At 49.8% G+C, this 70,233-nt stretch overlaps 2 protein-coding genes and 1 long non-coding RNA gene across 7 annotated transcripts; 2 read left to right on the forward strand and 1 right to left on the reverse strand.

Moving 5' to 3' along the window:
- The first annotated feature begins 212 nt into the window (after positions 1-212).
- On the forward strand, positions 213-12,256 carry LOC127492340 (uncharacterized). The gene is made up of 3 exons (XR_007921576.2): positions 213-612; positions 3,992-4,126; positions 10,825-12,256. It is a non-coding gene; the product is annotated as an uncharacterized lncRNA (long non-coding RNA).
- Positions 4,439-20,624, reverse strand: CCR3 (C-C motif chemokine receptor 3). Of its 3 annotated transcripts, XR_007921404.2 has the most exons (3): positions 20,410-20,624; positions 5,939-9,279; positions 4,439-5,427 (listed from the first exon to the last, which is right to left on the reverse strand). XR_007921404.2 is itself a non-coding variant. In XM_051851076.2 (2 exons), the coding sequence occupies exon 2, from the start codon at positions 9,267-9,269 to the stop codon at positions 8,190-8,192; it is 1,080 nt and encodes a 359-aa protein (XP_051707036.2). In that variant the 5' UTR covers positions 9,270-9,279; positions 20,410-20,624; the 3' UTR covers positions 4,439-8,189. The 3 variants fall into 3 exon arrangements, 2 of the variants coding, with proteins under 2 accessions (XP_051707036.2, NP_001128600.1); XM_051851076.2 differs by having other exon boundaries at positions 4,439-9,279; NM_001135128.1 differs by lacking the exons at positions 4,439-5,427; positions 20,410-20,624 and having other exon boundaries at positions 8,190-9,269.
- A 25,149-nt stretch (positions 20,625-45,773) lies between these two features.
- Positions 45,774-52,272, forward strand: CCR1 (chemokine (C-C motif) receptor 1). Of its 3 annotated transcripts, XM_070049810.1 has the most exons (3): positions 45,774-46,104; positions 47,244-47,810; positions 50,011-52,272. In XM_070049810.1, the coding sequence occupies exon 3, from the start codon at positions 50,022-50,024 to the stop codon at positions 51,075-51,077; it is 1,056 nt and encodes a 351-aa protein (XP_069905911.1). In that variant the 5' UTR covers positions 45,774-46,104; positions 47,244-47,810; positions 50,011-50,021; the 3' UTR covers positions 51,078-52,272. The 3 variants fall into 3 exon arrangements, with proteins under 3 accessions (XP_069905911.1, XP_008258699.1, NP_001164595.1); XM_008260477.4 differs by lacking the exon at positions 47,244-47,810 and having other exon boundaries at positions 45,781-46,104; NM_001171124.1 differs by lacking the exons at positions 45,774-46,104; positions 47,244-47,810 and having other exon boundaries at positions 50,022-51,077.
- Positions 52,273-70,233: the final 17,961 nt, after the last annotated feature.

Here is a 70,233-nt window from a genome sequence, read left to right on the forward strand (position 1 = left end):
TGCCAACAGCTGGAAACAAACTGCTATGTCAGGGGTCCTCTCTGTACCAAAAGCAAGAAAAATCTATTTTCCTGATCAGAGATCAACAAACTGCAGGCCCTCGGGTACCTATTTTTGTAAGTGTTTTTACTGGGGCACAGTCACATCCATTCTTTGACATACTATTGACTGGCTGCTTTCTTGCTACATCTGCAGCATTGAATAATTGTCACAAAGACCACCTAGCTTGAAAGTCTAAAATATTTACTATCCAGCCCTTTAGGAATAAGTCTGCCAATCGCTCTTCTAGATCCAAGTCCACATGCCAAATACTGGGATGGTAATGCTTGGCCTTAGGTAGGGAACCAGACACAGAAGAGCACGCACAGTTGAAATCGTCAGTTGATTCTGTTGGGGTTCCACTGCTCTTCCCCAAGACCAGGGCCCATCAGTTGTTGATGCTGCTTTGTTCATTTCTTACCAGCCATACTGGAGAATTAGGAGGAGGTGTGACCAGAGTCAAAACACCTGCTTCTTTCTTACCTGTGATGAGATGCCAATACCTGTCAATCATCTCATTTGTGAACCTCTGCTTTGGCCTTCAGTGGCTTCCACTTGGGCCTTGCTCTTACAGTAAGTGTTTTCCACTGTCGATAAGCCAGCGTGGCAGCCTCACCCTTGGCTGAGTACACTCATTCCAACCCTGCATTGGGGCTGATGCAAAAATCATGAGGTGGGTTCAGAGCCACATTCAGTCTATGATATAAGGTCACATCCAAACTCTACCTCCTGGCCCTCGTGAGTCCCTTCGCTGAGGCTGACCACGATGATGCCTTGGTCTTTTGGAATTACTGCTACTTACAACTGGCATCCAGTAATAATTTTAAAAGTTTGGGTATTTCTCCCACCCAGTGCCTGTTAGTCCAGCACAATTTGCAGCGGGATAGTTTGGGCAAGGCAAAGGGGCACATTCTCATGTCTTGCAGTGTTGTAGAGCGCTTCTACAAAGGTGTGTGGTTGGGCCCTGGTTTTATGAAATGACTCACATCTGAGAATTTGGAGAGGGGCCACATTCACTCAATGCCGCTCAAGACAAATATAGTTTCTGTGGCAGTCCCGGGTCTGAAGGGGCACAAGGTAGGAGAAAATATGTGCTCAGTAAACATGACCACCTGGGGCTCGAGGGAGGACCAGCATCTTGACAAGGTAGGATGAAGACCATGTCTGTCCGTCCACACTCACTAGCCCCAGGCAGGGAATTTACTGTTCTGAGTGTAGATTGCAGGATATGGATCAGGCCATCTTTGGGAGTAGTGGGGGACTCTCTGGGTTCAAATGTCCCCATACTGGGGCAGGTGTTGTGGTGCAGTGGACTAAGCTGCCCTTGCAATGCAGGCTCCCTTGTCAGAGAACCAGTTTGGGTGTCTGGTGCTCTGCTTCTGATCCAGCTCCCTGCTAATGTGCCTGGGAAGGCAGCAGAGGATGGGCCAAGTGCTTATGCCCCTGCCACCCACGTGGGAGATCCAGATGGAGTGCCTAGCTCCTGGCTCCAGCCTTGTCCAGCCCTTGCTACTGCAGCCATTTGGGAAGTGAACTAGTGGATGGAAGATCTCTCTGTCCACCCCACTCTTACTCTGCCTTTCAGATAAATATTTTTTTACAGGTCCCCTTTATACATTAACAAGTCTAGGCTATTTCTACCCCCAAGCAGCAGTAGGCTGAGTGAGGGTGTGCCTCACAGGTGCAGGTCCCCTTTTCTTTCTTTTAGTCCTTTATGTTGATGCCTGTTTGTAACATCCCCATCACATTGGGTGTAGCCCTCTGGAATAAAATTGGAATGATGCTTTAAGGGAGGGGTAGCACAATTTGCAGGCCTTGAGCTATAAACAGCTTCACCAAAACCCACAGCACAAGGAACTAGGAATTAGTGACAAAGTGAACCCATGTTTCCTATGTTCTGTTCTGTGTCACAGCATTACCCAATTCAACGGCGTGCCCTAGAATTTTGCAGCATAGTTGTGTAAGATCATATTGAGGCATTCCTGAGTTTTTCGCTCTGATAGAAACCCGCCCCTCCCCTCCCCGCAGCACATGGGCACACTGCCCCCTTGAGCGAGCACAGGGCTAGCTGCTACTCTGGTGTTGTCTAGCGCCCCCTGGTGTCCATTCCTCCCACTGCAGTTGTAATGGCAGGTGGTATTGGCAAGAAAGGAAGGACTTGGGACAGATTTGACCAACACCTCACCCGGGAGCGGGAAGATTCTTGTCCCCGCTGGAAACTTGGAGGCTTCCTTCAGCCCAGTAAAGTCTAGATCTCAAGAAGAAGTCTTCCTTCTGATGGGTGCCGGGCAGCGGCCAGCGAATTAGCTCTTGCTCCGTCAGGAAAGGTTAGCCTTGACATAGGCAAAATCAAGGAAGTAGGATTTTTAAAGACATTTTAGGTATTTTTATATCCAAGTCCGTACACACTCATATCCATACCTATTCTTATAGCTGTATGTATCCTTAATATCGTTGCTTTCTTTTTTAAAAGATTTATTAAAACTAGAAGCCAGGAACCCCATCCTGGTCTCCTACATGGGTGGCCAGGATCCAAGTAGCTGGGACGTCATCTGCCGCCTTCCCAGGTGCATTAGCAGGAAGTTGGATAGAAAGTGCAGTAGCCAGGACTCCAAGCAGGCGCTCTGATATGGCACGCATGTGGCCAAAGTGGCAGCTTCATCTATTGCAGCACAACACCAGCCCTAATACAACTTCCTTTCTTTCTACTATTTCTCCACCAGGGTCTATATCTGTAATACCTGTGTAAGTGCTACATGCCAGTCCTGCAAATTCATGGATTGGAAGCTGAGCCGCCAGTAAGGGTGCTGCAGTCAGGGATGCCCTCATTCCAGGGCTGCAGTGGACTTTTGAGCCACTGTTGGCTTCCAACAAACTGATCCATCTGCCTGAAATCCACACTCACTTCCACCCTCTGCTAAATGAAAAAAAATGTTCACAAGTCCAATTCAAATAGGTAGCAAATGCTTGGCCAGTCTCCACCGGGTATGCCCAGCTGGCTTCCAACACCCAGTGTCTGCATCTCCCTGTCCAAGGAGCTCCCCCACGGCTGGGGAGGACTAATCTGCCTGAGCCAGGTGAGCTGGAGGTGCTGGGGAAGGCCCCCCAGGAGCCCTGGGCAATGCTGACGGGAGTGGAGTGTAAACACCCCCGCCCCCTTATCCCTTGAATGGAATCCCTGGGAAACAAGTGTGTGTCACAGCAGCTCTCACTCCACTCAGCCCTGATGAAGCTGGTTTGATAACCCACCCCGTGTTGGCATCTTCACCTCTCTGTGTTGCTTTCCCACCTCCCTACCGGAGCTTCCTGGACTTTCAAAATAAACTCTCTGCTCTCAAATCCTTGCTCAAAGTCTGCACCTGGGGGCCCCCACCTAAGCAGATGCCACTACCTCCGAGTCCCTTTCTTCCATGAGTCTACCCTACCACCTGCTGCAGGGTCTTGTGGGCACCAGTCTTTTTTTTTTATTATTATTTTTTATTTTTTGACAGGCAGAGTGGACAGTGAGAGAGAGAGACAGAGAGAAAGGTCTTCCTTTGCCGTTGGTTCACCCTCCAATGGCCGCTGCGGCCGGCGCGCTGCGGCCGGCGCACCGCGCTGATCTGATGGCAGGAGCCAGGAGCCAGGTGCTTTTCCTGGTCTCCCATGGGGTGCAGGGCCCAAGCACCTGGGCCATCCTCCACTGCACTCCCTGGCCACAGCAGAGAGCTGGCCTGGAAGAGGGGCAACCGGGACAGAATCCAGCGCCCCAACCGGGACTAGAACCCGGTGTGCCGGCGCCGCTAGGCGGAGGATTAGCCCAGTGAGCCGCGGCGCCGGCCACCAGTCTTATATCTTATGGTCGATTGGGTCATTTGAGTCTCTTCTGATGTACAGAGAATGAGTTTTCTAAAACAGGTCTTACTCATTTTTGCATTAATCTCACCACTCTTTTCCTGTCTCTGTTGCATAGAGTTCAAGTCCTGTGTTTGTTATCTACCAGAAGCTTCCTGTTTGGGTAGGAGAGCAACGAAGAGGCTCATCTGAAGGGACCAGTGCTAGCCACAGGTGGCTACTTAAATTAAAATCCAAAGTGAATTAGATTGAGGTAAGCTTTCAAAATTCAGTTCCTAAGTTACACAAGGCACGTTGCAAGTGCTCAGTAGCTGCACGTGTCTCGTAGTGACCACAGTGGACACTGCAGACACAATGTTCTGTCATTGCAAATCGTTCTATTAAATGGGGAAAATTAGAATGAGCACGATTCCTGCTTTGGTTGGGCATGGGAAGTTTTGTGTGAGTCTCAAAGCTTCTAAATGCTTCCATGGATAAGGGGAGTCTGTCCATGGACCTGAACCCCACACTTGTGGTTACCTAAGAGCAGGTGTTACTCCATAAAGCAAGAGAGAACTATGATGTATAGCTTTTAAATGATTGCTTTATTTACATTTTAGCTGAACCACAAAAACAGAGAAAAAGTATTTCAAAGTTTGCTAGCCAAATTGAAGTTGCTATTGCATGACTTAGAGTGCTTTGAGTTCACATCTTGTGTTGCCCGTGTAGAGTTTTCAGGTAGACATGATGGTCTGAAAGTCAAGGCTACGGGTCAGAGGCTGAGGATGATGGGGTAGATGGCCAAGGGCATGCACACCCTTCTCTGAGTGTTTGATTGGAAGTGAAGAACACTTTCTAGTCTTAACGTGGAAATTCCTCTCATTTGGGTTGGATCGAAGCATTGACAATTCCATTCTAAGACCTGATTTTGAGCTCTGGCAGAGAGGAGACAGGGTGATGGTGAGCTCCCGAGGGCAGGGTCCATGGTGTGTCCACTGTTGCTTCCTTAGCTGAGAACTTAGCTAAGAACATTGCAGGGGCTCAGCAAATGAACCAATGAGCAAAAACCACCAGATGAATGTACAAGGGATGATGGGAAATGCCCCAGATCCCCCAGCCGAGGGGAGGTCGTGCCATGAGATTGTCCCCCACTCCTCTTCTGCTTGCCTTTTACAATCCCTTTTGGAGATCCTGAGCCTCCAGATCCTAATGTTTTAGCAATATCAGAATCCACTGGGAGCTACCAGGTGTCTTAGAGATGCTTGAATCCAACCTCTTCATTATATGGGTGAAGAAAGGGCCAAATGCTTTGTGGCAGCTTGCAGAGTTCATTCATGGCAAGACACCTCCATGTCCTGATGGCTGGTGGGATGCATGCCTATGCCGAATGTCAGAAGGAACCTTGCCTTTCAGACTTAGAGATCTCTTTCTGACGTTTTCTTTAATTTTCCAATGGATAACAAAATCCCAAGGGCACAACAGGTCATTCGCCTTCTCCAGTTCTTCCACCCACATCTCTTCCTACAACCCTTCCTGCTGATTTCTCCTGTGTCCTTTAGGAGATGGTCTGGATATCTAAGTACAAAGAAAAGTGTGCATGAGTGTGTGTGTGTCGGTTTCTAACATATGATGTGCTCCATATTGCCATTGGATGTGTATGATCAACCATAAATCAGCCCAACACTTTGATACTTCCTTCTTGCTGTCTCCTGATCTAATTCCCCTCGGGTTCTTTGATCTTTCCACTGATCTTTTCTGGCCTCTGTGCTGGCTCCCACCCCCTATCTTATTTCTCTGCCTGGTTCCGCGGCCTCCACTCCATGCTGAGTGTGTCCCCGGATCTGTCTTCCTAACACGCCGTGACGTTTGTGTCACTCCCTTGCTTCAAAGTCTTCAACAGCTCCCCTTGCCTTCCCAACAGAGCCAAAGAGCCTTCGCCTGAACTGGGTGCCCCATCCCTACCTGTCGGCCCCGCCCACACTCCAAAAGTGTGTGTGCCTCGAACCTTTGGACTGAGCATTCCCAAGGCTTCAGGTGACTTTTCCCAAATCCTCTCTTTTGTAAATGCTGCCCCTCCTTCACATACCTGCTCAAAAGCCACTTCCTCCATGAAGTCTTCCTCCCTTGGGTTCCTTCCTCGGTTTGCCTTCCTGACACAGGCATGACATTGGACGTTTACCTCTTTGCACCGAAACTATCTATGCATCTCGTCTAGCCAATGGCTCCATGGGGGTGAGCATTGTGTGTGTCTTAGGAGTTTTGCATCCTTCACTTAAACTAAAGCAGTGTCTGTGCGTCCTGTCTGCTGTTGGCTGAATGGCTGGCTGGGCTCACACCACACTTTCACGCATGATATACTGAGTGGCAGGAGTTCAGTAGAAGCTTAGAGGAGGCTAGCCACAAGGAGCAGGAGAAGGGGGGAGCACCTGGGCCAGTGTTACAGTCTCAGGGATGCGTTTAGATCAGAAGCTGTGTCTTTTTCTGCTAAGGGTGAAGCTCACACCCTTTCTGTCTCCCATAGCTTCTGGTGCAGGCATTAGACACATGCTATCAAGAAAAGCTCCACTGAGGGGCTGGCGCTGTGGCATAACAGGTTAAGATGCCACCTGCAGTGCCGCATCTCATATGGATGCCGGTTCGAGTCCCAACTGCTCCTTTTCTGATCCAGCACCCTACTAGTGTACCTGGGAAAGCAGTGGAAGATGGCCCAAGTCCTTGGGCCCCTGCACCCATGTGGGAGACCCAGATGAAGCTCCTGACTCCTGGCCTCAGATCAGCCCAGCTCTGGCCGTTGTGGACATTTGGGGAGTGAACCAGAGGACCAAAGGTCTATCTCTGTAACTCTGCCTTTCAAATAAACAAAATAGATCTTTAAAAAGAAAAAAGGAAAGCACCACTGAACTAAATGATGGACAGGAAGTTCCCGTTGGTTTTGTGTGGACTGGCGTCATTTATAAGCTGCCTAGGATGGTGAGTGTCCTTAGCAGAGTCTAGACCAAGGGGGCCTTTGGCATTTTTCTCTCTGACCTTGTGAAATCCTTCATTTTAAGGGGGACTCTGTGCTCGCCAGAAACCTTTCAGCCGGAGCGATTTTTCCAACTGCGGTCCTAGGATGACAAGTGGCCTTGGCGTCACCTGGGACCCGACTAGTTTTGCAAATTCCTGGGTCTCATTTCAGATCCGCTGAGTCAGAGACTCTGGGATGGGGCCCGGCCATCTGTGTCTCCTGTGCCCTCCGGATGCTTCTGATGGCACGTTTTGAGGGCCACTGGGCCAGAGCTGTGGAGTTCTCGTGGGCTCAACACTTCCCCTTCCCAGACCCGGGGAACTTGTGTACCAGAGACGCTGGGCTCCTCTGCCACGGGGCACTAGAGTGGTGGTGGGCACCTGTCAGAGGGCTTTGAGTCACTCATGGGAAACTCAGTCATTTGATGTCGCTCCCCCATTTGCGGAGGAACGACACTGGACCCTGCACTGTTCTCTTTGCCCGGCCCTTCCCGGGTTTGCTGCCGTTCCCTCACTCGCGGAGGAACGACGCCGTCCCAGGTTAGCTGCCAGCCCCCCCCACCCCCGGAGGGGCGGCACCCCCACCGCTTTCCCTGCTTCCGCGGAGGAGTGGCACACCGCCGGCCAGCTCTCTCAGGGGCTGCTCAGATGTTCCTCAGATATTCCCCGGTGCATGCGGTCTCTTTCCTCCTTTATAGTCCTCCTCCACCAATCCATGCTCTGCTACCCACACGCCGAGCACGCTGCTCTCCTCCAATCAGGAGCAGGATCAGCTCCTGCAGCTTATCAGTCAAACTGGTGAGGCAGCTGTGTAGAAGTTGTTTGCTGTCGCTCAGCGCCATATTGTGGGAGATCAGATGCATAAAATTAGTCCTAGCAGTTCCAGTAATTTAGTCTAGTCTCAGTTGCTCCCCACAATTTGACCCAAACAGCAAATCCATTGACAATTAAGACTATTTAAAATGGGTGTGGCATGCGGCTGTGTTGCTTGAGAATATTTACTCACATCCTCCCCCAAAAAGGATGCTGGCTGCAGTCGAGACGTAAAATATAAAAAGTTTTAGCTGTTTATAGCTGCATACAATAACTAACATGCAGGTGCATTAAAATGTGTGTAACTCTTCAAGAATCAAGCAAAGCTTGCTATTGGTAATGACTTTGGGGTGAGCGTGTGTACTGCCGCCATGGTGTCTGTGTGAACATTGTTACAACTTCAAGAGCCTCAGTCACACCCAAGCTTCCAAGGATTGGTGTAGGGCTCAGCGTGGCAGAGGTCACGTGTTTGCTTACCCCGCCGGCTCATCTTCTTTAGGCAATTTACTGCATCTGATCTAAAACACCACGGAGAGCTCTGGGTCCCCCGAAGATGGGGAGATGGAACTGGCTCTTTCCAGTTTCTCGCTAGGAAGGAACGGGATGTATTTGCCCAGGTAGATGGCCACGTGCCGGTGGAAAAAGTGGTGCAGGTACTTCTGGAATTTCTCGCCTACGAAGGCATAGATGATGGGGTTGACGCAGCAGTGGGTGTGGGTGATCACCTCTGTCACCTGCCTGGCCAGGTCCAACTGCTTGCTGCTCTCACAGCTGCTCTCCAGGAAGATCGATTGAAAAGCAGAAAGAAAAAGAACCAGGTTGTAAGGTGCCCAGAAAATGAAAAAGACCACCATGATGACAAAAATGAGCCGGATGGCCTTGTACTTTGTTTTGTTGGGGCACCTGAGCAGCGTTTTGATGATTCCGGTGTAGCAGATGGTCATGATGAGCAGAGGCAGAGCGAGGCCCAGGATATTCATCCTCAGGGCGTGGAAACGCTTCCAGCTGTCTTCCTCATCCTCTGGGTACACAGGGCTGCACACAGCCTCCTCGGGCTCCCTTTGGAACTCATGGAAGATAAACTCGGGGAGGGCCGCCAGCCCTGCAAGGGCCCAGGTGACGATGCTGGTGATGACGCCAAAGGTGACTGTCCGGGCTCGAAGGGCAAACACGGCGTGGACGATGGCCAGGTACCTGTCCATCGTCAGCAGGATGATGAAGAAGATCTCGCTGTACATGCCCAGGGCATACAGTCCTGAGAGGAGCTTGCACATGTGACTGTCAAACACCCACTCGTTCCACCTAACGTAGTGAATCCAGAATGGGAGGGTGAAGAGAAAGAGCAAGTCCGAAATCGCCAAGTTGAACAGGTAGATGTTGGTCATGATTCTGAGCCTCTTGTATTTCGTGAGGATCACCACCACCATGATGTTGCCCAAGAGGCCAACGATGAACACCAGGGAATAGAGTGGAGGCAGGAACTTGGCCCCCAGATCTTTGATCCTGACTTTTTCACATGGCAGTGCCCAGTTATAGTCGTAGGTTGTGGTCCCCACGCCTTGGACCACAGTCTTGAGCCCATCCATTGGTGTATCCATCTCACTTGTCCTGTGATGGCAGGAAAAAAAAAAAAAAGCAAAACAAACCTGAGCTCAGCATAATCACCCTTTGTGCTCACACCAGCTACTTGGTCACTTACCCAACGAGGATGTGGTAAGCAGTCTGTGCATTTGGGAGGTCCTTTGGCATAGACTACAAAAGGTGTAGAGCACAAAGTGCATGTGAGGAAGGAGCAGAAGTGTCCAGAGCCAGGTGGAGGAGACACAGAATTGTGGGGAGGAAGCCAAGATGGGGACGCTGACTTCTGCAAGCATTTGAAGGAACAGATACAAAACAAGAAAAACCAGGCAAGAGAATGAAAATAATAACATAGTAATAGGTATTATTACTCTGTCTGTTGTGGCATCTTGCATCTTATGGTTTGAAGTTTATATATGATTTTCAAAATCATTATCTTACATATTTAAAAACAAGCTAAGTACAATAACAATGGTATTACTGGGACTACAAATAACTATGCCTCTCCAAGACCCCATAATGGTGAATAAAAGTGAACCTTGAAGAAATTTAGCAAGTGACCCAAAATTCTAAGTAAATATGGAAATCTGTGCTAATCCTGAAGTCTCCCTATGTCCAACTATCTTATCACTGGATTCAAATGTAGTGATTTTTTTTTCCAATGAAACTTCTGAAGATTTAGCTATTATAATGATTATTAACTATCAATCCTTGTCTATATAAGCAGCAGTAGCCTAAGTTACTTTTTCTTTCTCCTGGTAATGGATTAAGCCAACCATGCACTATCAGCAAATCCTTAAGAGTTCCTCTTTCACAGAGGAGTTCAACAGAGAGGTGGGTCAATGGGATTTCTTATGAGACTTGGTGTTTTTTTAGACCGTGAGTCTTAGGGATGGTGTCTAAGATTATACACTTCAGTGGAGAACAAGAAAAATCAGACCAGGTAGGAGTCGTGAAGGACAGTTAATCCATGCACTGCTTCCGCGGAGGGGGTTCCCCTGACTTTCTCCTTTGAAGAAGGTAGGACAGGTGTGAAGGCATGAATATGCAAGTCAATCAGTGTTTCTTAAGATTGGCTTTAGCAATGCAATAGTTGGGAGGTCACGGCAAGGAATTGTCATTGCTTCTTAGTAGAATACTTCATAAAATACAGAGACCCCAAAGGAGAGTTTCTGTGTAGTCAGAGTGAGAGCGGAGATGGGGAAGGGGCCGCAGTCCTAGCCCTTCTCACCAGCTCTGTGACTCAGACAAGTCCTCAGCTCTGAGCCCCACTTACTACTCTCCAAACTGCAGATCCTGATATCACCCTGGGTTGTTGTGAAGATCAAATAAGACAGTGTATTGTAGCTCATGCTATCGTTTGAATAGAAAATTGTTCCCAGATTCATGTAGACATTTGACCTCCAAAGTCAAAGCTTAAAGGTATGGAGAGGGTGGAAATTTAATCCAACTATGTAGAGGTGAGGCCAAGTGGGAGGTGCTTAGGTCACTGGGGGCGTGCCCTCAGCAGGCAGTTTTCTTCCTGGTTCACCGTGTAATCTTTTCTCTGCACCTGTTCCCTGTTGCCATCACCAGATGCTGAACCAGTGGGGCTGCCTGATCTTGGACTTGAACATCCAAACCCGTGAGCCAAAGTGGAACTCCTTCCTTCATATGTGGCTTGTCTCTGGTATTCTGCTGTAGTAATATAAACTAATGCAATCCACATTTCCGACTTGAAACCTCTCTAAAGCTCATAGGGGGCAGGAGTGAAGTAAAGGCAATGAGAGGCTATTTTAAGCAAAATTGGTCAAACGTGGGCCCCTCGGATGACACCTGGTCTGCTGTTCTGGGTCTGTCCAGGTATACTTCCCACTGATCACTGCCAGGTTCTTGGCTTTTGAGGAGGAAATGGGAATTCAGGAACAACTGATTTGTGTGATTTGATCAGTATTTTTATTCCGAAAAGTATAGCCAACAGCCCCCTAGGAAAAACTTGGGGCTACCCTGGGTAAAGCAGTTGAGTTTTGTTTTTAAAGTTTAGAAATGTTAGTGGTTAGGTCCCTTCTCCAGTCTTGGGTGGCATTGGCATGCAAAGAAATTCAAAGACTTTGTAGGAAAATGGAATCAGAAGATGTTTATTTCGGTGCAAAACGTTTTGAAATCCACGCGCAGTTTTTTATGATGCTCATTTCCCCCGGACTTTTGGAAGATCCTTTATCCAACAACGCAGGCTTGGGGTGGGGGATGGGAGCCTTCTTTTCAGGGTCTGGGGCTCAGCCAACCTCCAACTGAGGACTGAGGAGGCCTTTGTGACCACAGCACACACCACGCTGTGGACATGGGGGCTGTAGGGACGTCTGGCCCCTGAGGCCTCCAAATGACCCGGAGTGTAACTCTCATGCCCACGTGTTCGCCTCTCTTTGCTACTCTGAGGTTCTCAGAGCGTCTGGCTACTTCTGAAGTTGAGGGATAACCTCTGCTCCTCTCTTGCTGTAGCCCAGCTGTTCAGCCTGCACGCTGAACACTATGCTTAGACGTCCCAAGGGAACGTCAGAAGGGCACCTCCAGGGGTTTACAATAAGTCAAAGCTTCCCCTCTTTAAGGAAGTGGAACACAGTTCTTTGCCCACTCAGAACCTCCCTCAGTGCATCCAGAGCCCTTCCTAGTTAGCATGAACTCAGTGAGGCTCATTAAACTCCCAACGATGCCTCAAGTAGAGACAGTGTCACTATTTGTGTCTCCAATTTTGTGCTCTGGGTCACCAACCCACACAGTGCCTCTGGCTGGTAGAAATACTCGTTTTTTAGCATAGATCAAGTAATTGTATGAAATTCCTAAAAATCTGATGTGTCCTGGTATGATGTTGTTGGTCATAATTCCAGTTATTATTTAAAAGTCTGCATTGAGGCCAGTGCTGTGGTGTAGCAGGCAAAGCTGCCACCTGCAGTGCCAGCATCCCATATGGGCGCTGGTTCAAGTCCCAGCTGCTCTGCTTCTGATACAGCTCTCTGCTATGGCCTGGAAAAGCAGCAGAATATGGCCCAAGTCCTTGGGCCCCTGCACCCATGTGGGAGACCCAGAGGAAGCTCCTGGCTCCTGGCTTTGGATCAGAGCACCTCCAGCCATTGCGGCCAACTGGGGAGTGATGGATGACCTCTCTCTCTCTCTCTCTCTCTCTCTCTCTCTCTCTCTCTGCCTTTCCTTCCCTCTGTGTAACTCTTTCAAATAAATAAATAAATCTTTAAAAGGAAATTAAGGCCGGCGCCGCAGCTCACTAGGCTAATCCTCCGCCTTGCGGCGCCGGCACACCGGGTTCTAGTCCTGGTCGGGGCTCCGGATTCTGTCCCGGTTGCCCCTCTTCCAGGACAGCTCTCTGCTGTGGCCAGGGAGTGCAGTGGAGGATGGCCTGAGTACTTGGGCCCTGCACCCCATGGGAGACCAGGATAAGTACCTGGCTCCTGCCATCGGATCAGCGCAGTGCGCCGGCAGCGGCGGCCATTGGAGGGTGAACCAACGGCAAAGGAAGACCTTTCTCTCTGTCTGTCTCTCTCACTGTCCACTCTGCCTGTCAAAAAATTTAAAAAAAAAAAGGAAATTAAAGTCTGTATCACAGAAATAACCAAATTTCCTCCTCAATTGCATTATCATGCATTCTCAGGTCCTTAAATCTTTTGTCATCCACAGACAGTTATTGTTTTACTCTGATGCTTTCTGAAAGCTTTTGCAAATAGCTATGATGCAAAAATTACAAGGAATTCATGGAAAAGGCCATGACAATTACAAATTTCTAGCTTTGAACTTGGGTTGTCCTTAACTTTACAGCCATGCAAGCAGAAGTTGAATGACTTGATATAAACTGCAGAGAAATCCCAACAGCTTGTATATGGACATCCTTTGTGTCTGTTTCTGTGTGGACCAGGCAGAGTTCACCGTGACACCCAATGGTATCACCAGAGACACTCAGGCTGCTAACCAGGACAACCAACTGCAACAGCCACGTTGAAAACAATGCTGTTTCCATGTCATTAAATCAGGAATTGTAGCCCCAAATCTTGGAGACCTAAAAGATCAGGTCCTAGTAGTTCATCAGATTGGGAAAGTTCAATCAATTGATCTAGCTTGTTCATAAAGTCTGGGATCTGTGAGACATCCGTCTTGGGAATATTTTTCAAACTCTTGGAATTATCCTATTAGTCATATTGGTGATATCCCTCATGTATTGTATTATCTTAAGGGTCCTAGATTCTTGTCAGCAGCCACATAGCTGACAGAGGACTGAACATCAAAATGACACGAACAAGACCAAGACCTATAGAAACATCCCAATGAGATTGTAGTTTGCATCCTGTGAGTCTCCAGGAAGAAGACAAACAGTAGTACCTTAGAGGAGTACTAAACGCCTGGTCACACTCTCAGTTCAAGTGCACGATTGGAGAACTGTTGAAGAAACATCAGACAGAAGCCCCACCTTTGACAGAGCCTCGGTCAGCCCAAAGCCAGCTGCCCAGAGCCCAGAGCCGAAACTGAAATCATCTTGCTTTCCCTGACGCGCTTGCTGGCTCTGAGCATAAGTGAAACACAAAACATAATCTTTCTGTCCTCACCAGCACAGTTCAGCAAATTAAACCAACCAGCCATAGCCAAAGCAGCTTCCATAGTTCCGCCAACCCTGCTCAGTGATAGCCAATCACGGAAAAGGCCCCTGTATTTCCTTCCTCATGTTTCTTATTCTGTGCCAGACCTGCTGTAAGCAGTTTCCTCTTCTTTCTTCCTCTTTAAGAGTTATTTTATTTTTTGACAGGAGGAGTTACAGAGAGAAGGTGACTCAGAGGTCTTCCATCCTCTCGTCCGCTCCCCTAGTAGCCACAATGGCCAGGGGTGGACCAGGCTGAAGCCAGGAGCCAGGAGCTTCTTCCCGATCTCCCACATGGTGCAGGGGCCCAAGGACTTGGGCCATCCTCTGCTGCTTTCCCAGGCGCATTAGCAGGGAGCTGGACTGGAAGTGGAGCAGCCAGGACTCAAACTGGCACCCACATGGGATGGCTTAACCCACTATGCCACAACGCTGGCCCTGGGTAGCAGCTTCTTACCACTTCCAGCTGGAAGTCTCCCAGTTCAAGAACTGTTCCTTTGTAAGCACAGTAAACTCTATACTCACCTGATTTTGTGACAAATATCAAATGTCCTTTACTCTCTCCCGTCCCCACAGAGGAGTCTGCTCATCCTGCTGGGTATTTATGTGTGCAGGTTTATACATAAATGTGTTTTCTTTGTGCATAACTCAGAGTACGAAATACCTATTTTTCTGTGACATTTTACACTTTTACAGAATATATTGGAAATTTTCTCTGTTGATTCCTGTTGAAGCGCCTCCTTTTGACATTCTGCTATGTGGCATATAAGAAATTGTCTGTTAACACTTAGGCTACCCACAGCAGCATCAGTGCTCCTAAAAAGAAACACTATGGGGGCAGGCATTTTGCTGAATGGGTAAGATGCCTGCGACCCACCGCCTGACTCCAGCTTCCTGCTCACGCAGACCCTGGGAAGCAGCAGTGATGGCTCAAACAGCGGAGCTCCTGCCCTCGGCGTGGAGACCTGCACTGAGCTCCTGGCTCCCAGCTGCAGCCCAGCACAGTCCTGGCTGCTGCAGGCATTTGGGAAGTGAACGAACAGATGGCAGATCTGCCTCCTTCTGTCTCTCTGCCTCTCAAATAAATCAGTAAAGGAGGTTTTAAATTCCTGGTATACTAGGTTGCCATAAAGTGAGCAGGGGATGAGGTTAATCTTAAAATTTCTGCAGGAACTCTAATTTAATCTGCTACAATTTATTCTTAGTTTAACCTAGATTAGCAGAAGTGTTGTACGCAGATTATGAGAAGTGATCATTCCATAGCACCTTAAAGTGATCCAGCTGTGTCCAGAGCACATTCATGCAAACTTTGGTTAATTAGAAAGCAGTCGCGAGGAAATCTTGGGGCTGGCGGTGCAGCACAGCAGATTAGGCTTCTGCCTGTGACGCTGGCATTCCACATGGGCTCCACTTTTGATCCAGCTCCCCACAACTGTGCCTGGGAACATCCTGGATGACAACCCAAGTCCTTGGGCCCCTGCACTCACATGAGAGACCTGGAGAGAGTTCCAGGCTCCTGGCTTTGGTCTGGCTCAGGACTGGCTATTGTGGCCATCTGCGGAGTGAACCAGCAGGTGGAAGATATTCTCTCTCTCTCTCTGTTTTTCTTTTTCTCTTTCTTTTCTCTCTCCCTTTGTCCCTCTCTTTCTGTAACTCTGCTTTTCAAATAAATAAGTAAATAAATAAATCATTAAAGAAACAGGAAATCTTACCTGACAAAGATGAGTTGAAGATGCCAGAATATCCACTTTGGAGAAAAGACACTTAGGGGTGGAGAGAGAGCACGACACTGGCTGTACACAAGAATCAGAATTGTGTGTGACCCGCACAGAATCAACAGGAGGCTGTTGTAAGAGGTGCATTCAACCACCACATTATCAAGCGAGACAGGTACCTTGGGAGGCCTTGAGCCGGCTGTGGCTGGAGGACTTGCAGTGTGACTACCCAGCAGGGACCCAGTACGAGGGGTTTCCCCGGGGGAGAGCAACGCTGACCAGGGCACCGCTTCTCAGCCCTGGCTGCACACGGGAGTCACCGGGGAGCTCACGACAGCCCCAGTGCCCAGGCCACACCCCCAGCACAATCAAAGCAGAATCTCTGGCGATGGGACCTGGCCCTCAGCGGTTCTTAAAGCTCTCCATGTGTAACCGAAGTCAACAACTACTGGGTAAAGCGACATAAAGTCCCTCCTAAATTTCGTGCATCCATTTTCTGTCTCTGAGTCACACAGTTATCCGAGACCTTTAAGTACAGTTAGATGAGAACTTAGGGTAGAATGAAGACCAATCTTATTACAACTTTAGAAGCCAACATCATGACACAGCAACCACAAGAGCCAATTTAGTCTTAAGGTATATCAGTAGGTCATCTAGAACCAAGGCAATCTGCCCATCTGACTCCCATTCACCTCCCCACCAGTCGTCCTTTCATTTGTCCATCTAAATTCCCTCTTCATCCAGCTACTCAACTTGCTTCCCATCCATGCAGCCAGCCCAGCCTCCCTCTCTCTCTCCCCCTCTCCCCCCTCCCACTTCATTTCCTTCCACAGGGAACACAAGGATGGTCAGAGAAAGTAATTATCTAGGGTGGCACAGTGCAACGGAGCTCTTGTGTAAGGATGAAATGTTGCTATCTGTATCGTCTAACAGGGCAGCCACTAGCCACACAGCTACTGTGCACTTGCTGCACGGTTAGCACGACTGAGACACTGAACTTGTCATTTGTTTAAGCAGCCACATGTGGCCACTTGGCTAATGTCTTAAGTCTGTTTTATGTTGCTAGTAACACAATACTACAGACCGGATAAGTTATTAAGGAAGGGTCTGTTTTAGCTCACAGTTCCAGGGGCCCAAATCTGGCAGAACCCAGAGGTGCCGCAGAGCAGTGCGTGTGCATGTGTGTGTGCCTCTGGTCTCCTTAGACAGTCACAAATATTCAGTCGTTGAGACTCCACCTTGGTGACCTTATGTAATCCCACGCTCCTCCCAAAGGCATCACCTCTCAGCACCATAGTCAGAGTAAGTCTCTACCCTCTCAATGCCTCACAATGGAAATTGAACCCCAGCTTGAGTTTTGTGGGGATCAAACTGTATTCAAACCATAGCAGCCACCAAATCGAACAGTGCAAAACCTGCACCTGGGAAGCAGGTGTTGTGGCATATTGGATAAAGTCCTGCGGAGCTGGCATCCCACATCGGCTCTGTTCAAGTCCTGGCTGCTCACTTTCCAATCCAATTCCCTGCTAATGTACCTGGGAAAGCAGCAGCAGATGACCCAAGTCCTTGGGTCCTTGCACCCAGGTGGGAGACCTGGAGGAAGCTCCTGGCTTCAGTTCAGCCCAACTCTGGCCATTGCAGCCATTTGGAGAGTGAAACCAGTGCATGTAAGTCCTCTCTCTGTCTCCCTCCCTCCCTCCCTCCCTCCCTCTGTTTGTAACTCTGCCTCTCAAATAAACAAGTAAATCTTATAAAAATATCACGCCAGGTAACAGATGCTTAAAAAATGCTCTGAAGCGGATGGAAGGGTGAGGCAGAATGGTTTTCCTCTGCCTTGCACTGTTTAGATTTTGCATCAGAGATAAGTTTTTTCTGTTTCAGGCACCAAATTGTAAGAGGGTTGGGATCAACCAGAAGTTTGTATTTTAGGGTGGCACACGGATGTTCGCAGTTGCCAGTCACTAATACGAGAGTGTTCGGGAGTTTGTAGGGAGTGAGTGTTGAGTATTGGGGAGCATGAAGTCTACGCCTGTCTCTGGTTCCTGATTCCAGCTTCCTGCTAATGAGCACCGTAAGAGGCAGCAGCGATGGCCCACGTAGGTGGGGTCTTGTCACCCGCGTGGGAGGCCGGGACTGAGATTGCCAGCTCCAGGCTCAGCTGCCCCGCCTGCTTTGAGCATTTGGGGAGTGGATCAGCAGATCGGAGCGCGCGCGTGCTCTCTCTCTCTCTGCCTCACATTAATAATAATAATAATAATTATATATACATTTATGAAAGACATAGAAAATGGAATTAAAAGATGGTCATTTGGGAGCAAAAAATTTTTGAAACCCATGCATGGTTTTTCCATATCTTCATTTCCATGAACCTCTTGAAGACCCTTCTTACAAATGGATTTCAATTTTTTTGCACCAAAATAAGCTTAGCTTTTAATTACATTTTTCTATGAACTTTCTGAAGTACTGTCCTTACTAGTTACTGGAATGAAGATGACATCCATTTTTGGAGTGTGGCCAGTTATTATTTTTTTATTTGACAGATAGAGTTAGAGAGACAAAGAGAAAGGTCTTCCTTCTGCTGGTTCACCCCTAAACGGCTGCCACGGCCAGAGCTGTGCTGATCCGAAGCCAGGAGCCAGGTGCTTCCTCCCGGTCTCCCATGCGGGTGTAGGTGCCCAATCACTTGGGCCATCCTCCATTGCCCTTCTGGGCCACAGCGGAGAGCTGGACTGGAAGAGGAGCAACTGGGACTAGAACTGGTGCCCATATGGGATGCTGGCACCGCAGGCCAAAGATTAAGCAAGTGAGCCATAGCACCGGCCCCTGTGGCCAGTTCATTTTAAGTATCTTTGCTTTATCCATTGGCCAAGTGTGTGTGTGTATGTGTGTGTTTGTTTTAACCAAACCTTTTGCCTGAAGACTTATATATTACAATTTTTCCCTTCATTTATTCATTTTTGAAAGAGAGAGACAGAAATCTCTTTTCTACCAATTCACTCCCCAAATATCTGCAAAATCCAGGTCTGGCCTCTTACATGGGTGTCAGGAGCCCAACTACTTGGGCCATCATCCACAGCTTTGCCAGGTACATCAGCAGGAAACTTGACTGGAAGCAGAATCAGGTATGGGATTCTAGAATTGCAATAGTGGCTTAACCCATTACTCCACAATGCCAACCCCTTATATGTAATGTTTTAATAATAAAGATTTTTTTAGGTTTGAATAGAAGCAGATATACTATTGAGTCAAAAGGATGAGTACAGAGAGGGAAAGCATGCCTGAGCAGTCCAAATAAGACAATGGGGGTGGTCACTGTGACCAGAGTGGGGACCCCCTGGGCCCTGCTACTTCCACCTCCAACTGTGCCAGGGGAGGGTCATTTCTCTTTCTAAAGGAATGTGTTTTATAATTGATAGCACACTTATATAGCATTGGGTATTCTCTTATTACCATTATGAGCAATACTATTATTATTTGAAAGGCTGAGAAAGACAGAGAGTTCCCATCCACTGGTGCACTCCTTGAATGTCCATAGCAGCCAGAGCTGGGCCAGGCCCAAGTCAGGAGCATGGAATGCAATCTGTACCATGTGAGTGACAGGGACCCAAGTACTTGAGCCATTACTTATTGCCTTAAAGGGTGTGCATTAGCAGGAATTTGGAATTTGAAGTGGAGCCAGGACTCAAATCCAGGCACTCTGATACGGGATTTCGCTGATGTGGGTTTTCCAAGAGCTGTCTCAACTGCCAAGTGCACCCCTCATTTTGTATTCTGATGCTTTAAACTCTATACCCCACACTTAGTTCCATGTGATTATAAATTATTTGAATAATTTGGAATGACTTCAACATATTGTATGGCCATTCATGGTTATTTAATTATTGCTTTATTTTGATATGCTTAAATTATTTACAGCGTGTCCTGTTATAAATAACACAGCAAAAAAATTTTTTTGTCTACATTAAAAAAATTATGTTCTGGGACAGATATTATGGTGCAGTGGTGAAGCTGCCACTCGGGATGCCACGTTCCACAGCAGAGTGTCAGTTTGTGTCCTGGCACCTCTAACCCGGCTTCGAGATGATGCACCCTGGGAGGTGCTAGATGATGGCCCAGGTGCATGGACCCCTGTCGCCCACAGGGGAGACCTGGATGGGGTTCCTGGCTCCTGACTTTGGCGTGGCCCAGCCCTGACTCTTGTGGGCATTTGGGGAGTGAATCAGAGGATGGAAGAGATCTCTCATTCTCTCCCCCATCTCTTGCTCTGCCTTTCAAGCAGATGAAAACAGACAAATAAACGTTTTCAAAAAAGAAAAATTATCTCCTTAGATTACCCAAAGCACAGTCTCTACTACAAATCATATTTCCAAGACTCAATATACTTTGCATACTGCTTCCAGAAAGTGTATAATAACACCAGGGTATACTTTTCACTCTTTTTGAAACACCCTCATATTTACACAGATACACGCATGCACACTGTAAACATAAATTATTTTCACTGACTGTTTGGTACAAGATCAAATCTTAACACCAGTTGCCAAGTGTAGTTGGCATGGTCTTGGGCTCAATCGTCAGGAATTTGTGAAAGTGATAAGGTAATATTGACTGAAGATGTATCGAGAGCCAAGGGTGGGTGAGTGCAACAAGCAAACACATCAGAGTGTGGGGTGGAGGGAGGAGAAGAGAATTACAGAAAGCAAGAAGAAAATTTCCTCTCCGACTCCGGCCCCAGTGCGTCTCTCACCTCCCTCTCCTTGAGCCAGGAGAGCTTGTGCCCGCCCAGAGCCCTCACTCCCTCTCGCTTGCCCCACACACCTGACAACGTACCTGCAAATATCTTTCACAGCAACCGCTTCTGTTGCATTTCAGTGTGCTCCCTCCCGGACGAGAGCAAACCGAAGGCAGGTGGTACCCTGCTAATTTAGTCAAGCCCTGTCTGGCGGCAGCCGATGTCTCATCACCCCTGGAAGGGAGATCCGGGCTGATCGCAAACATCAGTAAAGTGGTAAACAACCTGGCTTCCTGTTTTGGACAAGCCAGATGTTCAGATTTTGCAAGTTTCTAGAAAGATATTAAATTTGAGACAGTTCTTCTTTTTTTTGTTATTAACAACACACACGGAACACCCAGTTGAGTAACCCTGGAGCAGAATGCTGATAATGTCCAGCAGCTCCCAGGGAGCTTCGAGACCAGCCTGTGGAAAATGGAATGAAAGATAGTTTCATGGGCTGAGCATTTAGCCTAGTGCTTGCCACACCAAAGTCCCCGGGTTCAATTCTTGGCTGTGACTCCTGACTCCAATGTACAGCTAATGCAAACCCTGGGAGGCGACAGGTGGTGATGCTTCAAGCAGTTGAGTTTCTGCCATCCACATGGGAGACTTGAGTACAGTTTCCAGCTCCTGGCTTTGGTCCCACCCAGCCCCAGCTGTTGTGAGCAGCTGGGGAACGACCCAGAGGGTGGGAGCTCTCTCTGTATGTCTGTCAGGCTTTCCCTTTGTCTCTCTGCCTTTCAAATGCTAGTTTTAAAAAAGATAAATGTATTCTAGGGTAAAAGATTTTGGAAATCCCTTCTTCATGGTATGCATTTTCCATGACCTTGTGGAAGATTCTTATATTTTCTTTCTTTTTTTTTTTTTTTTTTTGACAGGCAGAGTGGACAGTGAGAGAGAGAAAGGTCTTCCTTTTGCCGTTGGTTCACCCTCCAATGGCCGCCGAGGCCACCGCGCTGAGGCCGGCGCACCGCGCTGATCCGATGGCATCCGATCCCTGGTCTCCCATGGGGTGCAGGGCCCAAGCACTTGGGCCATCCTCCACTGCACTCCCTGGCCACAACAGAGAGCTGGCCTGGAAGAGGGGCAACCGGGACAGAATCCGGCACCCCAACCGGGACTAGAACCCGGTGTGCAGGCGCCACAAGGTGGAGGATTAGCCTAGTGAGCCGTGGTGCCAGAGTTAAGATTCTTATATTTTCAGAGACCCTTAATTCCCTTGGCATTGCTCATTTTTGGGATGTGTGTGTGTGTGTGTGTGTGTGTGTGTGTATGTGTAGGGGGTGGGTTATAATTTTCATATCCACACCATTTTGACCAATGGAGAATGAAGTTGCAATTTCCCTGTGAGGGAAGGGTGACAACTAGGGTATAATGTAACTACTCTACAGTGTCCAGTGGGGGACTTTGATGGGGACAAGTTGTAGCTGCAGAGATTTAGACAACTCAAGAAGATTTGGGTGTGAGCTCTGATTATGACAGCCACAGTTGCAGGACCTTGGGCTCATCGTTGAAACCGACTAGATCTTAGCTTTCTCATCTATAAACTGGATATCGTACCTACATCACACGGCTGGTTGCCATGGGCAAAGTCTCTGTAGAATACTCGAGAAAATGGAAGATGTGGGTGGAATGCCGCTAGGACAGGGGCTTCTCAGGACAGAGCCATGTGCCTGCTGTATGCACAGAGGCATGCCCAGGGACCCAGCGTGGTGCTGGGAACACAACAGATGATTCCCCAATATCGGTAGGAAGAGCTCTGGTCCTGGTGTTGATAAACTGGCTAACTGGACATGACACTGAACCCACCAAGTATTTATCAAACTTGTGTAGGAGTGCACTATATGCTTCATGATAAAGAAAAGACAGAAATAGAAGACAAAGAATGAGAGTGGGGAAAAGAGAGGAGAGAGAGAATGAATGGGAGGGAAGGGAACCATTCTTATCTGAAGTCTTTAACCTTGTTGTCGATCTGAGACAGCAGATCAGTCTTCAAGTGTAGTTAAATAACAACAAAACAGACATTTCACCACTAAACCTACAGCTAAAACAATGATTCTTTGAGCAGCAGAAATACTCCGGAGTCTGCTGCTAGAAGCTGCGTCCAAACCCACCTTTATTACCTAAGGGTGACACAGCCGTGGCCAAGCTGCCTAACCTCCGTGCACCTGCACTTGCTCAGCTGCGAAATGATAAGCAGTGCCGAGCCTGTGGGGTTTGTGTGAGGAGTGAGTGAGTTGGGGCTGTGAAGAGACCAGTGTGTCATTTGCAGACAGCACCATGTAGATATTCATGGCTGCTGGCCCGATCGAGCCTGTCATTGTCATAGATTCAGGTGGCCTGAAACAGTGGAATGGGCTCAAGTTCTGAGTGAGTGTGCAAGGTTTCCAGGGTTCAGAATACAATTCTGTGGAGTCTCAAGGGACGGGGGGAGGTTTCATGGGAGAGGAAGAGCCTGGGGATGGAGATTTGGCCACATGGAAGGAGGGAGGGTTTGCAGGAGATGGATGTTTGCAGACCATCAGGAGGTGCTGTGGACTTGGTTCCTGTGCAGAGGCAGGTGAGAATGAGTTTAGTGAGCAGACATGCTTGAGTTCCAATGCCAGGAGCCAGGAACCCAGGGGCATTAAATGATACGTGGATGATAGATAGGGCCACGAGGGGCTTCACCAACCCCAGCTGGGCAGGGCGCTCAGAACCTCCTTCAGCAGCGGTGGCACCCTGCAGGACCACTGCTGCCTTCCTCACCTGCTGTTTCATCCAGGGAGCTGCGTTCCCAGGTCCCGTGAGGGGCCGACAGGCGGATGATGACATCTCAGTTCAGGGATGGCCTGGGCCTGGCAGACGCAGAGTGTGGAGCAGAGAGGGGGAAATGGGATCCACCCTTGGCCTTAGCCGGATCGCAAAGCAGTGAGGAGCCTCGAGCAGAATTGGGGGGCATTTGGGAGCCACTGAGGGCTTGTCGGTCACAGTCCTGGGGCCATCTTATTTGAGACCAGTGCTTGCGAGCCTTTTCCCATGTCAGGTGCTTGTCACTCCACAGCTGCTGTCAGTGTCACAGACACTGCCATAGGATGCCACCCACACTGCGCCTGTGCGGACAGCTTCCCCCCGGAACCACACAGCGCACCACCGTGAGAAGTAGGGTCTGGGAATCCCCGATATGTGGATGGGGGAACTGAGGTCAGGTGACCCATTCAAAGTCACGCATGGCCAGATGGTGGAGCAGGAATTCAAACTCCAGTCTTCCCAGTTCCACACTGTGTTGCTCACCTCCAGTGGAGCAGAGTGTACCTGCGTGTTAGCATCAGGCCGACCTGGACGCCTGGACTCAGACCCCACCCCAGCCACGTACAGGTCCTGCAGAGGAGTTATTCAGCCTGTCTGAGCTGAATTTCATCATCTACAGGGGAAACCATTGCTAAAGCAGAGCACAGGTGAGGGTTGATAATCATAACTACCGGCACACAGGATAGAACCTGGTGAGCAGGCCGGCACCGTGGCTCACTAGGCTAATCCTCTGCCTAGCGGCGCCGGCACACCAGGTTCTAGTCCCGGTCGGGGCACCGGATTCTGTCTCGTTGCCCCTCTTCCAGGCCAGCTCTCTGCTGTGGCCCGGGAGTGCAGTGGAGGATGGCCCAAGTACTTGGGCCCTGCACCCCATGGGAGACCAGGAGAAGCACCTGGCTCCTGCCTTCGGATCAGCGCGATGTGCCGGTCGCAGCGCGCCGGCCACGGCGGCCATTGGAGGGTGAACCAATGGCAAAAAGGAAGACCTTTCTCTCTCTCTCTCTCTCTCTCTCACTCTCACTCTCTCACTGTCCACTCTGCCTATCAAAAAAAAAAAAAAAGAACCTGGTGAGCCCCACTGCAGCCAGTGAGGCCCCGCTTCCAGCCCCAGGCAGCCTGAGATCTGCCTTGAGTCTGGCTTGCTGTCGAGTTCCACATAAATGGAACCTTGCAGTATCTCCTCCTTTGTGCCGAACGTTTTTCTCAGCCTTGCACGTTGGAGTTTCACTCGCACCGTTGCGTGCGTCCGCAGGCATGGGGTTCCACAGTTTTCCTTCTTTCTCTTTCCTGAGTGACAAGTACCAAGTGCCTTGACCACTCTGTGACCCGATCAGCTTCGTGTTTACGCCTGCAAGTTTAAACGGAGGCCAGCCTTGCACTTTCTCAGGCTGATAAAGGTTATTGCCCAAAACATTAAAGGAAACTAGCCCTGGGCCTGAGCCAACTTCCTTAAACCCTCTTAGGGGCATCTCGAGGGAGAACAACTCTTTCTCTTGCCTTTCATTATGGGGACCACTGCAACAATTTCTAAGTTCTCCTAATAAATGCTCTAGACTCAACATTGAGAAATAAGCCCAGGGGTCAGCGCTGTGGCATAGTAAGTAAAGCCACTGCCTGCAGTGCCGGCATCCCATATGAGCGCCAGTTCGAGTCTCGGCTGCTCCACTTCCAATCTGGCTCTCTACTATGGCCTGAGATAGCAGTAGAAAATGGTCCACTTGGGCTATATTCCTCTGCTTTCCCAGGCACAGTAGCAGGGAGCTGAATCAGAAGCACAGCAGCTGGGACTCAAAGAGGTGCCCATTTGGATGCTCGCATTTTAGGTGGTGGCTTTACCTGCTATGCCACAATGCAGCCCTCGGGGCAACTTTTAAGGAAAGCAGTTTGCTTTCCAGAAATATGAAGTTGAAATAGAAGCGGGGCCAGTGCTGTGATGTAGTAGATGAAGTGCCCCCCCACACCAAGTGCCGGCATCCCATATGAGCACCAGTTAGAGTCCCAGCGGCTCCTCTTCAAATCCAGCTCTCTGCTGTGGCCTGGGAAAGCAGTACAAGATGGCCCAAGTGCTTGGGCCCCTGCACCCACTGGGAGACCTGAAGAAGCTCCTGGCTCCTGGCTTCAGATTAGCCCAGCCCTGGCCATTGCAGCCATTTGGGGAGTAAACCAGTGGATGAAATACTGTTCTCTCTATCTTTCCTTCTCACTGTCTGTAACTGTGCCTCTCAAATAAATAAAATAATTAATTAAAAAAAATAGAAATAGGCCAGCACCACGGCTCACTAGGCTAATCCTCCACCTGTGGCACTGGCACACCAGGTTCTAGTCCCAGTCAGGGTGCCGGATTCTGTCCTGGTTGCTCCTCTTCCAGTCCAGCTCTCTGCTGTGGCCCAGGAGTGCAGTGGAGGATGACCCAAGTGGTTGGGCCCTGCACCTGCACGGGAGACCAGGAGAAGCACCTGGCTCCTGGCTTCGGATAGGTGCAGTGCGCTGGCTGTAGCAGCTATTTGGGGAGTGAACCAATGGAAGGAAGACCTTTCTCTCTGTCTCCTTCTCTCTCTCTCACTGTCTAACTCTGCCTGTCAAAAAAAAAAAAAATAGAAATAGAAAATCTGAAACTGTGTATTTAACTGACTAGGAAATCTAACAGATCTTGATTTCTTTAAATGCCTAGAAATTATTTTCTCAATTCCAAACATAGTAAGAAAATCAAAATCAGGCACCTGCTGTTATTTAAAAAAAAAAAAAAAAAGAGTGGTTAGCTAAGATGCTCCATTACTTAATGTGAGGTTACGCCCCATTAAACTCTTTATCAGTTGAAAATATCATGAAGGCAGAACTGCATTTGATACCTCTAGCCTGCTTAGCCATGCCGTAGGGCGTCAGTTGTTTCCCTTGGGACCATGAGGCCGGCTGGGGGATGAGGTTCACTCTGCTGCTGTCCGGCATCACCCGGAGGTCAAAATTCCAAATTCCAAGGATGGTTTCTATCAAATTCCATCACTATTGCACCACCGTAACATTAAAAAAAAAATCCTCAACAGGACCATTCTAAGTCATGGACTTCCTGTTTCTATACAGAGAAAGGATATGCAACCTTTATATAAGAGGAAATCCTGTCTCCTGCAGTAGCATAACTAACCCTGGAGGGCATTCTGCGGAGTGAAATGAACCGGGTGCACAAAGACAAACAGCACAGGGTCTGTGCTCCACGGAGAGACCGACTGGCAGAGGCAGAGCTCTGGTCGGGCTGGGGGACTGAGGGGAAGTGGGCTGAAGGCGGTCATGTGTGTTGGGTGCTCAGAACAATAGGTGATGCATAGCAAGAAGACAGATTTTTAGTTAGACAAGAGGAGTGAGTTCAAGAGAGCTGTCGTACACCAAGGGGAGGCCAGGTAACAGCAATACATTGTGTATTTGAAAATGAGCAGGTTCTAAGTGTGCTCACCACAAAACATAGGTAGGTGAGATAATGCCTGTGTTAATTAGCTTGACTTAGCCACAGTGCAGATGTATATCAGAAACATGTCCTACACCATAGATATATACCATTTTAAGTATTTATTTTCACTTACTTTAAAGCGAGGGGAGAATGTGCTGTCTTCCCTCTGCTGGTTCACTCCCCAAATTCGTAACAACCAATTCAGGACCAGGCAGAAGCCAGGGGCTGGGAGCTCCGACTGGGTGTCCCATGTGGGTGGCAGGAACCCAAACGTTTGGCCCATCATCTGCTGTCTCCCAGGCACGTTACCTGGCTGATGAGTCGGAAGCATGGAGCAGCTGCGACTAGAAGCAGCCCTGTGGTCCAGGATGCCAACGTGGCAAGTGGTGGCTTAGACCACTGGGCCACACTGCCCGCCTGCCCCGTTGTGGTCATTTTGAACAGAAACGTGTACATCTTCTTTATTCATTGAAACAAACTTTTTTTTCACTTTGACTCAAATCCTCATAAATACAATTTTAATGGACGTATTAAATTCCATCATTTAGATGTACCCTAAACATTTCCTCTTCATTAGACATTTCATTGTTAGCTTTTTGGAGGGTAGATGAGGGGCTATGGTAAGTATCATATGGATGAAAATAAGCAAAATACTAATACCCTCCAATCTTTCTGGTTCTCAGTGTCACATTGCACTAAAGAAGAACCATTTCTGGGGGAAAAATTTCCAAAATAACCAAAGCACAAAGAGAAGTCAGCATGTGCATACAAGAGTACCTTGGAACTTCCAAACCTCAAGAGGGTCAGAGCTTTCTTGCAGGAGAGCTCAGGTTTAGCCATGACCTTGGCACTTAAGGGAGTGAAGGGAAACAGTTGTCATAGCAGCAGGGAGAAGGTCAGACCCTCCTTTTGTTGCGCCCATCTCTGCCACAGCGCTCGAGGGGGCAGGGTCTGTGGGCTCCGATCTATGAGGGAGAGAGTGGAAGCCGAGCCATTTGGGGAGGTTGTGGACTTCTCATGATTTGAAGATAACAGACAAGCCGAGTTGAGCATCAGCCTGGGCCTTGCCATGGAGTCCCAGTCCAGCATTGGATCCAAAATGCAAGCTAGGGCGGTGCAGACCGCCTGTCGGGGCAGTCATCCGGATGACCCCCAAGGACCGGGAGCCCAGGCCTGTGCTAGCCCAGGTCACTCATTCGGTGGCAAGGATGCTAAGGTGGGCCTGATCCTGGCAGCTGCGGCTGGCTTCCGCTGAGGGGCCCTCAGTGGCTGTGCCACCCCTCACTCAGGCTGCACGGCAGTCCAGGGTGCTCCCACCCCCCTCCAGGGTCTGGCGCGTCCCCTCAGAAAATCCTTGGGGGATTTTTGGTGTCCACTTTTCGAAGATCCATCTGAACACAACCTGCATATTCAAATTAGTCTGGAAGCGTACCCCAGGTTCGTTCAGGTCATCCCTGTAAGGGATTGCAGTGGGGCTGTGGTTGACATAAATGCTTTATGTGTTTCGTTTTGCTCATCTTTATTCCTTTATGTCAGCAACGAAAATCTCGTGTCACACTCAGTGAGTGAATCTGGCGATGCAGCAAAACCACCGAGCAATGGTTTCCAAATGAGGCACAACAGAGTCTTCTCCCCGGGCTGTGGTAGTGCCCCTAGAGGAATGCAAGTACTTTGCCCCTCTGAATAAATAGGAAAAACTCGAATAACATGACGCATGTGAATAAGTGAAGCTCTTCTTTTCCATGGTCTCTCCCCCAGCGTGATGAGCTACTGGAAATGTAATCAAGAAGCGGCACGAGATAGGATCGAGCAAATAGAATAAGACAAGCAAGAGATATATGGATCCTTAGCAGACTTTGCAAACAACCTTATTGAGGTGTACTTGATCTATAAAACACTGTTCACATTTAGTAAACACCACTTTGGAGATAAGTATCTACCCTGAAACCCTCATCACTATTGACTCTGTAAACATGGTCCACCACTCCTTTGCCATCAAAGGCTTCCTCTGTCTTCTCCATTTATTATTATTTGGTAATAAGAACACAGCCGATATCTACCTGTTTAGCACAAGTTCTACCCGCTTAGCTCAGCATCCACCCAGTTAAGAAATTTTTACATCTCTGATATTATTTAGTAGGTGGCTAGGAACCATTTACCTTGTGTAACTGACAGATAAATGGATAATAGATCTTTAAGCAAGTGTCTTTTCTCTCTCTCCAAATAGCAACTAGAGAGAGTTCTTATCATGTAGGAAAATCTGGTCTCTCTTTTGCTCACAACTAAATAGTGAGGTGTTTTGGAGGCTTCTAGAAACTAGAGTGACAGGAAGGACACCCAGAAGGACCTCGGCAGGCTGGACAGGTGTGGACGTGTGGGTTTAACGCGGGATGTGGATCTGCACCACCCTGGAGAGTGAATGTGGACATTTTAAAACATGCGGAAGCCTCTGTGTTGAGCAGTGCAAACCTTGAGCAAACAAAAGCAGGTGCAGAGGTCACTGCTGTGCAGGGAGAGAGCAGCCAGCATGGGGCTGGAGAAAAGGGGTCAGCCCTGCCCGTCAGAGGAGGTTAATCTACTCAGGCTAGGGACTTGGACAGGGGGCTGGCGACCAGAGGGCAGGGAAGGCAGCCACTGTGGGCGCCAGCGAAGGAGATGAGTTTGTGGTCCTGCCGCAGATTCTACAAGGGGCTTGACGGTACCCTGGCTTGTCTAAATCACCCAGTGACCCTGCAAGAGGAGCGTGGAGGTGTTGACTAATTCTAGAGGAACTGGGGCAAGCTAGTAAAAAAAACATGCCTAAGGTTACCCAACCTGAAAATGTCCCCACAATCTGGTTTCCCAGTGCCCAGCCCCCTCTCTGCTGTCTACCCCTCCGCAGCGTCTGGATGTGGCCTGGGGGCTGTGGGAGGCTCTGGTTGGAGACTGGGCAGGGGAGAAGCTGGAGAGTGTCTGTCGGCTCCAGGGCCCACGTCTAAGACGCAGAAGTTTGTTTTCCATGTTCATTCTGTACCTTTCTCTAAAAGTGACAAGGAAACCTGCATATTGCAACTTCATTCCAGGCAAGCACGAGTCCTCCCAGAGGAGGGTGTACAGAGGCCCCCGCAGCTGCTGTGCACCCCTTCCCGCCGCCACCTGCACCTGTGGCTCCACACCAGCTGCCCCCCAGGATCCTGGAGCCCACTGTCTGCAAACACACAGAGCCCGTGGGATCCTTCCAGCTCCCATAGTGGGTCAGGACCAGCTCTGGGGCACGGCTCAGGGATCTGCGAGGCTCCCCGAGGAATACCTGGGACCACACCCCTGTTCTCCCCCTCCCTCGCTGTCCTACTTCCTGATCTCCAAAGCGCAGAGTGGTCTAAAACACAGAGGAATGTTATTTCTTGCTCATGTAGTACCTCTGAGTGTTAGGACCTGTTAGGCCGCTGAGACCCAGAGAAACCAGGCGCTGGTAGATCATCTAGAAATGATGGAACTGCAATTGCCTGGCATTCGGCTCTTACAGGCACCTCGCCTGGGCCATTCCTAACTGCTGAGACAACGCATCGTAAATAAGAGACTTTATCCCCCGCCCCCGGGCCTCTGCGCTCCCAGTCCACCTTATCAGGGTCCTGGTGACTGTTCTGCACGTTTGCAGGGCTCCCCAAGGAAGCAGCATAAATAAGCCCACTGCCCACGGTCAGGTCCAGAGGCTGAGACCTGGCTTCAGCCTCCCTGCCCGCTGTCCAGGCAGGCTACCATCCCACGACAAACTCTGCTACGCTGTCCTTTCTACAGCAAAGATCTGTTCTGCTTTATCTGGCCATCTCCGTGCCTCCTTCGAACCCTAAAATCCGAAAACCTAGCACGGAGAACTGTCGGCACTTTTCACATTGGGATTCAGGTAGCACAAAAGCTGGCATCCAGGGCCACCAGGTTTACAGCTGCATCTCCCCAGAGCAAAGGGGCGGAACATGAAAGAAGGGCCACAGGGGGTCTTAGAGGCCTGCGTGGAACAGCCAGATCACGTCTGTCTCCAGTCTGTTGTGAGAACTCAGTGTTGGGGCTACACACAAATGCAAGAGGGGTGGGAAATGTCTCCCTGGGCTCTCAGAAGCCACCCAGGCTCTCACAGATGCACGTTGTTGATCAGGGAAGAACAAGCTACAAGGAGGAAGAGGGAAGAGACGCTGACACACCATGATCACCACTGATAACAGCAACACAGTTACAAAAACATGATAAGAAGAGCTGTTGCCTGGGGCGGGAGTTTGGCCCAGGAGCTAAGTCGCTGTCTGAGACACCTGTGTCCCATGTCGCAGTCTGCATTCTGCAGCCACCTCTGGCTCCTGACTCCAGCCTCCTGCTAAACCAGACCCTGGGAAGCAGCAGCGATGGCTCAAGTCATTGGGTCCCGGCCGCCCATGTGGGAGACCTGGATTGAGTTCTTGGTTCTTCTCGCAGCCTAGCCCTAGTTGTTGGAGGTATTTGGGCATTGAACCAGAGGCTGGGAGCTCCGTCTCTGTGGCTCTCTCTCAAGTAAATGCTTCAACAAAAATTTATAGAATAACTGCTGTGTGTTGGCAACGTGCCAAATGTTTGATCCCGCATTCAGATGTTTCACAGGTGCAGGTTAAAGCCGTGGAGAGCCAAGGACTCTCTCAGTCTGTTTTCCGTCTCTAATAAGGACTCCAAAGACTGGATCAATCTGAAATAAAAGGCATTTATTTTGGCTCACGGGGATGGCCCTCCATTGGCTGTCCTGGGGCAGTACAGTATTTAGTCCTAATCACCTCCCCCAAACCCCTACCGCCACCCCCACCACCACAGTTGGGTTAAGTCTACCCTCTCAGTACCTAGCGATATCGGATTCAATTGCAACGCGAATTTCAGAAGGGACAAACTATTTTTCTAGCCCTAGCAATGACCGGCCATGTTTGTACAGCTGTCAAACAGATGGCAGAGAATAGATTGTTTCCTAAGCCTGTGCTGTTAACACCAGACAGAACAAATTCTTTATTATTATTATTATTTTAAAGTCAGTTACAGAGAGAGGTAGAGCCAGAGAGAAAGGTCTTCCATTCACTGGTTCACTCCCCAAATGACTGCAATGGCCAGAGCTGGGCCGATCCAAAGCCAGGAACCAGGAGCTTCTTCAGGTTTCCCATGCAGGTGCAGGGGCCCAAGGACTTGGGCCATCTTCTACTGCTTTCCCAGTCCATAGCAGAAAGCTGGATCGGAAGTGGAGCAGCCTGGACTCAAACCAGCGCCCATATGGGATGCTGGCACTGCAGGCCGGGACATTAACCCACTGCACCACAGCACCGGCCCCTGGACAAAACAAATTCATTACAGCAACTTTTCCCTTTCCAAGTGAGCTAAGAAAATTTCAGCATCAGATTTCAAGATCACCCAAGCATGGGGAATAGCAAGATTCTGTCACGTGATTCAAAGACAGGAAAAGAGACTTCTGTCCACTTGGACCTCAGGACAGACTGTCAATGGGTCACCTGCCCCACAGATCCAAGAGTGAGGCCAGACGCAGCCCTGGGAGATAGGGAGAATTATTTCACGTTTGTCAGATTCTCTACAATCTAAGAAGGGGCAGCCACAAGGAAAATCTTCCTGAGATGCTGGCTGAAGAGGTCAGTTTGAAATCTGAGCAAGAACAAAGAAAGCAAAGGGATAGAGAGTGGGGTGGGCACAGGTGTGATGTGTAGACCTGGGCAGAAAGACAAGGTTAGCACCGGGAAACTGGAAAGGCTGTGTGGACCACAGGAGGGAGAGAAGTGACCCAGCCTCGCCTGCAGTGCTGGCATTCCATATGGGCACCAGTTTGAATCCCGGCTGCTCCACTTCTGATCCAGCTCTCTGCTGTAGCCCAGGAAAGCAGCAGCAGATGTCCCAAGTACTTGGGCCCCTGCAATCGTGTGGGTGACCAGGAAGAAGCTCCTGGCTCCTGCTGTCCAATCGGCCCAGCTCCAGCCATTTGGGGTGTGAACTAGTAGATGAAAGACCTTTCTCCCTGCCTCTCAAATAAGTGAATGAAAATCTTAAAAAAAAAAAAAAAAAAAAAAAAAAAAAAAAAAACAGGCCAAGCCATGGACATTTCATTGACAAGAACACAGTCACATGAGGCACACACAATGATGTTCACTGCTGTTAACCATTAGGGAAGCCTAAGTTAAAACTTCCCTATGATGTGGCTGCATTCCTATCAGAATGACTGAAATAAAAAGTAGTAAAAAAAAAAAAACCCACAAAATTCTGGCAAAGATACAGAGTAGCTGGATCAGCCACACATTGCTGTGGGGAACATAAAGTAACAAAGCCACTCCAGAAAAACAGAAGGCAGTTTGTTACAAAACGAAACATGCTTACTGCACAACCCAGCAGTTACACTTCTGAGACATTGATCTAAGAGGAAGCATTTGAAACTGAATTGCAGCCCGCATGTGATAAGATCCCTAAAGGGCACTCATACCAAGCTGCTTTCATGGGTGAGTACCCACGTCACCTGCTCCGGTCATGGCACTGCCGGGACCTCAGAGCGTCCCCCGGTGCTTCTTCCCAGGCAGCAGCCGCTCGCACAGAGCTCGTTACACTTTTATTTCTATCACCGCCGATTTTGACCATTCTCTTTTTGTTTTTTAAGATTTATTTATTTGAAAGACAGAGTTACAGACAGAAGGAGAGAAAAATGGGTCTTCCATCTACTGGTTCACTGCCCAAATGGCCACAATGGCTGGAGCTGAGTTGACCTGAAACCAGGAGCCGGGAGCTTTTTCTGGGTTTCCCACATAGGTGCATGGGACCAAGGACTTGGGCCATCCTCCGCTGCTTTCCCAGCCACGTTAGGGAGCAGAATTCAAAGTGGTGCAGCCAGGACACAAATCGGTGCCCATATGGGATGTGGTGCTGCAGGCCACGGCTTTAACCCTCTGTGCCACAGTGCCAGTGCCAATTATGGCCATTCTTGAAACTCACTATGAATGGGATCATTTGGTATATAGCAGAAGTAGTTTATTTTTTATTTTGCTGTACAGTATTCTAAAATATGAATATATCACAGTTTAGAGCTGGACAGAGATCTTTCATCCACTAGTTCACTCCCAAGATGGCCACAATGGCCAGAGCTGAGCTGATCCGAAGCCAGGAACCAGGAGCTGCTTCTGGGTCTCCCACATGGGTGCAGGGGCCCAAGCACTTGGGCCATCTTCCGCTGCTTTCCTAGGCACACTAGCAGAGACCTGGATCAGAAGTGGAGCAGCCAGAACTGGAACAGGTGCCCATACAGGATGCCAGTACTGCAGGCAGTGGCTTCACCCACTATGCCACAGGTCCAGCCCCTAGGAATATTCTTGAACATATCTTTCAGGTTTACGTGTGCTTGTTGCTGTTGGATATCTACCTAGAAGTAGACCCCTGGTCGTTAGGGAGAGCACATGTTTAGCGTTGCATGCCACTAGCGCTGTACCAATGTATCCTTATATCAGCAGGTGTGTGAGTGTGCAAAGAATTAACACTCGGTGTTGTCAACTGCCGGGTTTGTTATTGTTGTAGTTATTGTTCTACTTCAGCCAACCTGGTGGTCATTACAGCTACCTCACTGTGGGTTTAATTTGCTTTTCTCAAATGATCAATCATATTGAGCAGTTTTCACAAGCATGTTGGTTATTTGGAAATCCTTTGCTGTGAAGTGCCTAATCAAGTCTTTTGCTTATTTAAACAAAAATTAGCAAAGAGTGTTAGCAAAGAGTTTGAGTGTGTTTTGTACCTGGGTCCTGTTTTCAAGAGAAGCCTAGCTCTGGGCATCCTCCTGACCATACTGGATGGCGATGGTGATTCTGTTTGAAAATGCATCTGCACTTCACCTTCCTAAGCCTGTTCGAGGCTACCACTTCCAACCCTCCAGGAGCTCTGCCTGGGTCTCCGGCTGGTGCCCGCCCACTGCCACTGCCGAGTTCTGGGCCGGTCACAGAAGGAATAGGAAACGTCTGTCTCCTTTGTCCCTTTGTCCTCCACCTCTCTCTCTGGAGTGGTAAGATGTTCTTGTGCTCTGAAACTGGGACAGGCTGGAAAGGGACAGCAATGGATATGTGGCCATGTCACTCTGAATAAAGGATTCGAGCTGCACCCAGCCATGGGCGCGCGCGTGCACACACACACACACACACACACACGTGGTCGGTAAGTCTTCATCACCAGTTCTTACACTGTGGGAAACTCCTCAAAAGACCCAGGCACGGGCTCAGCCTCCAAGAAGCTTACAGTCTAGCTGGAGAGAAAAGATGTAACACAGGGGACACGACACAATACAGTACTGCACATCCGATAGTATGTAAATAAGCTCAGAATCAAAGAGCTTTAAAGCCAGGCACCAAGGCCCGAAATGCTCACATGGACTGGACCTAGAAGGGACATTCTCCGGGTACTTCCTTGAGATTCTCTCTCTCTCCTTCCCCTTTGCAGCAGTGGGGGTTTCTTCATAGCGTCGTTGCACACAGGAGACACTTACTAGATAGTTGCCGGCTCGGCGGGGGCTCGGGGAGATGCAACAGATAGCCAACAGCCCTCTGGCCAGCTGAACTCCTACCACGTGCCAGGTGCACCGTAAGCCCCACCTACACCTTACAACAACAATAATCCTATTGTATAGCCAGGAAAACTGAGGCTCAGACAAGGGGCAAAAACAACTTCCCAAAACCACACGACTGGCATCTGATGAAGTTCAAGTGCAGGGCTGGTGGGCAGGAGGCGCACAGCCTGCTGGGAGATCCTGGCACTGCTGTTGCTTGGACAGAACGAGTGGCTGCATGCCTGGTCACCTGTGAGGTCAGGGGTTAGAGCCAGGCCCTGGGGTGATGGATCTCTGGGGCAGGACCCAGAAGAGTAGAGAGCCCTGGAGGCTCTGCCCCTGAGCACTCTGCCAGACCTGGGGGGCCCTTCCCAGGGATGCTTGACTGGTGGCTTCAAGTCAGGCAGCAGCAAGAGCGAGGCAAGTTAAATAAGAGAAAAAAATGCTGCTGGGCTGCCTGCCAGCCCCTGTCCATGTCCCATCTCCAAACTATAATCTGGGTCCATCACGCGTCCGGCATTGCTGCAAGCTCATCTATGCCCATGAAACTCCACTGCCCACCTCTGCCTTGCCCCCACCCCCAGGAATGCCCTGGGGGTGACTTGCTCTAGGACTTTGGGGAGGGTGCCACTGCCATGTTGGTGACGATGGATGGTGGTGGCGGCGCCGCCCGCAGCTCTGTTTCTTCCGTCTCCTGCTCCGAGATCGGGAGTCGGACACAGGCTCTTTGACTTGGGGAGGTCTGCTTGTGCTCAGAGCCCAGACGGCCATGCCGGGCTCCTTGCGTCTCCTCCCAAGAACAGCTCTTCCCCAGCACTCCGTTTAGCCCAGAAAGGAAAGGCCCAGGGGCAGGGGGCCACAGGGTTCTCAAACTTACCCAGCCCGTGGAACCCCCTCTAGTCCCCCTGCCCCGTCTTTGTCAGGACTCCAGCCCCTTTAGAGAGCCTGCAGGGAGCAGGTGTTTCCGGAAGCATCAGAGAGGGGTTCTCCAAGGGAAATGAGGGTGAGAAGGGAGCCAGGAGAGCAGAGAGGAGAGGGGGTGGGGGCGGGGGCAGGGAGGTCCTGGTGGAGGCGGGGCAGGCCGGGAACAGCTTTCCTTCCTGTGCCCACCCACGTGGTTCTCAGTGGCCTTGGGTGGGTCAGGTCTGCAAGGGGTGAAGGGACACAGGACTGTCAGCTGGAGAATTTGAACACACATTGCAATGGCAGGACAACGGCCAGTGTTGCTTCAGGGAGAGCAAACCTCAACAATGAAGGCCCGAGGGGCAGGTGTGTGGCCTGGCAGCTCAGGTGTCTGCGGCCCGCATTGGAGCACCTGGGCTGGAGTCCCAGCTGCACCCCTGGCTCCAGCTTCCTGCTAATGAGGACCCCGGAAGGCAGCAGGTGATGGCTCAAGCACTTGGATCCCTGCCACGCTTGTGGGGGTCTTGCTCCTGACTTTGGGCCCAGCCTGTGGTCCTTAGAGGTGTCTTAGAAGTGAACCAGTGACTGGGAAGTCTGTCTGTCTTTGCTGCAGATTTGGGAGTGGAATGGAGCCTGCAGGGGGCTCGATCAGCCTGCGTGTGAGCCAGGAAGCGTCGTGTGCCTTAAGGAGCGAGCCTGGTCTCGGGCCATGGCAGGAGGAGGGATTAATGATCCCCGTGTCTTCCCGTCCTGGCACGTGGCTAACCTCGAGTATGGGCTGTAGGTTACCGCGTCTGCTAGTTACTGCCAGGTGTTCTGATTTTCACTGTGATTGAAAACCACATAGAAGTCTATTGTTGGAACCCGCCTCTGTGCATGCCTTACCCTTTAAGTACAAAACCTGAAACCAAGCTCGGGATTGGGGAGTAGCCAACAGACAGACAGATAGGACTCGGCGAACAAACTGTAACTTTGATTCTCTAACCGGACTTCTGATTATTTCAGTTGGCACTCAAAAAAAATCAAGGAAACAGAAAACAGCAAAATACTTCTCTGCCTACCCCCACAACAACAACAAAAACTCCCACAGAGGGAAAAGAAGACAGTAGCAGGACTAGAAATCTCAGAATGCGGAAATGCATGCTGGGTACAAGACCCCTCGGCGGCAAGCCCTAGTCTGCCGTCTCAGCCTCTGTGTCTTCAAGCAGAGCCCAGCCAATAGGAGCGCTTTGGGGCCGCCCTCCACGCAGCACAGGTGTGCTGGCAGGGGCAGGTGCACCTCATCTAGTGTGGGACAGAGTTGAGTCTCACATAGTTTCAGGAAGGTAGACACGCAGGAGAAAGCGAAGGTCTGCCAGACTCAAAGGCTTGTGTAAAGCCCGCCGTTGAGTTTGTTGTTACTGTCGGCTCCCTTGGCCCTGGAAGACTGGAGAGGAGAGAAAGGCAGACGCCTGCCCCGTGGACTCAGGGCCCCGCATGCTGTGCTGCTAAGTGTTTAACAAGCGGCTCTGGGAAGGCGCACAGTCTGATGTGAGTGTTCGCAGTCAGCCTGTACGTCCCTGGTGTAGACAAGCTCCCCACGGCCAGGTTCAAGCTGCCAACTGAGCCAGAGGCAGGCGGCCTGAGTCCGCCATGGGGTTTAGAGAGCTGTCATACCGGCATTGATTGAGCGTGGCTGAAAGTTTTCTTAATGTCTGGGAGCTCCCTGGCACCACCACGTGGAGTTCAGCGTACAGGTGTCCATCAAGGCGTCCTTCCTCCCCAGTCCGGAGGGAGACACAGATGCATGGTGTAAAAGCAGGTGTCTGAATTGGCTCGGTTTGGGGTGGAACTAAGGTGCTGGGCAGAGACAGGAACTGAGGGAAAATCTTCCCGCACATTTCCCCGACTCCCTGCCTGTTCCCAGGATCACCTCTACGAAAGTCCAATGGCACCAAAAATACAATGAAAACCTGAGTCGTTCCCTACCCCTCCCAGGCACCCAGTCCCACGAATGTTAGCAGCTCGCAGTGCCTCCTGCTGTAGACGCAGTGTCTCCCATCCACTGGCACTCTGGCCCAGGGGGCGTTTGTGTCCCTACATAAACCCACACAGTGCTCCACGACCCACCAGTCACTCACAGCACAGCAAGCACCCCATGACCGGCATCTCCTGCCACCCAGGTGAACACGTGTGAAACTCCTATAGAAGCAGAGCACCCTTCACGTGCTGACCGATGCTGACCGAGAGCCCTCCGTGGGCAGACTCCTGGTTTCCACCGCCACCAGTCAGTAGGTGTGGCACCCATGGACGGCCTCCCCGACTCTGCATCCGAACCAGATCTGAAGCCAGGTGTGTGTGGATGTCCCCACCCAGCCTCAGGCGGATCTCAGAAGTGGCCCCCGGGGAGTTTGTCTGGACAACCCCCCAGTCAATCAACAGGGATTCCTGAAAGGTGCTGGGCTGTGCTGGGCAGTGTGTTCTGCCTCACCACCCACCAGGCTCCAGCCCTGCAGTCCTCTGGCAGAGGCCCCTCCCCTTGCTGGTGGTCCTTGATAGGGCGTGGGTGCCTTTGCCGGGTGCTCTGTCTCCCCTCCCCATCCCCTGTGCATCTCTTGAACCCTCTGCCCCACTAGACCATGACGCTCTAGGCCAGGCAGTGTGCAAACCAGGCCCCTGGGATCTGGTGCAATGCAGATTTCCATTCAGTAAGCAGGTGTGTGTGTAGGGAGGGGCGCTTGGGAGTCTGCCTCTCTGGTATGTGCTCAGGTCCTACCAGCACTTTGGACAGCCAGGATCTGGCAATGATTTTTCCAACTCTGCCACCAACTAGGAGCACCTGGAGGGCTTGTTAAAGTGCAGGCTCTGGCTCCAGCCCTTCTGGCTTGATAGGCCTGGGAGTGGGACTTGGGGCGACCCTGATGCTGAGCGCCCACAGCGGGCTCCCTGATGAACACGACCCACCTGGGGCTGGACAGAACACGCACCTGAGAGCTGCGTGAGGGGTGTGGTAGAAGGGGACCCTTCCAGGGCAGCGGGAGCCTCTGTGTCATTTAAAGCTTTCAGACTGCCTATGAGGGAGGGCAGGGATGCACCCTTGACTGCCTGCCGCCTGCTTGTGGGTACAAAGGATGATTATCACTTTCTCCATTTCTGTCCGCTTCTCCACCAAGTTCACACCAAGTTCACTGAGCCCTGCTCAGTTCTTGGGGGTGCTTGGTTTACAGAACTACAGTGGTCTAGTGAGCAGCCTTGGCACCACCAGCCTTGGAGCCTCGGTGGCCGTGCCTGGGGCTCTCGGCCAGCAGAAAATACCCTAGAGGTGGGCGTACTGGAGACAGGTGGGGAGGCTGGAGAGGGGAGGGATGCTGGGAGGGGACCGAGTGCTCTTCCATCATTGATAGCTTCTCAAATCCTGCCCCCTAGTGTCTGCTTCCTGCCAAGCACCTCCCCATGGCACACACATGCAAAGAGAAGCTCCCCCAAGTCACCCAGACTCTGTGTCCCTGGTCTTAGGGCAGAGAAAGCGCCTCCCAGGTGGCTGTCTTCACACACTATGCCAAGGCTTCTGTATCCTTACAAATTGGCCAGAGGAGGAGGAGGCCCTTTTATTCTGGTAGATGTCATCATGCCAGGGTGTGACACCATCAGCCCTCTCGTGGCCCTGAGCCAAGTTGGTCTGAGCAAGTCAGAGCCAAAGATGCAAAGAACCTGGGCCTGGGCTGCAGCCGCTGAGCTGCCAGGTCGACCTGGTTGGCAGCCATGCCAGCTCTGAACTTCCCGTGATGTGTATTCACTCAAAAATGTTATCGAGCACCTGCTACGTGGGGATGCAGCAGAAGGGAGAATGCTCCAGCCCTTAGGGAGCTGGCACTGCATTGCAGAACGGTAGGGAAAGGACTATGTAAAACAGATACTATATCAGGTGATGCTAAGTAAAGTGGGCAAGGTGGTTACAGATGCTCTTTTAAATAAGGGATAAGTACACGCAGAAAGGAAGGAGGTGGGGGAGGGGCATCTAGGCAGAAAGACTGCAAAGGCCCTGTGGTGGAAGTGCACCTGCTGGAGGCCAGTTTGGCTGGAGCGGAGTGGGCAAAGGGGGGATTTCAGGAGAGGAAGTCAGAAAAGAAATGAGGAGTAGGGGTGAGCCACCTTGTAGGCCGTGGAAGGGTCTGATGGAAGGCAGCCTGGCTGAAATTCCTCTCAGAGTCAATGTGGCTGCTATGTTGAAATAGGCTGTGGTCTCGGATGAGCAGGTCTTGGGTGGCTGGGGCTCGGGTGGAAGCAGTGGATGTAGTGAGAATGAATACAATTCTTTCTATATTGCATTTCGGGGAGACAGAGATGAGAGGTTTTGCTAGCAGGTTATGTGCTAGGTTCAAAAGGGTTGTGGCAAGCCTTCCTCCAGGGCTCTGTGGGAGCCGTGGGAAGGACGGGTGAATGGGGCCGCAGTGGGAGCTGGGGAAAGGGCGGGATCTAGAGGGGTCTTGTGGAATCCCCAGCGGAGATGGTGGACAGAGTGTGGGATGTGCTCTTTGGATCCAGCTATGATCCACCCATCTTCAACTGTGGGGTGTAGATGAAGGACTGGATCTAACCAGGACTGGGATTTTGCTAAGTGGCTTGACAAGATTGTAAAAGAGGAAAAGAGCTGAGGGTGCATGTAAGAGAGGGGCTGTCAGGATGGTCCATAGATTGAAAAATAATTACTCATCTGAGGGGTGGGGGTAGGGAGAGAGAGAGCACGCGAGAGAGTGCATCTTCCGTCTCACTCTCCTAACGCCCTAACATCTGGGCTGGGCCTGAAGTCAGGAGCAAGGAACTCAATCTATGTCTCCCACGCGGAAGACAGGGATTTAACTACTTGAGCCATCATGGCTGCCTCCTGGAGCAGTGAGGTAGCAGGTGCTCAGAGGCTGGGGTGCTGGGAATGGAGCTGATGAGGAGCTACAGAGGTTGGTGACATGGCCAGGAGTTACCACCCTAGAAGTGAGACACTGAGGGGGGAGGACTGGACAGGAGCATTAGAGGAAAAGAATTCAAGGAATTCCCTCACTGCGGGACTGGAGGCAATCTGCACTGTGGCAGACGGCAGAGTATGGCCCCAAATTCTCCCTATCCTAGTACACAAGCCTGTCCCATCATGCCCTTGTAGCTCCTCCTTAAAGGGTAGTTTCTATTTCCTGGCCTGCTTGCTTTGTGATTTGCTTCAAGTAACAGAATGCGGCTGAAGTGACATTATGTGACTTCCAAGGTTATGACCTAAGATGCTTTGTAGCTTCTACTTGCTACTCTTGGAACATCAGCCTGAGACCACTGTGTAGTGACATCAGCCTGAGACCACTGTGTAGTGTTGCCTGTCTGGCCAGTTGGGGCATGAGTGGCAGAGGTGAGCTGAGAGTCCCCAGCCAACACTTGGCATCCACCACCAGACATGGAATACAACCAGCTCTGACCATGCAGCTAAACACAGAATTGTAGAAATGATGTCATGATTTTTTTTTTTTGACAGGCAGAGTGTAGACAGTAAGAGAGAGAGAGAGAAAGGTCTTCCTTCCGTTGGTTCACTCCCGAAATGGCTGCCACAGAGCCAGAAGCCAGGAGCCAGGTGCTTCCTCCTGGTCTTCCATGCAGGTGCAGGGCCCAAGCACGCAGGCCATCCTCCACTGCCTTCCCGGGCCACAGCAGAGAGCTGGACTGGAAGAGGAACAACCAGGACAGAATCCGGCGCCCCGATGTCAAGATTTTAAGACCCTCCTTTTGAGTAATGAGAGAGATGTGTGGGTTGCTTGCCAGGCTTCAGGGAGGAAGTGGCCTCTTAGATGATCCATGGAGGATGAGAGGAATCTGAGAGGAAGTGCCCCCTGCACAGTGGACAATTGAGCAGGAGAGAAGAGACAGGGAACCAAGAACTGCTGTGTTCTAGCCCCTTTGGTGGGGTCAGGTTGGAATCTGTAGAATGCTGGGGAGTGTTGGAGAGCCTGGGGGGCAGACAGGCAAGGAGAGGCAGAGGTTAAGCAGGAAAAGAGAGCTGATGATGAGGATAGAAGAAATTCAGAGTGAGGGGGGTGGTAGAAAGAAAGGCTGTGAAAGGAACTTAGACAAGGGAAGAGGAATGGGGTGAGGGGGTAAGTGGAGGGGAAGTGAGGAGATGAGGAGGGGTCTGTGTATTCCTACATCAGGAGGCTACAGCCAGCACCGAAAAGCCCATTCCTGTGTGCTGGCTGAGAAAAATCTCTTGGGTGTAACATCCAGTGTCAAAAGCAATGGAGAGCGGGCGTTTATCCTACAGTCAAGACGCTGGTTAGGGTGCTCCTATCCCATACTGGAGTTCCTGGGGCCCAGCCCCAGCCCCAGGCACTGCCCCAGCCCCAGCCCCTGCCCCAGCCCCAGCCCCTGCCCCAGCCCCTGCCCCAGCCCAGCCCCTGCCCCAGCCCCAGCCCCAGCCCCTACCCCTGCCCCTGCCCCAGCCCCAGCCTCCAGTTTCCTGCTAATGCTCACCCGGGGGCTGGTAGGTGATAGGTTCAGTAGTGGAGGCCCTGCCACCACGCAAGAGACTGGAGAGAGTGAATCCCCTACTCCCAGCTTCCACATGGCTCAGCCCCAGCTGTTTGAGGAGTTTGAGGAGTGGACCAGCGGAAGAGAGCTCACGGCCTCTCAGATAAACAGCACAAAGAGGGTTTTTTCAAATGAGGCCAACACTTTTATGAAAGCAATGTGGAAGGTGATTTTTCTCAAATGTGCTCATTTGTGTTTAGAAAATTGTGTGTGTGTTTTTAAAGAGACACAAGAGTCAGCTACCTGTTTTTGTTTGTTGAGAGGGAAACTGGGAATAGGGCTAGGGATAAGTGGGCTTAACTTTTCACTTTGGGTTTTGTGAACTTAAAAAAGGAAACGAATGACATCTCAGGGAATCCTGTAGATCAGTGTTCTCAGACCTTACTAGAAATGCAAATCCTTAGGTCTCGTCCTCAGTACAAATCTTGGGAGGCGAGTCCCAGAGGTCTGTGCCGTAAATGCCCTCTGTAGACTTGGAGCATACTCAAGTTTGAGAACCACTGCTCTGGGCCGGTGGTTTTACTTCCTCAAAGCTTTTTGCATATGAAAGTTCTAGGCTGCACCCCAGACCAAGCAAATCAGAATGTCTGGGTTGGGGTGCAGGTGGCAGGATCCCCGGGGATCTTGACATGAGGCACGCAGAAGCAGCTTTCTCGGAGGCTACCTGCTTCCCACTCTGGGATCCTCCCCTTCTCGGCCTCAGACCTTGCTCGCCCTTGTAGAGTGACGGGCTGGAGACTTTTACTTGCCTGGCTTGATGAATAGTTTTCTGGGATGGGCTTTTGGTCCAGTGGCTAAGCCACTGCTTGGGACAGGCGCATCCCACATTGGAGTGCCAAGAGTCAAGTCCCTGCTCCTCTCCTGATTGCGGCTTCCTACTGATACGCTCCTTGAGAGGCAGTGCTGATGGCTCCAGCAGCTGGGTCCCTGCCGCCCATCTGGGAGACTCGGATTGAGTTCCAAGCTCCTGGCTTCATCCTGGCCCAGCCCCAGCTGTTGCAGGCATCTGAGGAGTGAATCCACAGTTAGGATATTTCTCTCAATTTCTGTCTCTGTGTCTTTCAAATAAGTTAATTAAACAGTAAAATTAAAAAAAATTCTTTCCCAATAGCCACTGCCCCCAAAATCCCTGACTTTGTTGATTTGAGGAGAATTCATGGCCAGAAGGCGAAGTTCTGCTGTTGATGTGGATGAGGTTGGTCCAAACGACAGCCAGGGACAATGGACTCTGCAGGTGTTGAAGGCGGTCTCTGGCAGGATCTCCTGGCATTGACACCAGGGCAGAGGTGGGAGGCTGTCCCAGGACAGGGCCCAGCCAAGCGTGAGGTTTCCATTGCAGCTTCTTGGGGGCAATCAGAACTTCCCACATCATCCCCTCCTCTCCAAGGAAGAGAGCCACTGTCTGGGTCAAGGACAAAATGGCAGCTTTGAGTGAACCCTTGATTCGTTTGGTGATGGGAGCCGAGGGATCATAGGAGAAATGAACGGTTTCTCTCTCGTCTCTCTGTTCCCTTTCCACTGTGCACACGAGCTGTGTTAAGGTGGAGGAGTGTGTCTGCATGTGTGTGCATTTGTGTGTGCGTGCCTGGGGGTTGCCTCCCCCTGAGTCTGGGTTTAGGGAGGAGAGACAGAAGAGCTGCCTCAGTAGCCTCCTGTTGAGGCCTCAAGCTCAACAAGTCTTCCTAGCTCACATCTGGTCCAACTCCCTTCTCTCGGACAAAGATCACCTGGGACTTTGGTCAAAGGTCCAGAGAAAAGCTCAATCTGTTTCCCCAACATAAGCATGCTTGGGTCTTGTTGAAACAAGGGTTATTAGGCCTCATCTCTGGAATTTCTGAGTTGGCAGGTCTGGGCTGGACCCAGGAATTGGCATCACTGGCAGCACCTGGCAAAGCTGATGTTGCTGAGGTGGGAACCTCCCTTTGAAAACCACTGCTCTGCGAGTACTCTAGCACTCCAGAGCGCACCCACCCACCCCAGGTGCACCTTCCTTTGGCCCAGTGTCCTTCCCAGACCACTATAAAAATTGTTCCTTATGGTGGTGCCTGCTGAATTGCGTACAAGCCTTGCAAAGCTGTGAGCTCTCCCAGAATGGTGTCTGCCTCTTTGGGTCAGTGCTATATCCCTAGTGCCTATTATACTGCCTACCACATGGTGCATGTTCAACAGATGTTTGTTAGCAGAACAAGTCTATTGCTTGGCAGGTGCACTCTGCAATGTGGGTACCACAGAAACCCAGGGCGCAGCTGGAAGGCTGGTCAAGAATTAGAGATGCTGACCATGTCTCCCCCTGAGACATGCCAAGGAATTGGCAGGTCCTATAGCCTCTGCTCTCTGGAAACTGATCTTCCAGCAAAGTAGCCAGGTCCATGTCATCTCCCCACTTACTTATTTGGGGACAGCAGTTGCCTACTGAGCGACCTGGTCCAAAATCTTCATTTTGCAGGTGAGCAAACCAAGCCATGAAGGGAAGGGACGAGTGAGATCTGCAAAGCATATTTCCATTGTGAGTTCTGTGACCCTGTGAGGGAGGTTAGGAGTGTCCCCAGCTGACAGCGGACACAATCCCGGGGCAGAGTAGGTGGGGAGAGTCACGGTCAGCGTCACTTATTGGGTAACTTTCCTTGTGCCAGGCAGCCGAGCTTTTTCACAAGTTGGCTCCCTACTCCTGCTCTGACGCCAAAGGTTCAGTGTTCTCCTTTGACAGCGTGAGAACCAAGACTCAGAGTGGTAGGATGATCCGCCTGTGCTATAGTAGAGATCTGAGATTTGAACTTGGCTCATGTTTGACCATTGCATAAAATAGGAGCAGGGGATGAGACTGAAAGGCCGAAACCACCGCATAGTCCCGTGTTCCACTCGTGCTGGTGGTTCCTGGAGGGGAAACCATCCTGTAGGGGGCTGGGGAGCAGAGGCAAGAGCAGTGAACAGCTGGAGCTGGCGGAGGTAGAGGACAGCAATGTGAAGCTACCGCCTTGCTCAGGCCACGGTCAGTCCCACAGTTTTGAGGAACAAAACTCAGGGTTCTGCTTTAGAATGCTTCATCTGCAATCTTAAAAAAAAAAGCTACTCACTGACCACAAGAAATGCCCTGCCTCCACCCCGCACAGACGCAGGCTGGCCTTCAATTGCTCCACAAGTGCTGGGAACACTCACCCTCACTCACCTCACCCCACTCAACTCCACCCAGCCCCACCCTCCCCGATTCCCTTAAGGCAGAGCCCCTAGGGAGAACACTCGAAGTACTCGAAGCAGAGTGAGCAGAGAAAACCTTGCTGTGAACTTGCCCTCCAGGAACTGGCCACTGGTGGGCGTTGTGGCCATTCATGGGCACCCAACCCTACAAAAAGAAGAACTTTGTCTCTTCTTGTCTTTCTGAAAGACTATAAAGCCGGAGTCAATCTCCACTACCACACAGGAAGCTGAATATTTCCTACTGGGTCAGGACCTTGAACTCTGAATGCCTAAAGACTCTAAAAAGCCCCGGAAACAAAGACTTTGTGGACAAAATCCCTTGGAACCAGAGTAAGTGACACTTGTCTTTTCTGTCTTGTTTACTGTTGAGGGCCATCTGGTTTAACGACAGGCAATCAGTTGGGAGGTCCTAAAAGGGGAGAGGAAATTCTTTGGGGATCAGGCAAATGTCTAAGGAGCCCACTGATGCACCTGCAAGGCCATTTGATTGTCTAGCAATATGGAGAATGGGTGCATTTGGAAGGCTGGGGCTCAGATGTAAAGTGGTTTTTTGCTAAACAGGACGTTCTCTTGAATGATTGTTGTTGACTGATTATGAGCATCAATATGAAGAGACGAGAGGCACTTTTGGTGCACGTTATTTAAGTGGAAATTATTTGGCAAATGACCAAGTGTGGCATACAAAGTAATTGTGTCAAGACAGAAACAGTGATAAGAAAAGGCATGGCAGATGCTGGGATGATTTGATACTGAACCAGTGAGGGAGGTTAGAATCAGGGATCCTCGTCATCAGAACTTCTGTGGTCTTTAGAGGAGGTAGGTGTCCCAGGCAGCGAGCCAGTGCATCCGCTCTGCTCCATGAAAACAAAGACGTAGGGCAGACTTGTGTTATGAAGGGGGGGAGGGGCCGCGCGGGCATGGCAGCCGCTTGTAGATATTTCCCACAGCAGCTCCTCCTCTGGGAGTGTCAGAGGGTGCAGGTTTTTGAAGAACTGGAAACTTTGTAGAAGTTTGCCACCAGGCTAGGTGCCATTCATAGACCCTTTTGTTCCAATACCAACTAGCAGTACAGCTCAGGCTGTGGGGCCTGGGCAGGGACGTGCTGGTAAATGAGTGACAATGGACTAGCCTGAGAAAAGATCCCTGGTTTGCAACGTTGGCCCATGTCCGTAGTATAGATTCTTCCGCTGCATTCAATTTCAAGCTAGCAACGTGATGAACGGGCAACAGGGAAGAAACGCACACAACTGGCTCTTCCCAACCAGCCAGCCAGCCAGCATACCACTGGCCGTGGTCTTCTGCCATCACAGGCTGCCCCAAGACCCTGCCTGGAAGACAGACACTAGTGCTGCCAGGCTCCGGGGCTACTGCCGACCACTGTGCGATGACCTTGGGGCAGACCTCCACAGTAGACGACAGCAGAGCTGGCAGATCAGTTGGCAGCATGACCCCTCAATTTTTCTCCCAAGGCTCCACACCGGGGCGTCTCCCTTTAGGAGCAACTTAGCCTGGAGACATTCATTGCATGGCGCCTGACAAGTTCTGCAAATAGCAGACGGAGCGGGAGCTGAGACACTACAGAGGAGACGTTCAGAGAGGCACCCCTGGCAACGTGGATCCCACTCGCCTGCACCGCGGCCATCATTCTGGGTCCATGAGGCTGCCTTTGCGCCTGCTGCATTTTGTGTTTCCCTCGCTGTGCGCTGACCGAGAAGCGCTGACCGCTGATCTGAGCGGCCCGTCTTCGCAGCTTCTCCACACAGAGGCTGATGGGGCCGCGGCCAGTCCCGGAGATGGAGGAGCGAGTCGCAGGGATGGAGTTGGCGGACAGTGAGAGCCCCCTGCACTTCCCACCCAGCCAGAACATCTCCCCTCCCAGCCAGGGTGCCCAACCCCTCCCATGGGCCTCAATTTCCCAGACTTGGAGAAATGTGAACGTTGTGAGCTGTGAGCATTTGTTAAGAAAGTAGAAGGAAGAGCAGCAGAGACTCAGGCTCAAGACAGGAATTAGGAAGCCGGCGCCAGCTCCCTTACTGGTTGGTATTTGGGTCAAATCAATTCAGGTGGGTAACAACCTACCAAAAAACTCCATTGAAGTTATCTTTTTATTTATTTTAAATATATTTTAATTGACACATAATAACTTACATATTTATAAGGTCAGTGTGACATTCCAATACAGGTGTAATGGTCAGATTTCTATCACCTCAGATGTAACAACTGTTACTTTGTGTTAGGAGCATTCAAAATCTTCCCTACTAGGTTTTTGATATATTCCATTAATTCTTGTCAATCCTTATCCTACTGTGCTAAATGGCACTGCAAGTTATTCTAGCCAGCTGCACCTCTGCACCTGCCCACAGCCTCTCTCCATCCTCCCTTCCCCCACGCCCTCCCCAGGCTCTGCTAACCAGCCCTATACGCTCTACTTCCGGGAGGTCAACTTGTGACCAACAGTTCAAACTGTCATTCACAAGAAGGGATTGTCATTGTCACCAGGTCTAGATGATCTGTAAGGAGACCTAGCAGGGGCAGTGCAGAGGTGGATGGGGACAGTCACTAGGGTAGAATTGTAGTCTAGAACATGCTGGCGATGCCAGGCCTCAGAGACAGGCCACTGTGGAGGAGGAGGCCCCTTAACACTCACTCAGGGCCCATTGAGTGCCAGGGTGCGGGTAGGGGGAGCGCTGTTCTCACAGGGAACCTCACAGCAGAGGAGGGATGGAGGCCCAGTGTAGGAGCTCACACAGCTGCTGGGCTACAGCAATGCCCATGCCTGCTTTGGGAGAGGCATCTTAGGAGGCCATTGGAACGGATTCCAAAGCTGCACTACATCGCAATGTGTCAGTGGTTCTCTTTGGTTTTGGTTTTGTTTCCAGGCAGTTCTGGGTAAAAATACCCAAGAGCTTCTTTCGGAGAAATGTAGCTTTCCTCTGGTGACCATGAGACAGCACTGCTCAGGGCTGTTCTGAGTCCTCCCTCCCGAGCTCCAGGTTTCTCTTTCTCACCAAGTCACCGCTCTTCTGGCCCACGCTTCCCTCTGAAGTCTTTGGGTTCTCCCGGGAGGTCTGCAAAGCCACCCGGAGACCGATCTGTGCCTGGAGGAGTGGGCCGGGCTGAGCCCATTCATTCCAGTGCCTTCCAGGTTCCCATTGACCAAGGGATGGGGTTGGCCACTGAGGATCTCCCTGTGGCGGCCCAGTTCGCCTTGGGATAGACTCATTTCTGCATCGTGGGACATCCTTGGTCCAGATCTTGTGACAGCTGCTCCCCAAATGTCCACACACTTTCCAGTGCTCCCAGGGTCTGCCCTGGCTGCGACCTTTTTCAACCTAAAAGCTATGGAGGTCTGGCTGTAGTAGGGGGTTCTTCCTCAGCCAGGACTGTTTTCCTTCCTGGAGACCTCCTGTGGGCTCTGCAGGGCAAAGCCATGGCCCTGTGATTAGGAGCAGGAAAGCAGAGTGGTTTCAGGGCTGGGCATACCTAGGTTTGAGCTCCAGCCCTTGCTCTCATCATGTGTGTGTCTTCAGGAGCATTTCCTACCATCTCCAGACCTCTGTGGAACTACCTCTAAGATGGGAACAGTCATGCACCCTCCATTAGCACTAAGAGACCTGGCCATGGGGAGGTGTTTTGGTTATGAATTGCTGGGTAAGGTCTACCCTGTCTGGCTCTCCCACCCCCTGAACAACACCAGTGCCCGAGTGGCTGAATGATGTGTACACTCAGTTGTTTATCGTGGCCCCTCCTGTTAAGCTGTAGCTTCCATGAGGACTGAGAGGACCTGGGTGTCCCTCGCTCACCACTCCATCTCCAGGGCCTGGCACACAGTAGGCACTCAACTTTGTCAAGGGGTTGACAAGCTGTAACCTGTGTTTTTTTTTAAAAAAGAGATTTATTTGAAAGGCAGAGTTACAGAGAGGGAGAAAGAGAGAGAGGGAGAGGGGTCTTCCATCTGCTGGTTCACTCCCCAAATGGCCACAACAGCTGGAAGCCGGAGCTGGGCTAATCCAAAGCCAGGAGCTTCCTCCGGGTCTCCCACACTAGTGCAGGGACCCAAGGAGTTGGGCCATCTACTGTCTTCCCAGGCCATTAGCAGACAGCTGGATCAGAAGAGGAGCAGTCAGGACTCAAACAGGCGCCAATGTGGGATGCCGGCACTGCAGGCGGCAGCCCCGAGAACCCACTGCCTTTACCAGCAAAGTAAACACAGACACTGTTTTCCTTTGCTCATAGGAGAGGCCAGGATGGAGACATCAGCCACCACCACGGACTATGATACGACCACAGAGTATGACTATGAGGACACGACCCCGTGCCAGAAGGTGGCTGTGAGGGCCTTTGGGGCCCAACTGCTGCCCCCTTTGTACTCCCTGGTGTTTGTCATTGGCCTGGTCGGCAACGTCCTGGTGGTCTTGGTCCTCATGAAATACAAGAGACTCCGGAGCATGACCAGCATCTACCTCCTCAACCTGGCCATTTCCGACCTCCTCTTCCTCTTCACGCTGCCCTTCTGGATCGACTACCGGCTAAAGGATGACTGGGTCTTCGGCGATGTCCTGTGCAAGTTCCTCTCCGGGCTGTATTACGTCGGCTTGTACAGCGAGGTCTTCTTCATCATCCTGCTCACCATCGACAGGTACCTGGCCATCGTGCACGCCGTGTTCGCCCTGCGCGCCCGGACAGTCAGCTTCGGCATCGTCACCAGCATCGTCACCTGGGCCCTCACCATCCTGGCTGCCATCCCGGGCTTCCGCTTTTCCAAGACGCAGTGGGAGTTCACTCATTACACCTGCAGCCTTCACTTCCCTCACGAGAGCCTGAGACAGTGGAAGCAGTTCCAGGCTCTGAAACTGAACATCCTAGGGCTTGTTCTGCCCCTGCTGGTCATGGTCGTCTGCTACACGGGAATTATCCAGATCCTGCTCAGACGACCGAATGAGAAGAAGTCCAGGGCCGTGCGGCTGATTTTTGTCATCATGCTCATCTTCTTTCTGTTTTGGACCCCCTATAACCTGACGCTGTTGGTCTCCGCTTTCCAAGACTCCCTGTTCACCAATCAGTGTGAGCAGAGCAAGCAGCTGGACCTGGCCATACAAGTGACGGAGGTGATCGCCTACACTCACTGCTGCGTCAACCCCGTGATCTACGTCTTTGTTGGGGAGAGGTTCCAGAAGTACCTGCGCCAGCTCTTCCACACGTACCTGGCTAAATGGCTCCCCTTCCTCTCCACGGAGAGGCTGGAGAGGGCCAGCTCCGTATCTCCCTCCACAGCGGAGCACGAGCTCTCTGCTGGGTTCTGACTCGGACCCCTGGAGGCAGATCCAGGCCCCAGCACCCATGAGCTGCCAGGCGTGCTATGATGGGCAGAGGGAGGAGACAGCAGGGCTCTCCCAGTGGATCCTGAGGCCTGGCCTGGGATATAACCCCAGCCCTCTGCGGCCAAAGGGGCTTCAACGTGTCCTCAGTGGAATCGCCTTTGGGGCTTCAGCTTTTCCGTGAACTTCTCGCTGGTGGCAAGGAGATGAGTGAGCAAAGCAGCACATCCCAGAGACTGGGACAAAAGGGCTTGGCCCCAAACAGGGATTCCGATTGGTGAGCGTCGGCGTTTGTGAACCAAGCCACTGCAGCTCCTGTTCCCATCCCCTACCTCCACCACTCTTGAACTTGAAATAGTGATTTCTGCAGTTGACGCTGCTCTGGGTCCTGGGGCCGATCAGTAGCCCACAACTGTCTCCTCCCACCCTCACTTCACCCCAACTGTTTGACTCTTGGAAACCCTGAGAGCTTAGGGCTTAGTATGGAAGAAGTTGACGGGTAGTGGGAAATTTTAGCATGGAACTGCTTTTGGCGGTGGAACTGAACACCTGGGGAGAATTTTTATATCCCCTGAAATCAGTGTAGGTAGTAGACTGATACACACCATCCAAATAACCTGCTGTGCCTCTTGAGATAGCTGTGGAGGGGAGGAACCTGTCATTTTTAAGATCAGATCTCTGCTCCCTTGACCCTGTCAGCCAGCTGTGGCCTGCTACACAGGCCGGTGGTGGTTGGGGTTGGGGTGGGGGGGACCGTCTATAGGAACACACCTGTTCTTGCAGGAGTGGGGGAGCTGTCTATCTTGGCATCGAGGTGGAGAGGACCCTTACTTTCAGGTCGCTGTTTTCCCCAAGGACTTCGACCTTTCTTTATCCCATCTTTGTTTCTCCTTCCCTCACACATGTATGTCTTTAAAAATAATTTTTCCAGCAACAACAATTGTTTCTAACAAAGCTTTAAAGCACAAAGCAAAACACCTCAGTGACCAGCATCGTCCACAATCCCTCCACCTACAGGCGCCGTCCATTACTGCATGTGTCGTCTTTGAGTCTGTTTTTCTCTTGTGCATATTTATAGTTGTAACAAAGATGGACCTCCATTGTACTCATAGTTGTGTTGTTTTTAATTAGCGTGTTGTTGATCACCTTCCGAAGTCAATAAATTATTCAAAAGCATTGATTTTGATGGCTGTGTTAAAGTCTGTGGCCGGGATGCACCTTCACGGGCTCTACCCACTTCCCCTTCATTGCTTGAACAAAACAGCTCAACCCAGCCATTGTGACTAAAGTCCTGCTCAGTCCAAGCAGCTCTTTGAGCCCCGGGGACACTGATGCATGGGAAATATTCTTGTAGAATGCTCAGCTCAGTAAGACAGAGAGGTATGCGGTGTCTTGGGAGCCTGGGCCTGGGTGGAGGCTGGAGCCTTTTGATTAAATGATTTAGTTCATTAACATTTGATGTAATATTGGTGTTAATGGTTATATATATACTACCTTGTAATTTGTTTTCTTTCTTTTTTTTTTTAATTTTTGACAGGCAGAGTGGACAGTGAGAGAGAGAGACAGAGAGAAAGGTCTTCCTTTTGCCATTGGTTCACCCTCCAATGGCCGCCATGGCTGGCGCACTGCGGCCGGCGCACCACGCTGATCCGATGGCAGGAGCCAGGTGCTTCTCCTGGTCTCCCATGCAGGTGCAGGGCCCAAGCACCTGGGCCATCCTCCACTGCACTCCCTGGCAGAGAGCTGGCCTGGAAGAGGAGCAACCGGGACAGAATACAGCACCCCGACCGGGACTAGAACCTGGTGTACCGGCGCCGCAAGGTGGAGGATTAGCCTAGTGAACCGCGGTGCCAGCCGTAATTTGTTTTCTGTTTGTCTTATTTGTATTTTATTTTCTCTCTTTCCTTGACTTGTTTTGGTTATTCAAAGCATATCTAATATTCCACTTCAGTCCACATATTTACTTTTTGCTTTTCCTCTTTAAATTATTATTATTTCATAGTTTCTCTAGGGATATCCTATCATTTCATATAAATGTAAGAACTTCCTCTCATGCTGATATTACTGCTTTTTAATCTATTTTTATCTACATTATAGAAACTCCCATAAGACAGTCTTGTTATTGTTTTTGTTTTAAATAGACAATTCTGAACAAAGACATTAAGAGTAGCAAAAAAGATAATCTTTGATATTCACCCAAGCTTTTATCTGGTGTCAACTTACTTTAGCCCAAATAGCTTCTTTTGGTATATCTTGAATATCAGCCTGTTGCCAAAAAAAATGTATTCATTTTCCTTTATTTGAAGATATCTTTATTCTAGCCCTCATCTTTAAAGACCTTTTTTAAAAAACAACTCGGAGCATTCTGAGCTGAGTATTTTCTTTCACCCCCAATATGAGGTCATTCTGCCGCCTCGGTGCAGCTGTTTCTGACAGGTTAGCAGTCACTTGCGTCATTTACTCCCTACCAGATGGGTAACTTTTTCCCTCTGGCTGCCTACAATATTGTTTTATACTTCATTTTTAGCACCTTCACCTTTATTTGTGTTTATTCCTGGGGTTCATGAGACTTACTGAATTTTTTAAAAAGATATGTTTATTTATTTATTTGAAAGTCAGAGTTACACACAGAGAGAAGGAGAGGCAGAGAGGTCTTCCATCCGCTGGCTCACTCTACAGTTGGCCGCGACAGCTGGATCTGTGCCGATCCGAAGCCAGGAGCCAGGAGCTTCTTCCGGGTCTCCCGTGCAGGTGCAGGGGCCCAAGGACTTGGGCCATCTTTTACTGCTTTCCCACGCAATATCAGAGAGTGAGATCTGAAGTGGAGCAGCCGGGACTCGAACCAGCACCCATTTGGGATGCCAGAATTGCAGGCGGCGACTTTACCCACTACGCCACAGCGCTGGCCCCCACTTACTGCATTTTTAAGTTGATTTTACACAATATGAAAAATTTAGGTATTTATCTCTTCAAATAGGTTTTTTCCTCCTCAGTTCTCTCTCCCCATCTTCCAGTTATACTTTAAGATACCTTAATGTGGTTTCAGATTTCCCTGTATAAATCCCCTTTCCTTGTGGACATTAAGATCATACGTTTTTCCAGTTATTTGCATTTGAGCTTGTGGGCTTTTCTTTTATTGCCTCAACTGTTAAGATTCTCCAGTGAATCAACAATTTCAGATACCAAACTTAGCAGTTCTACAATTTCCATTGATGCTTTTTATACAGTTTCTATGTTCTCTGCTGAGAGTTCACCTCTGTTGAATCACTGCCATTTAATTCTTTAAGTCCTTGATTATAGGACTTGATTGAAAGTCCTTCTTTAACTCCAGCCTCCCAGTCTGTTCTACTTACTACTTTCTAAAAAGTATGGATAACATTGTTCAGCTTTTTCATGTAAATTACTTTTGACTGCGTGCTAAGTGTGATGGATGGTACATGATAGGGAGTCTGGACTACAACTGTCCTTTTTCTTTCTTTCTTTCTTTTTTTTTTTTTTTTTTTGACAGGCAGATTGGACAGTGACAGAGACAGAGAGAAAGGTCTTCCTTTTTTTCTGTTGGTTCACTCCCCAGTGGCTGCTGTGGCCAGCGCACCGCGCTGATCCGAAGCCAGGATCCAGGTGCTTCTCCTGGTCTCCCATGGGGTGCAGGGCCCAAGGACTCGGGCCATCCTCCACTGCACTCCCTGGCCACAGCAGAGAGCTGGTCTGGAAGAGGAGCAACCGGGACAGAATCCTGCGCCCCAACCAGGACTAGAACCCGGGGTGCTGGCACCTCAGGTAGAGGATTAGCCTAGTGAGCCGCGGCGCCAGCACAACTGTCCTTTAAGAAGTCCTTAGTGCCATTCTGTGAGGCCTGCTAAGCTATTTGGGGAGTCCCTTTGTCCCTGTCACACTCATCGGTTTATTCTTTTTTTTTTTTTTAGATTTATTTATGTATTTGAAAGGCAGTGATACAGAGAAGGTGAGACAGAAAGAGGGTTTTCATCTGCTGGTTCACACTCCAAGTGGCAAAACAGCCGTAGCTGTGCCGATCCGGAGCCAGGAGCCAGGAGCTTGTTCCAGGTCTCCTGAGTGGGTGCAGGGGCCCAAGCACTTGGCCATCTTTCATTGCTTTCCCAGACCATTAGCAGGGAGCTGGATCAGAAGTGGAGCAGCCAGGACTCAAACTGGTGCCCATATGGGATGCAGGTGCCACAGGCAGAGGCTTAACTACTACATCACAGTGCTGGTCCTGTTGGTTTGTTCTCTTTAATGGGGGGGGGCAGGTGTGGGTGGGAACAGCGAGCAGAGACGGTGAATTGTTGACTGACCACAGACAGGCCAACCCAAAATTTCCATATGACTTTTGTTCACTCCCCAAAGCATTTTTTTTTCTTGGCACTTAATTGAGGAAATCCCAAATTTATTTGAAGGTCAATCAGGTGAGACATTTTAAGCAAACTGCCAAAACGGAAAACACTGTAATGGCTGAGAATCCTACCTGCTTAGATACTAACATATGAGGAATCATGAACTATAAGGATGTCATACCAAAAAATAAACACGCAACCAAAAATAAAGATGAAGACAAAGGTGCCGAAGGGTCGACGCTCCTAACATAGGAATCAGTCCTACAAGTCAGGGGAAAACCAGTAAAACCCCTCTGTACTCAATTATCTTACAAAATAAACGAAGATGCAAACAGGTCACAGAATAAGTGCAACAGCCATTAACATAAAAATATCATAATAGTAAACAAAGGAATGTCAATTAAAATACTTCTTCTGCCTATTAAAAATGATCAAGAGATTTTATTTTATTCATTGAAACAGCCCATGTGGGTAAGGATGTGGCAACATAGCCACTGTCGTGCATTTCGGGTGAGAATATAAGTTAGTGTGCAAGGGAGCCAGGGTGCCGGCGCAGGGGCTGGGACCTGGCGCTGGAGCAGGAGGCCTGAGAGAGGCAGAGTTTGGGCCTCCTGCTCAGGAGGTGATGCCCAAGGGCACGGAGCACAGGCGTTCGAGGTGTTCACGAGCAGGGAGCCCTGGTAACGCTTCGGCATCTCTCCAAGCCCCACTTTTCCTGCTGCTAGAATGGGGTACTTCAGATAAGGAGGGCAGTGAGGACCAGGACTGAAGGTCTTGTCAAGCAGTGACAGCCGTCGCCATGGACATGGTGCCCACGCGTGGACGCCTGAGTGCCCTGCTGGTCACAAACGCCCCAGGCCTCTGCCGCTTCCCACCTGTAGCAGTGTGGAGAAAGCTGTGTGGATGCCACAGGGCTCCCAACAAGGCCTTACTAACACTTCTTGCAAGCCTCTGGATCTGGGGTTTGACACCCGCCACCCATATCGGAGCGCCTGGTCAAGTCCCCTGGCCGCTCTGCTTCCAATCCAGCTTGCTGACAATGTGACCCTATGTGAGAGTGGTGATGGGTCCCTGCCATCCACTTCGGAGACCCAGATGGAGATCCTGGCTCCTGGCTTTGGCCTGTGCTAGCCCTGGCTTTTGTGGGCATTTGGAGAGTGAACCAGTGAGTGGAATCTCTTCCTCTAGCTCTATGATTATAGGTCTATGTCTATGTCTATGTCTATGTCTATGTCTATGTCTATCTCTCTCTCTATCTCTCCCTTTCAAATAAAATGAAACTTTGAAAGCATCTGCTCCAAGGCTATCCCCAAATGCGATTTGATTTGATCACAGAATTTTTCTGAAAAAAATGATGGGGTGCCTTTATTTGCATCGGTGCCATACTCTAGCTATTTCTTCGCATGACCCCTCTGCCCAAGGCACCTTCAGGAAGCTGTGGCCTTTCACACTTGACATCACTGCAGTGCATGACAAGTCGGCGGTTTTGCCGCTCTTAGCATTCACTGAAGGAGTTCTTGATTCCCGAGAGGGTGAAAAAAAAAAAAAAAAAAGAGGGGGAAGTTAGTCGTAAAACTTAATTTTTGAATATGTGTCTTTGCGAAATTGCAGAAGTGCAAACAGCTTTGTACTTCTCCTCTTTGTCAAAATTTGCTTTTCTTCATCCTCAGCAGGAAGCAGGGAGGGGAGGTGACCCACGAGTCCGTGTGGTGGGCTAGGATGTCGCCAGCAGCTGTGTGCCAGCAGAGTCAGACTCCCCAGGGACCAGCAGGCTTTGACGGCAGTGAATAAAATAGACCGTCTGTTCCTGTATTTATGTGTGTGCGTGTGTGTGCATATCTTTTGTATATCGAGAGCAAAGAAGAGGAAGAAGCAGAAAAATACAGTAATCCCCAAAGGACTAGAGAGATTAAGTGATTGCCAGAGTCAATCGTAGCAGCTCACACAAACACTGAGTGCGTGATCTCTTCCTAACTCAGTAAAAAGTTGCATTAACTTGGCTCCTTGAAATTAGACCTGGTTGGCATATTTATAACAGGAAAGTTGGGGGGAACCCCACAAATTAGGGCTTACTGTTTGAGAGAGGTTGGTAAACACTCCGTAGGACCCACTGTTCAGGGTATGGTCATTAAGTGCAATATTAATACTACAGAAGCACAGTTCATAATAAACCTGTGCGTGTCAGAAAGGTGCAGCCAGACCCCCACACCCTACACAAAAATGAACTCAGAATGAGTCACTGAGTCATACAAGAGCTACACAATTAAACTTTTAGAAGAAGATTTTGGCCGGCACCGTGGCTCACTAGGCTAATCCTCCGCCTTGCAGCGCCGGCACACCGGGTTCTAGTCCCGGTCGGGGCTCCGGATTCTGTCCCGGTTGCCCCTCTTCCAGTCCAGCTCTCTGCTGTGGCCAGGGAGTGCAGTGGAGGATGGCCCAGGTGCTTGGGCCCTGCACCCCATGGGAGACCAGGAGAAGCACCTGGCTCCCGGCTTCGGATCAGCGCAGTGCGCCGGCCACAGTAGCCACTGGGGGTTGAACCAACGGCAAAAAGGAAGACCTTTCTCTGTCTCTCTCTCTCACTGTCCACTTTGCCTGTCAAAAAAAAAAAAAAAAAAAAAAAAGAAAATTTTACATTAGTAAACTTTCAGGACTTAGGTAGACAAAGATTTCTTCTATACAACACCAAAAGCATCGTTCATAAATTTAAGAAATTGATATAATGCACCTCATCAAAACTCAAAACTTTACCCTTCAGAAAGCACCATTAGGTCAGGCGTGGTTATGGTGTAGCAGATTAAGTGCCCGGGATGGCAGCATCCCATATGGATGGCAGCTTGTGTCCTGGCTGCTCCATTTTCCAATCCAGCTCCTTGCTAATGCGCCTGGGAAAGCAGCAGAGGATGGCCACGTGCATGGGCCAGCACCCATGTGGGAGACCTCGATGGAGTTCTGGGCTCCCTGCTTTGGCTCGGCCCAGCCCTGGCTATTGCAGCCATTTGGGGAGTGAACCAGCAAATAAAAGATCTCTCTCTATCTCCCTCTCCCCCACCCCCCTCTCTCTAACCCACCCCCTGTAACTCTACCTTTCAAATCTTTGGAAAAAAAGCCACAATTAAAAAATGAAATGACAAGAAATAGAATGGAAGAAAATATTTGTAAAACACATAATGTCATAAAAGACTTGGATTAAGAATTTATAGAGTTCATACAATTCAATAGTACTAAAACAACTCAATCAAAATAGGCAAAAAGCACACAAACACTTCACCAAAGAAGATTAATGACTAGTAAAGTAGGAAAATATGCTCAATATCATTAGTCATTAGGGAGATGGAATTATGAATTAAAAATGCAATAAGGTGCCATTTCCCATCTACTAGAATGGCTATCATAAATAAGACTCACAACAGTAACTCCCACCATTCAGTGTCACTCTGGCTCCTGACTCCAGCCTCTGTGAGACAGCCCTTGGGAGGCTGCCAGTGATGGCTCAAGTGATTGGGTCACTGTCACCCACGTGGGAGACCTGGATCAAGTTCCTGGCCTCCACAATATATAGGGAGTGAACCAGCAAATGGAACTTTGGTCTGTCTCTCTGCCTCTCATATGAATTTTTAAAATGATTAAAAGGGCACCAGGAAACTTGGTGAGACAGTGTGGGCAAGAAATGTCCTTATGAAAGCCTGCTAAGATGCAAAAATTGTGCATAGATGTAAAAAAAAAAATCTGCACCAAAATAAGCATGTTGCAATTCCGTTTTCCCATGCACTTTGTTTTTGGGATCCCCTCCTAGAAGTTGAATCATTGCAGCATAACCAAGAGGGTCTTACAATGGGCCCGTCTATGGAGGACATAGCAGTGTGCCAAGCACTAACACTGGAGAACACAGCCGTGAGCCAGCCGTGGCCCTCCATCAGGTAGCTGGGCAGCAGACAAAACAGCCCATTAGAGTGTGAGGGGCTAAGTGCCGTGATAGGAGAGGGATGGGGGCTTCCTGTAAGTTGAGCTCTGAAGGTTACCGGGAGTGGAGCCAAGGTTTCAGGAGAAAGGCCGGGCTGCAGGACCCGAGGAATCAAGCAGCAGACTCTTGGTCCCCCACTGGGGCTGGCGGGGGGGTGGGGGGGGTGGGGGGGTGGGGGGTGGGGGGGGGTGGGTGCTCAGTTCTGGGTTTCCCCTTTTCCAGGATCTATGGCCCTGGCCTTTCTGAGCACCGCCCCCTGCCTCCAGGCTCCTACACAGCCGGTGGCCAGACAAAGCAGCCACCCAAGTGCCACCCTCACAGGAACTGCAGTGACCTAAACGGATCGTTCAGCCGCTCTTGGATCTGAAAATACCCCTGGGAAAGTGCGTACACACCACTCCCGTGCTGGGAATTGATTTTTTTTAATTTTCTAAATGATTTCTAGAATAGTTTCAGATTTACAGAAAACTTGCAAAGCTAGTACTAGCAGGTCCCATACCTAATATTAACTCTGTACATTTGTCACAGTTAATAAGACAGTATTAACTACATGATTATGAACTATAGCCACATTTCCTTCAGATTTCTTCGCTTTTTCCCTGGTTTGTTTTCTGTATCTAGGATGAACACTCCAGATTTGCTCTCTTAGACATTTCAAGACTACAACACACAGCTATTATTAACGATCATCACCGCATTGTACTTTAGGTCTGTAGAATTTATTCAAATTATAATGAGCAGTTTGGGTTCGTTGGCTTTCTTTTTAAACCATGACCCCAGAAAGGGTCAAGGACACCATCTAGTAGCTGCTGAATGAGTAAGCCAACTTTCATGCCCAGCCCTCCACTCCCCCACCTGCTCCGCGTGAGAAACCAGGGTTCTTTTTACACCGCTGGGACCTGCACATTTCCACCATCGCCGGGCTCTGGGGAGAGCTCATGTCACAAAGCTGGCCCTGACGCAGGGACGCTTGGAGCCTCCTTGGGAAGTCCCAGAACTCTCGGGAAATGAGTCTTGGAAAAAGACTTAGTTTTTCTTTGTGAAGCAGGCTCAGAGTCGCCCCACGGAGGACTCTAACGTCCACAAGGGCACATTTGTTCCCGCCAGGTGGTAGGGACTGAAACGCCAGGGTCGCATGAACACGTATTCTTGTTTAATACCATGTCTTCTTGGACTAGTGCAAGTCTTAGCTGAGGGCACGGCTCCCTCTTCCTCTTCCTGTGGAACTCATCACAGAACTTACTTTGTGACAGGTGAACTCCCTCGCAGATGGTCTGATATGACCTTGGCCAAACAAGACTCGAGTTATTTATGGCTGATAAATAAGGAACTCACTGGGGGGCTTTTTAAAAAATACAAATGACTAAGTGATGGAGTCATTATTTAAGGTATTTTCAGAGGAAAACCTTGTTTCCTGTATTTCGAATTAGAGTTCTACTGCCATCTGAGTTTACAGTTGTGTGTTGTTTGGAACCCTGTCCTCGCCCGATGAAAAGGAACACAGCCTGACGGTTCTCTAGGAATCCCTCTCCTTGGAGTGATTCAGTAGATTAGCTGTGAAAACAGTAAAAACTGCAAAGCAATTAAGTGTGAAGTAACCAGCGTGAGACGCTGGTGTGCTGATGTGTCCACGGCCAGTGGTGCTATGAGTTGTTTTAATATTAATACCATTCTATTTGAGCAGGCTGTACTCCCTGCCTTGCCAGAGGCCCCATCTCTCTCTCTGTTGTCTATAACCATGTGTACGGCCCCTGTGGTAGACCCTAGAGGGCACAACTGCTGTGCTGTGCTAACTGGTCTTGCCCTCTGCCTGAAGACAGGCAACCACAAGGACTCATTTTCTGCCCAAGTGAAGGCTTTGTGGTAGGTAGAGTCATGGTTTCCCCCCAAATCCCCAGGGGCTCGTCACTGGCACCTGTTAGCTTACATAGCTCGAGAGAGTTTTCAGGTAGGATGAAATCAAGAACCCGGAGAAGGAGATGTTATCCTGGGGCCTTAAATGCAATCACAAGGATCTAGGGGAAGGGAGAGGGAGATGTGGCCACCGAAAAGGAAAAGGCGATGGGGCAAGAAAAGCAGACATTACAGGGATGCAGCCGCAATCCAAGGACTGCTGTCAACCAAGAGCGACTGAAAAGCCAAGAACAGCTTTGCCTCTGGGATCTGCAGCACCTCTGTTCTAGCTGCCTCAGGTTTCTTTCGACTTTTGACCTCCATAACTACAAGAGAATAAATGTGTGTTGTTGTAAACCACCAGGCTGGGGTTGATTTGTTAGAACAGTCACAGGGAACTAACATGTGCAGCGTGGTCACCCTTCTGTCCTCAGCTGGTCATCCATAAGTTAGAAGCTGCTACTTCTCCCTTTTCTATCTGGGCACTTGAACCCAAGGCGTCCCCATGATATGCAATATTTTTAATATTTTAAAATTTATTTCAAGAATTTCTTGGCAACTCTTGAGATAGATGTTGCAAGAGCAGGTCGCCCCAGTGGAAGGATCAGGCCATCAAGGAGAGAGGCGCCTTTCTCTGAAGGGAGGAAGGAACCTCCACTGTGATACGGCCTTGACTAAAAAATTCAGAGTTGGTGAACTCAAGGGGCTTCCATAGCCTAGACAGCTCATAGCAAGAGTCTCAGGTGATTGCTGACGTCATAAATAAGAGTGCCAATTGTTAAATCAACAACGGGAGTCACTGGGTTCATGCTCCCCACACAGGATCTCTGTCCTTAATGTGTTTAACTATGAAACTCAAAAACAACACTACTAGTCGAACAATACCCTAAACCTGGTTCAGTTGTGTGAGAGCAACCTGTTGAAATCCCTGCTTAGTATATACTAAGTTGATCTTCAGTATATGAAGGTAATTGAAAATGAAACGTGATGAAGGGCGGGATGGGAGAGGGAGTGGGTGAGGGGAGGGCCGCGGGAGGGAGGGAGGTTGAGGGGGGAAGCCACAAGAATACAAAAGTTGCATTTTATATTCTACTTAAAACTATTGGTTGAACTCTGTAATTAATACACAATTACTCTTAGGTGTTTAATTAATGCTATAACTAGTACTCAAATAGTATTTTACACTTTGTGTTTCTGTGTGGGAGCAAAATGTGGAAATCTTTACTCAATATACGCTAAATTGATCTTCTGTATATAAAGATAATTGAAAATTAATCTTGATGTGAAGGGGAAGGGGAGAGGGAGTGGGAGAGGGGAGCGTTGTGGGTGGGAGGGAAGTTACGGGAGGGAGGAAGCTATTGTAATCCATAAGCTGTACTTTGGAAATTTATGCTCATTAAATAAAAAAGCAGGTCACGTATCATTTTTCAGTTCCACTTTTGATCTCTTTGGAAGCTGAAAGATTTGGTGGAAGGTCATTTCCAGGGCAGGAACTCCCTCTGAATCAGGCCAACAAAAAAATGTATCCAGCCCTTTTTGGGTTCCTCTAGTAACTGAGAACTTGCTTTCTTCTGTGAATTCAGAAGGACAATGTGCCCTTCATTCTGGCGCATCCCACCTCTGACTTAACTGGACAACAGATACCACAGACAGAAGCACATCTAGGAAAAGACCAGGGTCAAAACCAAGGCCTTATTTCTAACCCCCAGCATCTAAAAGAGTTGAACAGCTACTGTGTGCCAAGGGGCTACAGGAGTCACTGTGTGCTAATCATTGTATAGATGCCAAAACTGGCTGTTAGCTTAATCCAGAGGTAATTCATTCATAATATCACTTTGATTCTTCCAAAGCTTGGGGTAGAGGGTAAGGAAGTAGAGTTCATTTGTTTGCGAAGCCCAGACAACGCCTGTCTAATTTTCAGTTCTCTTAGAGCAGTTAAGCTATAATAGTTGACAAAATAATGCCCCGCGTAGCATTGCCTGCTGGCCAAGTTTGAGGAAGAAAACATAGGTTAGGTGTGCTAATGTCAGGGTGAATGAGAAAGGAGAAGGTACAAATGCATCTCAGCGGACAGGGTCAATGAGCGAGAATGAACAAGTAGAAATTTTAGAAGAAACGAGGTAAATTCACACACTGATACTAGAAAACATGAGTTGGTCTCGAGAGCCAGCTGGCGAAAGCTGTGCTCAGGGGAAACCACTGGTCTGTGACCAGCTCATAATTGGAGATGACCTATTTTACAGCTAGGTCAATAAGAACCAATTCTGTGACACTTGCTAGAAAATATGTTGCAAATGAACTCTATTTCCTCTTCCATGAGGAAGCAAATGATCAATGCTGTAGAGGTCAGAGTAGTGCAAAGTTCACAAGCCACCACTGCTTAGGAGGGGTAGGCACAGAGGTGCATTGTGGGTCATGAAGCCTGGGGTGTGCTCCCACATGAGGGGGCTTCAGAACATTTATGGAAAATGGAATTAAATGGTAAGTTTCTTGAAATCCAAGTGTAGATTTTTCATCATAAACATTTATATGAACTTGTTGAATATCTCTCATCTGCACGGATTTCAATTTTTGACACCCATATAGACTTCTTTCTTCCTTCCATTTTCCATGAAGCTTTGGAATTCCCCTCATACGTGTGCACAGGTGTGCAAGAGAGGGAACAGCGGAGGCCTTGTTCAGAAAGCAGGTGGTCTCCTGGGCAGCAAGGGCGCTATCAGCCTTCGGAGGAAGCCCGGCATGCTTTGCGGTATCTGGAACAACTTCCTAACACCTACTTTTGTCGTCTGCTCTCTGTTCCCCTGTGTTTCCAAGCGTGCTCTTCCTTGGAAGAGGGTTTGCTTTCTCAGATCCTGAAGGGCCTCCATAAAGAGGAAGTCGAGGCAGTAGAAGCTTGTGTGGGCAAAATCCAAAGCAGTGGAGTGGGCGGAGGCCATGCCCCGCAGCAGAGGGTGCAGGTCCCCGTGCTGTGGCTTGCCTGCCGCTGTTGTCAGCAGCAGTTCTCAGTGGACACCTCCTGCACAGGCGATTTGTTCATTGTTGCACATCCATCCTGTGCAAGGCTCTTATGGGTAGGATAAGATAGCAAAAAGAAGATAAAAGTATTCTATTAAATATGAGTAGAAGCGTGATTTTCTTCCCCATTCCCCAGTGCAACAGCTTGTATTCTCCCCAAGCCCTTATGGGTGCCTGCCCCAGACCTGGCTGACACAGAAGGCACAGCGAGGCAGGCTGGTTCACACCCTCACAGTGGGTTAGCCACTCTCAGTCTCAGGTTTCCCCGTTATAAAGGCGGCTGCCCTTTTTCCCACAGTAGCATCTGAAAGATTGTTTTAAGAAATAAAACAGGGACCTGCACTGTGGCCTAGTAGGCTAAGCCTCTGCCTGCTGTGCTGGTATCCCATATGGGCGGAGGTCCATGTCCCGGCTGCTCCACTGCTGATCCAGCTCTCTGCTGTGGTCTGGGAAAGCAGCAGAAGATGGCCCAAGTCCTTGGGCCCCTGCACCTGTGTGGGAGACCCGGAAGAAGCTCCTGGCTTCGGATTAGCCCAACTTTGGCCATTGTGGCCATTTGGGGAGTGAACCAGGGGATGGAAGACCTTTCTCTTTGTCTCTCCCTCTCTCTGTACTGTGACTCTGCCTCTCAAAAAATAAATAAATAAATAAATAAATCTTTTTAAAGATAATTAAAACACAATTAACATATTTTCTGGACTGAAGAATCACCAAATATTAATTTTTATCTTCCTCAGATATTTGTACCCATTAACACATATCACCCAGTATGTGTGCATGAGAGTACACGGAGGTGTGTACAGGTGTATGTTTTGTGTGAATAGGTGTGCTTGTGAGTGTATGAGTGGAAGTCCTTGTATGGTTGCATAGCCTTTTGTGTGAATGAGTATACAGATGAGTGTGTATTTTTGTGTGAGTGAGTGTATGGTATGAATGTGTGTCTGCATAGTTGTGTGATGAGTGTTTATAAGTATATACTTGTATGTGAGTGTAAATGCATGTGTGAAAGTGTGTGAGTATGATTGTGTATCCAGATCTGTGCATATATGTTGTATATTTGTAATTGTGGATATGTGCATGGTTTTTAAAAGATTTATTTATTTATTTGAAAGGCGAGAGACAGGAGGAGAAAGGAACAGAGAGAGAGAGAGAAGGAGAGACCTTCCATTCACTTGTTCACTTCCCAGATGGCTGCAGCAGCTGGGGCTGGGGCCGGGCCAGGGTGAAGCCAGAAGTTTGGAACTCTCTCCAGCTCTCCAACATAGGTGGCAGGGTCAAGAACTTGCACCGTCCTCTGCTGCCTTCCCAGGCACATTAACAGGAAGCTGGATCAGAAGCGGAGCAGTCAGGACTAGAACTGGCACTCTGATACGGGATGCTGGCATCACAACAGACAACCTAACCCACTGTGCCTCCACACCAGCTCCCACGTGTATGATCCTGTGGTGTGTGTGCTGATGCGTTAGCACACGTCAATAGGATATACGTGAGTTTATGTACGCACATACACACTTTGTTTCCTCCTCGAAGCCCAGTGCTTGCAGGAACCACAGTTTCTTGCCACCTTTGTCCTTCAAGATATCTGGCCGAGTTCTTGGGAGCTGGTGTGTGCTGAGTCTGTGGTTCATGGTGAGGGGGAGGGTCAGCAGCCACTCCCGAGGAGGCCCTGGTGCCCCTCCACCATTCAGCAGAGAAAACAGCCCAGCAGGTATTAGTGCTGGGACCAGCTCCGGGGAAGGGTCTGCAGATGCCCCTGTGCAGCAGCAAGGGAGGGGGTGACCTGGGGAAACACAGGTGGTCGTGCTCTGCACACCAGCCGCCCTCCCTTCCCAGGGACCCTCCATGCTTAATAGCCACCTTGCAGGGTGCTCAATAAGTAGAAGACAACTCTGAAGGCCACAGCCCCATTTGACCCTTAGAGTAACCTACACCGACCAGATGTGCTGGCCATCTTTGTTTTTAAGAAGTAAATGAAATTACAGTGCCGAAAGGCTTGGCTTGCCTAAGCTTCGAATATGTTACATAAAAAATGCAAGTCATAGGGGCCGGCGCCTTGGCTCCACCTGCGGTGCCAGCATCCCATATGGGCACCGGTTCTGGTCCTGGTTGCTCCTCTTCCAGTCCAGCTCTCTGCTGTGGCCCAGGAAAGCAGTGGAGGATGGCCCAGGTGCTTGAGCCCCTGTGTCCGCATGGGAGACCAGGAAGAGGCTCCTGACTTCAGATTGGCACAGCACTAGCTGTTGCAGCCATTTGGGGGGTGAACCATCAGATGAAAGACCTTTCTCTCTGTCTCTCTCTCTCACTGTCTGTAACTCTACCTGTCAAATAAATAAATTAAAAAAATCTTTTAAAAAATGCAAGCCATAAAAGAATAGAATAGGACACGCTGCCACGGCTCATTAGGCTAATCCTCCGCCTTGCGGCGCCGGCACACCGGGTTCTAGTCCCAGTCAGGGCGCTGGATTCTGTCCCGGTTGCCCCTCTTCCAGGCCAGCTCTCTGCTGTGGCCAGGGAGTGCAGTGGAGGATGGCCCAGGTGCTTGGGCCCTGCACCCCATGGGAGACCAGAAGCACCTGGCTCCTGCCATCGGATCAGCGCGGTGCGCCGGCCGCAGCGCGCCAGCCGTGGCGGCCATTGGAGGGTGAACCAATGGCAAAGGAAGACCTTTCTCTCTGTCTCTCTCTCTCACTGTCCACTCTGCCAGTCAAAAAAATAAAATAAAAATAATAATAAAAAAAAAGAATAGAATAGAAAAATTGAATTTTTTTCCATATTAAAAACATTTAGGCATCAAAGGATCCCATGATACAACCCACAAGACAATCACATAGCATGTCTGATAGAAGACTCTTATCTAGGCTGTATGAAAAACTCTTCCAAGTCAGAAGGAAAAGATAAGCTGAGGCAGGCACTTAGCCTAGCGGCCAGGACACAGAGTGAGATGTCTGCATCCCGTGCCAGAGCACCTGAGTTTCATGCAGAGCTCTGGCTCCTGACTCCGGCTTCCTGCTAATGCAGACCCTGGGAGGCAACAGTGATGGCCCAGCACTTGGGTTCCTGCCACCCATCGCAGCCCAAGACATTGTGTACTTTTGGCAAGTGGAGCCAGCAAGTAAAAGCTCTCTCTCTCTTCCATAAATAAAGTATTTTTAAAATGGTTTTTAAAAATATCTACCCAATTTGAAAATAAATAAATAGTCCAACTAAATATTTTTCTAAATAACATATATAAATAAAAAGATGCTTAGCCAGCAAGGAAATACAAATCAAAACCACAACAAGACAGACCTCGCACCCCTAGGATGGCTGTAATCAAAGAGCTAGAAAGGCCTAGAGTTAAGGTGCCACTTCCGATGCTGACATCCCGTGTAAGAATACCTGGGTTCCAGCCCTGACTCTGTTCCTGATTCCAACTTACCTCTTGGGGTGCCAGCAGCTGATGGCTCAAGTGATTGGACCCCTGCCATCTATGTGGGAGACCTGGACTGAGTTTCTGGCTCCCAGCTTCAAACTGACCCAGCCTCAGCCATTTCAAGTGTTTGGGGGGATGAACCAGTAGATGGGAGCTCTGTCTCTTTAGCTGTCTGACTCTCTCTCTCCCTGCGTCTCTCTGCCTCTCAAATAAAAAGATACTTTTAAAGAGGCCATCACAGGGGCTGACTGTGGTGTAGTGGGTAAAACCGCTGTCTGCGCCACCAGCACCCCATGTGGGCACCGGTTTGTGTGCCAGCTGCTCCACTTCTGATCCAGCTCCCTGCTAATGCGCCTGGGAAAATCAGCAGAAGGTGGCTCAGGTACTAGGGCCCCTGCACCCACTTGGGAGACACAGAAGGAGCTCCTGGCTCCTGGCTTTGGCCTGGCCCAGCACGAGCCACGAGCTGAATAAACCAGTGGATGGAAAATCTCAGTCTCTCTGTTTCTCTCTCTCAATCTTACTTTAAAAAAAAATCTTAAAAAAAAGTTTTAAAATGAATCACAAGTTTTGGAAAGAATAGAAAGAAATTGGCGCCCTCCTCTACTGCTTTTAAGAATGTGAAATGGTACAGCCACTTTGGAAAACAATCTGGCAGTTCCTCAAAAGCTTAAGCAGGGAGTTAACGTATGACTGAGCAATTTTAGTTCTAGATATATGCCCAAGAGAAGTGAAAATGCATGTCCTCCAAAAAAATGATAGTGACCCAAATACCCATCAACTCCTGAATGAATAGACACAATGTGGTGTTGCTATAGCATAGAATATTATTCAGCAGCTAAAAAAAAAATGAAGTCCTGAGATATGCCACAACCTTGGAGGAACCTTGGAAATACTAAGTGAAAGAAGCCAGTCATGAGGACCACATATTTCACGATGCCATCTGTATTCATGTCCAGAATAAGCCAAGCTAGGGGGCCAGAAAGGGAATTAGGGGCTGCCCAGTGCTGGGGTCACATTGGAGGGTGACTGCTGGAAAATGGGGCGTGACTGTTAACGTGCAAGGGGCTCCTTTCTGGGGTGATGAACATGTTCTAAAATTGTGGTAATGGCGACACAACTCAATACACTAACAACCTTTGCATTTTGCATTCTAGGTGGGGGAATGACATGATACTCGAATTATGTATCAATATGGCTGTTGTCTTTTCTTTCAAAAGGGATGAGACACCGGCTGGCAGGTGTTGGGGACCCTGGTGAAGGCCTCTTAGACAGGTGAACTCTACCACCAGGCACAGAGAGAGGCGGCAGTGAATGAGGGGGAGGAAGGGTGTGTCAGGCAGGAGGAGGAGAAGATGCACAGAGCTGGAAGTGAGAGAGCACTTGGCTGGTTTCAGGAACTGAGAGGAGCCCACAGAGATGGGGGCACGGCACGGGGGTGGGTGCCGAGCAGGGAGCTGGAGGAGACCGGAGCCGTCAGCAGGCACCGGACCTCTAGAAGCTCTCAAACCACACTGGGGACTTGGCCCCAACTCAACCAGCAAACAAGTCACACTGGAGGACAGCACAATCGTCTTTGACTTTCACTCCACTATGATTTTGTATTTACCTGAGAGGCAGAGAGAGAGAGAACACTGCCATCCATTGGTTCACTCCTCAAAGGCCCACAATAACCAGGCCCGGAGCCCAGAGCTAGGAACTCAATCCAGGTCCCTGAAGTGGGGGACAAGAACTCAGTTACAGGAGCCATCGTGACCGCCTCCCAGGATCTGCATGAACAGGAGGCTGGAAGAGGGAGCCAGGGCCAGGACTCCAACCCAAGCCCCTCAGTGTGGGATGGGGGCATCACAGCTGTAGGCTAAATGATCGCCCCTAGTTTGGAATTCTGGAGAGATCATTCTGGAAGAAGAAAAGATTAGGAGAGGTTTAGATAAAAGATGGGGGGGGGGCTGTTTATGTTAGGAGGGGGTTGTGGTCCTGCATGATAGCGACCCATACAGAGAAGTGGCATTGAAGACAAAGTCAGGCGGACAGTACCCAGGAGGGAGAGTTGGCAAGACTTTGCCATGGGTGTGAGCAATCTCTCCCGGGTGCTTGGTGCTGACAGCTTAGATGAGGTCATTGTCATCTGCTGAGACTGTGAGCCCAGCTTGGGTGTAGGGGTGTAGTGGTGAGATGGGCTCTGGATAGACAGTGTTTCTGGTGGCTGAGAGCAGCTCGGGGCTCCTTGAAGATTCTCTAAGTGTGAGTGTGTAGTAACCAAGAGGTTTCAAACAAAACCAGACTCCCTGGGTAAGTGTCTGGTCCAGCAGTTAAGAGGCTGCTTGGGATGCCCACACCCCATATAGGGGTGCCTGGGTTCAAGTCCCAGCTCTGCCCTCGATTCCAGCCTCTTACTCATGTACATCCTGGAAGGCAACAAGTGATGGCTCAAGTAGGTGGGTCCTGCCAGGCACATGGGGGACCCTGATTAAGTTCCTCAGTCCTGGTGTCAGCCTGGCCCAG

This window comes from Oryctolagus cuniculus, chromosome 10 (genome assembly GCF_964237555.1).
Source record: "Oryctolagus cuniculus chromosome 10, mOryCun1.1, whole genome shotgun sequence".
Lineage (NCBI taxonomy): Eukaryota > Metazoa > Chordata > Mammalia > Lagomorpha > Leporidae > Oryctolagus > Oryctolagus cuniculus.

Bases quoted from the DNA above. Each gene is read 5' to 3' on its own strand.
- CCR3 (XM_051851076.2), bottom strand. From the start codon at position 9,269: ATGGATACACCAATGGATGGGCTCAAGACTGTGGTCCAAGGCGTGGGG.
- CCR1 (XM_070049810.1), top strand. From the start codon at position 50,022: ATGGAGACATCAGCCACCACCACGGACTATGATACGACCACAGAGTAT.